We start from the raw sequence: 72,089 nt of genomic DNA, 5'->3' as shown, positions 1-72,089 counted from the left end.
AATTGGAAGCTGGCTCTATTAGCTAGGAGTAGGCTTTATTGACTTAACTAAAGCAATTACAATCCTTATGGGTACCTTGTTTCATGGTGAAATTGTTTGGTTACCAAAAAGTTAGGAATGCTACATTTGGGCTCTTGGAGGTGTTAGTTTTTACTTCAAGAAATATTGATAACTTTGGTTTGATATCAAAGTTGTTCTCATAGTCTTTTGATGAACTTTTTAATAAAAACAAGTAGAGTAGTTACTTATTTTTCAACATTGTAAGTGGTCTAATAAAAAATGAGTCATTCCGTACTTGTAAAAAAAAAGAGTCCTACTATTGCCCCTTCCTGAATGCTTTTTATTCTACAGAAACTGCTGCGAGGGAGACACTAGAGCAAGTTATGGCAGATGCCCTTTCAAGATCAGGTTCAAATCGGTTTGCTGTTCGAGCTGTTTGTTTAGCTGTATCCGGTGTTAACCATCCAACAGATCAGCAAAGAATATTAAGTTGGCTAAGGTGTGCTCTCTAAGAACCCATTTTGCAGTTTTTCTATTGAATTGTTAAAATGTGTCCAATTTTTTATTGCACTCAATTTCTTCCTTGTCATACACTTTTGGTGCTCCTGGGTTGGCTGTTTGTGACAGATGACACATCTGTTTCTATGTAGATGTTGATGCGGGAAAGTCAGGGAACTCAGGCTTTAGTGTGAATTTGCAAAATTACATCATGTTCATGATTTATAACAATGCTGCTTTCGTTTCTTTTTCTTTTTTAAGGTTAAAGGGTGTTTTCCTTTCCATATTAAGAGTTATCCACACCTATATTATCTATCACAATAATAAAAAAAAAAAACAAAAGAGAGAGAGTTATCCACACCTATATATTATACATATTTTATAGTGTTCCTCATACTAAAAACTTCTATAAAATACTTCAAGTTCAAATATTAAACTTGAATAACACACCCAGATAAAGTCCAAGATTATATAACCAAGTTTTTGGTAGAGGTTTGCAGTGTGATTGAGTGCGCCATTCAATCCCCTGCCATGCCAAACCTGATGTGGGGTGACGTCAAAATACCATCCCCGCCCTAGATTTTTTATCGGCATATAATCTCATCCCTTCGAAGCAGGCTGGAGGAGGTCACTTGCTTAACCCTTTTTGTGGCCATTGCTATGTTAAATTAATGTAGCAGAATGTTCCATAAATTCTAATATGGTTATACTTATTTGTATACTACATAGCTGACAAGTTCTGTTTTTTATATATCCTGTTACTTCGGCTTTTAATTACATCTTGTGTCTGTGATGTTGAAGTATTGTTAGCCTCTTCTGCATATCTGGTTTGCAGATGCATATGTATCAATTTTGCTTTTGGTTCTAAATTCTTTTTATTTTATATAATCAGAGAAATTTTTCCAAGCCACGTTAGACTATATGTTCAGAATGATGCTGTGGCAGCTCTGGCAAGTGGGACAATGGGAAAGCTTCATGGATGTGTTTTAATTGCTGGTACAGGGACCATAGCGTATGGTTTCACAGAAGATGGCAGAGAAGCTTGGGCTGCTGGTGCAGGGCCCATCTTAGGTGATTGGGGAAGGTGTGTTCTTAGTAGTTGTTACTGTTATCACTCTCTCTAAAATTGCTTTCATAATATTTTGGAGAACACAGGAAAAAGCTTTTGGTGACCTAAGCAATTAAGAAATGCCAAATTTTTTCCAACTATTTGTTCCCAGAGTAATGTTATACAAATTAACAAATTTACAAGTTTTTCTTACTTGCTGATGAACCTATCACATTGTTGAAGAGGGTTCCTGTTCAGATTTCAAAGTTTATTTATTGCATGAAACATCAGTTAGTAAGAAAAGTTTTTAGATTTGTTAGTTTGTATAGTATTTTCCTTGTCCCTATTGCAATCTGCATTTTCAGCAATCGCATTCTTAAATGATTAAGATTACAAGGTTTACTGATTGCATGTGTAAGTGTGAGATAAATCTGGTAGTGTAATTGGTTTGGTTCTAATTTGATTCTATGTATATATAGAACCTGGCTGGTCTTATTTCAACTTTGGTTTTGGTTTTCTATAATTTTCAGTTCTAAATCCAGTGAATCAAAGAATAGCAATCTGTGTTAAACTTGCCCTAATCAATAAAAACAAAAACAAAAAATCATTAATGCCAAGTACTCAATTTGGTTTTAAAATAAATGCTTTAGGAGCATCTCTGCACTTCTAAACTAAATGATATCCTTCAAATTATGGGTTTCAAATTTAAATTTAATTTTTTGACATGGAGAAGGTAAGATCTTGTGGCAGTTATTGGTGATAAGTCCAAAAAAAAAAAAAACACTTGAAGTTTTAAACCTTTTTGCCCCAGGGTATATAGAAACATGATGGGGTGTATATATATACCCACTATACCTTGACTGAGTAGATACATATATAAATTTGAGATTTGATTCGAACTCAGAACCCCTATTGAACTTCAATTGATGAACGAGTGGTCCCCTTTCTATTGAACTTCAATTGATGAACATATTTTTTGATTATTTTTTTTCTGTAGTTTCTCTAGAGAGCTGACCCTAAAGACAGATCAATCAATCATATGGAAAAGATTTATATAGAGAACCGTTGATTTATTTTGTTAGATGTTCTTGATTGCATTACTCATGCACTTATACAAGGAAGGATTTATTATTTTTTAAATTTGCAAATGATTCTCTCTCTCTCTCTCTCTCTCTCTCTCTTGTGTGGCTACTTTTAGTGATCTTGAGAACTTGTTATCCTGTTTATCTGTAGTGGATATGGAGTTGCTGCACAAGCATTGACTGCAGTAGTAAGGGCTCATGATGGTCGTGGCCCACTTACAATGCTTACACGTGGTATTTTACAGTCACTTGAACTCTCATCCCCGGATGAACTCATTGGGTATTCATCGTAAAACTTGTGATCACCATAAGCATTACATATTTGCTTGTAGTTAATAATTGTACTGCTGCAAACTTATTGTCGGCCAAGTCATTTTTACAGACTGCCTCAATATACATAGTTCAAAATGTGTCTTTCAGTAATTTGACAGCTAAGTGAATCATTGTATTCCCATGTGAAAAAGAAGTCAATCCATGAGTAGTGATGAAAATTTACAGGACATTACAAGCTTGCTTTTTACTTGTTAATGTAAATTGTAAAAGTAAATGTAAATTACCACTCCCACTCCACCTACCACCTCCACTACCACCTTCACTCCCACTCCACCTACCACCTCCACTACCACCTTCACCTACTCTCAAATCCTCTCCTATATAAATCCTTGTAATATACACAATTCAATACATCAATCAATACATCAATCAATAATACATACAATTTATTCTCTATCTATCAATTTATTTTACATGGTATCAGAGCAAGGTTAAGAAGCTAGTAATTCTGCTTCACCGGCGGGCGGCAACCTCGCCTTGGCCGCCCGCCGGACCTCTACACATACCTTCACTTTCCTACAGCTGCTTCCACAAAATACAATCTGCACAAGACCTCTTTTTTTTTCTTGAGAAGAAATCACATGTAGAGTTTCTCACTAGCATCTTTGACATGCTTACTAGCCAGCTTCCTCTCATTGCAATGAGCAGCAACGTCTGCAAGGATTTCCATGCATGGAATTCTGTGTTTTGATGCTGCAGCAGATAATGCTTCCTGACCTTCACTCGATTCTGCTGCATCTTTATCAAAACAAATACCAGTGAAGCACCATCCTCCCCGACGAGGTCTACACCCTCGCCGTCTCCTTCGAGATCCCCGATTACACCGCCGACGTCGTCGCCACCGGCGCCCTCCGCCTCCTCGGAGCCGTTCGCTCCCACATCTCCGCCCTCGGCCGATCCCACATCAAATACTACCAAGCCGGATCCTCCGAAATGTTTGGCACTTCTCTCTCTCAATATTTCTGCTTTTTGGTGAGACCAAACCCACGGTCTCTCTCTCTAACAACAACAAAAGTCCCATTCTCTCTCCCGTCTTGCACCGCATCTCCTCGTCGCGGACAAAGCTCGACTCCAACTTTGCATGCTCATCAACCATCCCAAACAAATCCCTCATCTTTAGATCTATTCGCTGATATGCCTCATCAGCAGCCAGCAGCAACCTTGGATAAAAAAAATAAAAAAAAAAAAAATCACCAGATGCGGTTGTCCCGAAGAATGAAGGATGGGCCACGTTTGATTTGCCTCAACACATGGCATCTACACATTTTTAAATATTTTTACATCAACCTCTCTTATCTTTCCACTTTCTTTTCTTTTTTTTATATTTATTCTACTCCACTCCACTCATATTTCTGACACCTCAACTGGCTTACACACCACTCATATTTCCCACTAACATGACCCAAGTGGTTTACCTTTTTCTTTTTTTATTATTATTATTATTCTTATTATATCCAATACTCACTCCACTCATATTTCCCATTAATCACTCCACTCATATTTCCCATTAATCACTCCAATAATCACTCCACTTATCTTTCCACTAACTGTGCCCTTTTGAACTCATCCCCACTTTTTTATTTATTTTTAATCCATTTTTTTTTCTTTGCCTTTCCCCACCACTTTTGACTCAAAAGCATTTTCACCTAATCATCTACTCCACTCACCTTTATTTTGCCACATCCATCTTCCCCACATCATTTCTTTTTGCTGGGCGTTACCCCTAGATTTTTTTTTTTTTTTTTTTTTCATAAACCAAAAAAAAAAAAAAAAAAAAAAAAAAAAAAAAAAAACCAAACACTTTACACATTTGCACAACACACCATATTTTATTTCTCTCACGGATCAACCCCGATCACATTTTTACACAACCAAAAAAAAAAAAAACACACCAACAAAACAGCCACATCCACAGGCCGGGTTTTCTTCTCTACTCTGCCGCCGGTCTCTTATTCTTGCCTCCGTCCTGAGCAGCCCTTGCCGGTGTTGCCTCCGTGCTTCCTAGACCGCCGAACACGTTCACTGCCCCCTGCTCCTCCACTGCAGTATATGGCGGACCTCCAAATCGGAACATCACGGTGGCCTTCCGCTTCAGCTCCTTGTTTTCCGCCTTTAGCACACTTATCTCTGCTCGCGCATCCTTATACATGCGTTGGAGCAGAGCCAATTGGGCGTTTAATTGCTGCACCTCATTTGTCCTACTCTGCAGTCGGTGCGACAAGTTTGTGACCGCCGTCATGGACTCCACACATGACTTCAAAGTATACTGATTAGCCTCCACATCCGTTTGCACTGCCATTTTTTGCTCCACCGACCGCATCGGAAAGTTCAATGGAGCAAACTCCGGGGCGCTTGGTTGAGGTTCCAGTGCCACCGCACCAGTTTTCTCTCTTGTTGACTCGTTGAGGTCTGGAAAGAGAGTAAGCAGACCACGGGACGACGAAGCCATCTCTCGCAACAGAGTGTTACAGACTATCTCTCTCAGCACAACGAAGCGTTTTTCAAAAGTTTTTCTTCGCAAGTTGTTTGTCTTCTGCCTCGGCCTCAGGCTCCGTCTTGGTTAAATAGCCGAGGCAGCCACGCGCATCGCGCGCCTCTTGACGCCAGACAAACGGGCACGCCAGCCAAGGCACTCACGTGCCTCGCCATCATATCTGGCACGCCTTTTGATGCCTCGAGCACGCCTTTTGATGGCACGCCTTTTGACAGATTGGGCACACCTTTTGAGGGCACGACTTTTGAGGGCTCGATATATATCTCCATGTCTATTTTTTGGGCAGCCTATCTACACACTCATACAGTGTCTTCTACACCGGTCAGCTTTATCAATCCCTTTGTTTCAACCTCAAATAGGTTTCTATCTTCACACCTATTTGAGTTTGAGGGGGGGTTATACACAGTACACAGTATCATGTATAAGTCGCTCAAGGCGCACTCCCTAAGTCACCCCCTTGGTGCACCACCACAATCTTCAACAACGGTCCGACATGACCCCGTAAACTGTCTGCTACATCGGTCCGACATAACCCCATAAACTGTCCCGACATTGATTCCGGTCAGCTTCTACTACGGTCCGACATGACCCCATAAACTGTCCCGACATTGATTCCGGTCAGCTTCTACAACGGTCCGACATGACCCCGTAAACTGTCCCGACATTTATTCCGGTTAGCTTCTACAACAACGGTCTGACACGACCACACAGTGTCTGCTACAACGGTCCGACATGACCCCGTAAACTGTCTTCTACACCGGTCCGACATGACCCCATAAACTGTCTTCTACAACGGTCCGACATGACCCCATAAACTGTCTTCTACATCGGTCTGACACGACCACACAGTATCTGCTACAACGGTCCGACATGACCTCGTAAACTGTCCTGCTACAACGGTCCGACATGACCCCATAAACTATCTGCTACAACGGTCTGACACGACCACACAGTGTCTGCTACAACGGTCCGACATGACCCCGTAAACTGTCTGTTACAACGGTCCGACATGACCCCATAAACTGTCTGCTACATCGGTCTGACACAACCATACAGTGTCTCCTATCCCATTTTTAATTTGTCAGCTTATTTTTCTGTTTTGTTACTCTCTCCAAACTCAAGTTGGCTAGTATCTATCCTCCTTGAGTTTGAGGGGGGCTGTTAATGTAAATTGTAAAAGTAAATGTAAATTACCACTCCCACTCCACCTACCACCTCCACTACCACCTTCACTCCCACTCCACCTACCACCTCCACTACCACCTTCACCTACTCCCAAATCCTCTCCTATATAAATCCTTGTAATATACACAATTCAATACATCAATCAATACATCAATCAATAATACATACAATTTATTCTCTATCTATCAATTTATTTTACATTACTATTACAGAAAATCACAACCTTGTTTAATTGGCAAGGATGACATGTAAATTTATGTTCAAACATTCTACCCATTGGCCATTGAATTCTGCTCCTCGAATCATGCAAATGCTTCCTTTGACAAAAACTGCACAATCACTGTCATAAGAGCATCTCCAATGCACTAGGCATATCATACTTGTTAGTTAAAATGCCTAGTGTGATTCACTTTTTTCAATTCCAACGCACTAGGCATATGATTAGGCATTTTGGCTCAACTCATATTCACTAGCTACATGTAGCTAGCCTTCAACGCTAGGCAAAATGTATTCAATCATTAGGATCATTTCCCTCCATCTTTGTTGTTGACGTGGCATTCTATAAAATTAATAATATTTGGATAAATAGCTAAAATAAAGAGCATGGTTGGAGTAAAAATATAAAACAGTTGATAGGCAAAATAAAATATATACTTTATAGTAATATTTAGATAGGTAAAATGCCTACTACCGTTGGAGATGCTCTAAGGCATCCCATCTACCCTATTAAGGCTTGAAATGATCAACATACTTCTCACCCCTGTTTGTCTCTGTTTTCAGCACTTGCTCAATTAGCTACTCCATCTCTGCCTTCAATTACCATATCACATTGGCTATTAACCTTTTTTGTCCCCAGAAAATACCTAATCTAAGAGTCTTGTCATTTCCATCCATCCTTTGAAACCTCCCTTGCCTTCTGGTATAATATTTGCTCTCTTTTTGTTACGTATCCATTTTGAAAATTCAAGAAAAACTCCTCTTTTATTGCAGTGTTTCTGATCCCATAACATTGAGTTACTGCTCCGATGCTTTCAGAAAAGCGCATCATCAGCGACAAAATGCGCAAGGATACTACCCAAATATGCTGTTAAAGAGTAACTATAGTCTGAATTCCTTTCCGTAATTCGAATGAATTCTTCTCTTGACACCTCATCAACCTAGAGAATGAATACCTGCTGCTTGATCATGACCTCTCTTGATCTCTCTCTATTGTCTCATGATAACTTCTATAAATGGTGATGATAAACAACAATGATAAAGATGATGAACATACAACACCTAAGGAAAGAACAAAATCAGGTGGAGATGAAAGGCAAAGAAAAATCAACCACTAATAGAACAGGTAAGCAGATGAATATCAAACAGAAGATGCAGGGACTAAGCCCAATGTAGTTGAACAGACACAAAGGGATTAGATTCTTCTTTCTTATTAATCTCCATATAAGATAGTGTGACTAATGCATTCAGTATGTTTGAAGCCTTTTAGTGCTTGTAAATTATGACAACTTTTTTTTTTTTTTTATCAGCGAAAGTTAGTGATTAGTTGTTATTATGATACATTTAAGAGACCTTATTGAAACTCTGAATGTATTAGGATGTATCTTTCATCTATTTTTAATAAATTAATATGTATTCCATTTCATTCTTTGGTTCTCTCTATTCTACCTTTAAACACCTCCAAATTTATGTATGGAGCTGTGCTATGTCATATGTGCTCTTATGAAACGATTTTACTTCAAAACTTTTTGCTTTTGTAGATAATTTTTTAGATTTTGTAATGACAAGAATTCAATATCTTAAGACCATCTCCTTTTGCATGGTACTATTGTGGTTCACATGATACGTTGATTAAAATGAATATTACAGATGTACTGGAAAAATGATGGTTTACAAATGTTTCAATCATCTGAAATTAGGTGGACCTACGCAGATCCATCATGGGCTCGAATTGCTGCTCTCGTTCCAGTAGTGGTATCTTGTGCAGAGGCAGGTGATCAAGTTGCAAATAAGATCTTGCTTGATGCAGTTCAAGAGTTGGCTTCAAGTGTGAAAGCCGTTGTTCAAAGACTCGGCTTAAGTGGTGAAGGTGTGTATTAAACTGAAATTAAAGAAAACTTGTTGTACATTATTTTCTCCCTCCAGTTGTATGAGCATATATGTTAAGAGCTTTACTCTTTGCCAAATAGAGTGTTTCTATGCAATTATTACTACTACTAGAAGATAATTGTAAAAAACGAGTTGTAGCTTCGAAACAGGGTCACATATCCACACATTTTTAGTTATGTTTTCAAACATTTTTGTGTGATTCCATAGTTTTTTACCGCTTCACTCATTTTTTGAAATGAATCTGAAATATTTCCGTTTCCAAGCTAACTGCAAAAGTTTGATCATTGTCATTAGGATAACATATTTTTAAATATATATATTTAATAAATGCATTCCCTGGGTAGTTCTGAATTTTCTTTGGGACCTCACTGGTATATATGTTTTTTCGAAATTCATTGCAGATGGAAAGAATTCTTTTCCTCTTGTAATGGTTGGGGGTGTTCTTGAAGACAATAAGAGGTGGGATATAGGGAAAGAAGTCATAAATTCTATTGTCAATGATTTCCCTGGAGCTCTTCCAATTCGTCCAAGGGTAAGCGTATTCTGGTCAATTTCGAGTACAAATTATGTGATCTGACTATTTTCCATTATTATCATAATACTATAGCTTTTTTGGCATTCTTGCTTGTATCTAATGTCACTTAATTGTGGCTGCAAACATCGAAGTGCATATAATACAAGCAATGACAAAGTAATGAAACACAACTCCAGATAACTGCCACAGTAGTAGCAAATGTGAAATTGCGTTAGAGCATGGGGTATTGAGTGTTGATATGAATTTAATCCTAGATTTATATGGAAACTAGGCATTTCAGCTCCTAATTCTAGTATTATATGCATATCCAATTTATTGAATTGCATAGATGAAATAATAGGGTATGGCAATATTAGTTATATTTTACGTCTTGATGACAATTAATTTTTGTTCAAAAGTTGATATTCGGATATTTTGATTTTGTTTGGAAGTTGATATCCGAACGGCACAAATAGTGTATACTGAGATAAAGTGTGGTGTGTGAATAAAATTACCCCTGAAGTGCATGTGACTATCTTTATTCAATGACCAAACTACCCCTACTCCCTTAAACAATAAGAATGTGTATATTCCATTCTCATTTTTCTTCTTACCTACGCACACTATTGTTTTACAACCAGCTTCCCTTTCCTCCCAAGTCCCGCCATTTCTCCAGAACTAGGTTACTTGAATCCTTTTGTGTAAATAAACAACATAAATCATGTCCAAAGTAATGAATTCGCTATGCAATGGAATGGTTTACTAGATTTGGAGTTCACGTCTCCTTAATAAGTTTCGTTTATTACAATTTTACAACCAGCCGGTGGCCACTTTCGTCTATCTCTATTTTATCCAAGTACATTGATATTTATCCAAATTAATTAGAGTAAAATTTATCAGTAAGTTTGGAGTTCCCTAATTGTTCATTTGCCAATATATGTATGTACTCTCACACTCTCTTATCTTATCATTGATCCAGTGGTTGGTAAATGCCTTGATTCAGTAACTATGAAGGAAAGATATCTATGGCTTTGTTTTATAGAGGCTATGATGCCATAGTTTTCAAATATATCGCTGTTTATTTGCTGGATAATTTGATAAACTTAATGCTTAGGATTGTCTTGGCAACAAAAGGTTTCATGTGCGAAAATATTACAGCAAAAAATTATCATATATGTCAAAATACAGTCTATTTGTTAGCTAGTTTGATTCTTGAAATACTATCATTGGCACGGACAGTTACCTGCTAGATTGAAAGTACTTAAAACTTTTGTGTGGCTTGTTGATAAAATCAATCAGGTGGAGCCTGCAATAGGGGCAGCTTTGCTGGCTTGGAATTTTTTGACGAGAAAATCTCCATAGGAAGCAGCCTTCAGAAGCTGAGTATTAGTCACTCTGAGGGGGGGTTTTTTTTAATTGTACAGTTGAAAGGATCAATATTAAAATTGCTATTATTGCAACAAGGTACTATCATGAAGAATTAGGCTTTGTAAGCTAATATCTTCTGTTTTGATCCTATTCCTTTTCATTTTTCTTCTTGATTTCAGAGAAGCTTTCTTCTCCGGTTTGTGAAGCTGTAAAGGGAACAACTGGAACCATGATAAAAGCCTACTTGTGTGTGTTGGATTGGCAATTTTGCTTTCTATTCTCTCTCAACTTTTCGGCAATTTTCTTGGAAATACTGGCCAGGTTTGGTTTGGTTTTCATAAACTTGTTTCAGAAAAATTTTCTAAAAAATCAAAAAAATCAAAAACTCTCGACATCTTTATATTGTTTTATCTTTTTGGAGGGCAAAAATAATTTTTAAAAATGACATTTTCCCAATTCATTGAAAGGAGAAAAACACTAAAAACTAATTTGGTGAAAAAATAATAAATAAATGTAAAAACACTCAACATTGTCATATGGATGTTACTATTAGCCCCCACTTTGTTTTGTTTAGACATCCTACCTTTTAATGTTATTTATTACAATTTTATAATGTAGAAGTCCAAACCTATCCCTATTCTTAATCTTTCAAAACCTAACTCTAATCCTATACTGTCCCAGCCATGACCTTCACCTTTAACCACTACCACCAGAGACTCCAACAGCCCATCCCCAACCCTCTCCTGCCACCCCTAGCCCTCCCACCCACCCCAGCCTTTTCCCATACCGTTGAAACTGAGTGACCAATTCGTAGGATGATTGACCATGCTAAATGGCTTTGATTCCAACCTGTAATGGCCAATCACAGTAACAGTTTCCGGAATCTCATTCACAAAAACTTAGTATGGTCAACCCCAATATTCATGGTCGACCATGGCATCAGGATCTATATAAACAAGGCAATGAAATCTCAAAAGTTCTCAATCAAGGGGTGGAACTCACTCTTTACCCAACACTAAAAACAACTCCAATTTTTTTGTATTGGTGAGACCGCTCACTTGTATTATTACCACACAATTCATTAAATAGCTAATCCGATAAGACAAACGCATGCAAGCAAATGATGACCTTCGACCCAAAAAAAGAAACTTGTGACGAAACAAAGCTTATAAAGCATTGAGGGGGTACGCATATTGTCAGCCTCACCACAAGGGTGACTGGCCAACATATAAATACTAATAATAATAATAATAATAATAATAATCAAAAGAAATGATAGCCATTTGATCAAAGTTTTGATTATGTACATCCCAAGTAGTTCCATAGCGCTGCTGACAGAATACATCAACAGAAGCACAAATTCCGTACTTTGCTCCACTATTCAAGGAATCCTTGCAAACCAAGTCGATCATAGTAGTTCATGATGCAAAACTTCAAATGTAAAATTCCCAACAATTCATGTTCACTGACGACAAAGCAACAACTCATGACAAACAGGGCAACAATGCTTCAAACATTCATCAAAATGAGACTACAGGCTTCGAGTGGGTTGAAGATTGCAGCTGGGATAGAGCAGTATCACTTTCCTCAGTTTCCTCAAAAGCAATTGGTGGTGTCCCATTAATAGGCTTCCTATAAATAATAATAATGATAATAATATGGTCAGAACTTGTACATGTCAAATCAAACTTCAATAGTTTAAACGAATGCTAGTATAAGGGAGGACAGCCAGGCATGAAGGGGGCAAACATAGATGCTTTGCAACATTCAGCTTTGTTTGTGCTTCAAATTGTCTCAATGCTATATTTGAAACTTCTTTAACAGTATTATTTGACTTTTTTGTGCAAATAAACATTATAACTCCACACACGTTTATCGCTAGAATGATAGATATGCGAATGGCTAAGTGCGTTGAAAACTCACTTCAGTTCAAATTTTGTGATTCTGCTCACAACAGTGATTAAATAATTAAATTGTTAACATGAAAGGCCAAATGCATTAAAAGGCTCAAGTATAAAAACCCTATATATAGTAGTTTCATTCAACAACATAGAATGTGGAAATCATTACATTTTTTAGATGGATAGCTGGCAAAATGCTCGTAAAAAATGAGTGCTTCCTACCCTTCCAGGTCATTCATTGAATTTTTTATTTTCAGTGGGTTTTTTTCCAGAAATCAGTAACTTAAAACTCTTTAACATTAAAACTGTCATATCTGACGAAGATCTCCAGAAAAAAAAAATTCATCCTGACAAATTAATTATGCCTGACATTGCTTAGTGATAAACATAACAGCAAGTATGCACTTTGCTGGCCAACTGCCATTTTGGGTTCAATCTGCATTGACACCTGCCCAACACACCTCTCAAACATGCTTGGGGTTTAGGGTTATCTTTCAGGAGAGACAGTCAAAGAATGGGGAGTAATATGACACTTAAGTTTCTATAGAACCCTAGAAAGAGAGTATGGCATGACATACCTCTGAGAGACAGAAGTCTCATTAGACAATGCCTTCTCTAGTCTCTCCTCAAAAGGTGTAGCATGCCAACTAACCTTCTGATCCTGTAAATAGTACATCAAAAACAGCCATCAATATATATTGCAGTTTTTGTGCATGCATACCAAGAAACAAATACAGATAGAACTAAGAAATACCTCTTTATATTTGTTGGTAGAATTTGGAATTCCATTTCCATCCCAATTCTTGGGTGAAATACGAGTAGGTTCATCTTCATTCCAGTGAGCAGCCACCATTCCAATGATCGGCCTATCCCCAGGGGTTCTGTGCAGATGAGCTTTTCCAATTGAAATGGAACCAGAACTTTGATTATTTCCATCTTGATTGGTTGATGGCGGTTTCAGCCAAGAAGACAAGCTTCCTTCTACCTTGAATTCTTTCTCAACTGAAGTTTCTCTCACATGATCTGACTGCTGATGGGTATTCGAATCTTCTTCCTTCAATACCTTCCACTCAGATAAATTCTCAATAGGATTCTGGACTGAGTACACATACTGAGACCTGATCCGAGGATTCTTAGTATTTGCCATATTTTCTAGGTACCCCGGGAAAACAGTCCCAGGTGTTTGCATCTCATCGGTGAGTTTTAATGGGGTTGGGTAAGGTGAAAGCTTTGATGCACTGTTATTACCAGCTGATTGTGGTTGCTTTAAATTTTGGCTAGCAATTTCAGATGAAGAACTTCTTGATGAAAACGAAATCACATCATCCTCACATTCAAAACGAACAGATTTGGTTCTGCACTGCACATTTTCAGCAAAAGCCCCAGGTGTAACTGAAGAAGTTGCGGTGCTACTGATCTGATTAGTAACACTTCCAACCCCACCATCTTGAGTAGAGCTGCAAGAGATGGATCCAGCATTCTGCCCGTTAAATATACAGCTATCAAAAGACATGAATATGGATAATTGTCAGGTAGCAGTACTATTTCAGCAAAAAAGAAACTATGTTCGTAAGTGGGGAAGAAAAATCATATATATTGAAAAACATTTTCTTCCATGGAAGAAGAAGACAATGCTAGATACACTGATAACAAACTCACTGCGAAGCATATCAACGGGAAATTGAGGATGAGAGCAGGCACCTCATGCCAATAATTCTACTGGTTTATAAAAGGCAGAACCTATTTTCTTCAACGACTTCAAGAAGAAATAGCAGCAAGTTAAATGGCCAAAATCAGTTTGCTGAGTTAATGGCATTTGAGCCTTGTAAGTGAATTTAATAGTAAATGACAGGTCTCTATTCTCATCTAACGGCATACTGAGTTTGAAAAAAAAATGAAACATCTTAATTGGTTAACTACTTAAAAGCCACAAAGATTAGGAGCTTAACCTGCTGGGTGTTTGCTCCAAAGAATCCAATCCCTTTACCCATTTTTCGGAAAGATTGATAGGAGTCGGAGGTTGATCAGGTTGCTTCTCCAACTTAAGTTTCTCTATGGATGTGTTAGGTAGCCAAGAATGGAACTTTGAAGGTTCCGAATCTCCATCGCAAGATAGATCTGTAAATTTTCCAGAACCTTCTCGAAGTTCTGGTGGAGTTTCAAGTAAGGTTCCACAGGCTTTGAGAAATCTGGCCTGCAGAATATAATTAATCCGATCAATGAATAACTGATGTTAAAGAAATTAAAATAAAAGTAAATTGTGATCCAACGAAGTGACCCACATTCTGATGAAAGAAAATGGAAATGATTCTTATGCTCCAAACCACAATTTTAGTGTGAAGAAAAAAAAAAAAAAAAAATCCAAGGCCTAATAAGCTAAAGTTTAAATGACTATCAAAAATCTAGCAGTAGTAGCAAAACTCAAAGGCACCACCCAATACTTAAATAATGCTATTTTTTAGAGGAAAGTAAAGAAAAGAAGTACAAATTTTTAAAACCCTTTTCTCTTATTTAGTTGATGAAGAAGGAGAGAAAAGAAGAAAAAAAATAGGGGAGAAAAAATTTTAAATTTTCCTCTTCCCACAATAAATAAGGGAGATATAAAGGCAAAGTTTAAGCACAATAAGAATAAACCAACCACGATGCACAACCGCTTAAAACAATCAAAAAATATTATGTCTTAACTCTCTTCACTTTTTTTTCCAGCCAAGAAAGAGAAAGTATCTATTTTATTTCTTCTCTCCTTCCTTCTCTCTGTCTTCATTATTTTCTCTAGTCAAACCAACTCTCTCTCCTTCCAAACATAGCATAGGAGAATACCACCTTGACTCTAGTTTGCAATCTTCTAGCAAAATACAACCCCAAGCTTCAAGGAAATGGGCAAGTGACAAGTATTTTAGAACAGTAGAATATGACAATAGTACCTTCATTGTAAAATAACATAAAACAAATTACTATTCTAACAAAGAGTTAGATGATTGATTCCAACACAAAAAATGTAGAATTTAAAAACATTACACTTTAATAAATTTCAAGAGTGTCTAGTATTCTCCAAATTTATAATATGTATATATATATATATATATATATATAGAGAGAGAGAGAGAGAACAAGCAAAACAAATAATCATCAATTGAATAAATTTCAAGAGTGTCTAGTATTCTCCAAATTTATAAATAATATATATATATATATACATATATATAGAGAGAGAGAGAGAGAAAACAAGCAATACAAATAATCATCAATTGAAATATACCAAGGATGAAAAAATAGAAAGAAGCAAAGCTAATCAGAGTGTTTGGTTTCAATTTTCTGAATTCAGTTTTCTAAAAATTGAGTTTTTTGTTTTTCGTATTTTTTTTATTTTTAGTGAATATTTTTAAAATTTTAAGCACTTTTTTTACTTTTTTAGGTGCACCTTTAACTATCTAAATAATAAAATATTTGTGAAAAAAATATTTTAAAAATTAACAAATACACAAAAATATGAAAAATGCATTGAATTTTCATATTTTTTTGTATTTTTGGTAATTAGTGAATTTTTTATAGATTTTTTTCACAAATATTATACTTTTTAAGTGTTTTTATGTTAGGTGTGTCTAAAAATTAAAAAAAATGCTTAAAATATTAAAAAAATTCAGTGTACGGAAAATGAAAAGGTAGAATTTTATGAAAATGAATTCTGAAAACTGAAACCAAATAAAGTGAATAGGATTTAGGTCATGCCCAAGGGTGATGACAGATGCTATTGGTTCCAGCCTTGTCACAAAGGTTTGTGTCTCTTTACAAAAAGGTGGCAGAAAGGTTGCCTATTATTACTACCTCTCCCAGACCCTACTGTAAGCGAGAGCGTTGTACATTGATTATTACCTTTTTTTAAATAAAAGGTCATAGGATTACAAGATATTTCAAATCAAAACCAGTCCCACATAGTAACTACTAGTTTTAAAATTAAATGGATAGAAATTGATGGATGGATTAGATTCCATCAGAGTAGAGCATGCTCCTTGCTGTAACAACTGTCATCCTGATACTTTACCTACCTTTGCCTCTAAGGTGAAGGTTTCATAGGAGTTCACTAGAATAGAAATGCTAAAACACACAATGTCATTCCTGATTACACAGATTCTCCCAATAGAGTATCCTATGGATGGAAAGCCCCAATCATAGCTGACCTGTGGATTCCTTCGGCACTTCACAATCTATCAAGTGATCCTTTACTACAGAGATCCTCGAGGATTGCAAGCTTGGTGTGTACCTTGAAGAACCTAAGTCAAAGCTTCAACTTGTCCACAAATGTTGATGTGGAGCTGCATATGACTGTAAATGTGTCACGACCCAAACCCTACCCTAGACAAATTAAGGCGTGATCGGCTGATAGCTACGACTCTACGAGCTACCAAGGCATACCTATATCAAGTGAAAGGTGCCTTTGGAAATATATGAAATTTATTTAGCAGAAGTATACTGATATAAAACGTGTACAATCTCAATTTCCTAATACAATAAACCCATCAAAACAAGTGCTTAACTCATGTGAAATGAACTTTCATACATTAAATTTACCAACTTATGGCACAAATACAAATGATAACACCTATAATTTAAGAAATACAAATCAAAAGAGACTGCATGTCTCAATATATACAATGCTCCAAAACAAAACAAAAAGTTCCAAGCCAAGTCTAAGAGCAGGCAAGTATTCACACAATATATATACACAACCAAAACAGGAAGCCCACTGTTCAAACCTCATCACCTATATACATATATGAGGAATAGGGTGAGCCAAAACCCAGGTAATAGCATACCAAAAGCCAGTGAACATAAGCATGGAGATGGCCTTACATATCAAATACTAGCAGTGGGTGCAAACACAGCATTTGCAAGTGTAGGTCTAATTTTTTGGTGGTTTTGGCTGGTTTAATAACTGATGATGAAAATGGGCTGAATTTGAAAACAGTTTAGAGCAGTAATTTGATATGGAATTTGTAGTTAACAATTTCAGCGGTATTTTTGGAAAATCAAAAAGGCATGACAAAATTTTTCTTTCTGAGTTGTGTGCTTTTAATATAGAATAGATGTGTCCCCTAGGTACCTGATCATACCTCCTCAAACTACTTCTTTGAAAAATACCGATAGCAAATAATAACACACACCTCATCCTTGAGCTCCCTGTTGTTGTTGCCATGATCTGGAGTCCTCAAGGCAGGATTTTTCTTATCCTTACATGGCAATCCATCTTTATCTTCAAATTAACAAAAAACAAAATTAAAAATGAAAATAAATACTAGTTAGAATTCAGGAAATAAATGACTATTTCATATACATATAATATAACATATAAACACGTAAAAATCAAAAATTTCTCCCCAAATGATGAAATTATCCATTTAAAGCTGAAAAAACTCAATATATACTACAATTATTTGGAATGAAACAAGATCTTAGAGAATCGAATTAGATACATTAAATCAACATACAATAAAAACAAATTACCATCAGCGAGTAGTAGAGATGACAGAGGATTCCGAGATACAACAGGTTCCTGATTTAGAAACAGAAAAACGAACAAAAAAACTCACAATTCAGAACAAGAAAACAGAGAATTTTAACACACACACACACGCAGAGAGAGAGAGAGAGAGAGAGAAAGAGAGAAAGAGAGAGAGGAGTACTCTGAGCTTCGAAGGGAGTGGTTCTGAGACAAGATGAGTCTGGGGGTGGCGACGATCGTCTCTGATTCGGAAGCAGCCAAAGAAACAACCCATGGCTCTGATCGATTGGCTCATAAACCCTAGAAATCCACACTCAAACAAAGAGCATATCATCAATTCTGATCTTTATAGACATGTATATAAATGCAGCGATTGTTTCGCTGTCATCAATTGTCAAAAGATAAACCTAAATTTTTGGAGAGAGAAAAAAAAAAATAGAGAGAGAGAGAGAGAGAGAGAGAGGGGGGGGGGGGGGTTTGGTATGTATGCATGTATAGTTGGCTGTGTACCGTGTTGTTTTGAAATTTAAATCGAAACTAAAACGAGGGAAAAATATTACTCCTATCCACAAGATAGAGACCATGGCCCAATGGGCCATGGGTGTGTTCGATTTATCCAATTTAAAATTAATAATTATGAATTAGAATTTAGAAAATTAGTTTGGTTAAGGAAAAAAAAAAATCAAAAACTCATTATTATTTTTATAAACTATGAACCAAAGTTGCATCAACTTTGATACAAATTCTTAAACTAAAAAATTTATAAATTATAAAGCATGTCAAATAAGTTGCCTTTGATACAAATTCTTTAAATAAAGAATAAAAGTTTATAAATATCTCAAAGGGTAAATTACATTGACACCTCTTGAGGTTTGGTCCAATTACTACCCACCTCCTGACGTTTTGGAAATTACATTCCACCCATGTGGTTTATAGTTTCATTTCACAAACTCTCCTACTTATATAAAAAGTAACAACTCCTAGTAAAAAAATAGAAGAAATTAAATTTAAAAAAAAGATAAAGGAAAGGGAAAAAAATAAGAAAGTAAAACAAAACAAAAAAAAGAGAGAGTGCATGAGTTTAATGTCTTCATTCCGTCTAAATAATTACAATGACAAGGGGGTTAATGTAATTTTCCAAACGGCAGGAGGTGAACCGTATTAAATCCAAACCTCAAGGGTGTAAGTGTAATTTACCCTATCTGAAATAAGTTGCCTTAAATTGGGCCTATTAAACAAGGTCTATGGGTTTGTTTGAAACAACCTTTTATAAGTTGAAAATTAATAATTAGAAAGTTAAAATCAAAAGCAATTATCACTCAATTTCTAAATAAATTATGTTTTTTTATCTTATTTAAGATTTTTCAACCTAATAAATTATAAGCTAAATTTGTACCAAATACAAACAGAGATAGAAAAGTGAGCCAAACGGGGAAGTGAGTTGTCTTTTTGGCTTTTTGACTTTTTTGACTATTTTAACCTAGGCTAAAAAGTTTAGTTTGGGAAGAATTTTTTGACTTTTTGACTTTTTTTGTGAGAGAAGAGTGTAATCATTATGGATTATATGTGATATTTTGTTTGTTATGATTAAAATAATCTATTTTGTCTTTTGTAATTAAAATAGCCACAAAAACTCTTGCCAAACAAAGCCTGAAAATGGTGATGAGATTGTTTCAAATTGCGATTGTACCAATAGTTGCATATTAGAGGGGTATGATGCGAAAGTGAGAGCGATGACGTAAAGCAAAATAAGCGGTGGTTGCATATTAGGGTTTGTGGTGGTGGTTGCAAATTGGGATAGTGTGGTTGCATTTTGGGGTTTGTGGTGGTGGTTGCAAATTGGGATAGTGAGGCGTTGTAGTAGGCTTGGGTGGATGGAGAGTTTCTTCTCTTTTTTTTTTTTCTTTTTTTTTTTTTTTTTTTGTCAATTGACATTAATTGGTGGGGGTAAATTAGTAAATATATTTAATTTATTAAGAATTTTGTTTAAAATGGGAGATCAATGTAATTATATTAAAATTAAGGCTAAGTTTGGGAAGTCCCAAATAAGCCAAAAAGCCAAAAAGTTACTCAAAAAGCTAAAAAGTTAACACTATTCACCAAAAGTCAACAATTACGGCTGCACAACTCCCAATTCAAATTTTTCTCTACAAATCAATTTTTACAATTTTTTATTACACATTTTTCAATAAAAAGTCAAAAAGTTAACCCAAACATCCATATTTTCAACCTCAATTTTTTAGTCCAAAAAGACAAAAAGTGCACTTTTTTAGTCTTCCCAAACTTGGCCTAAGTGACTCACTACATTTTTTCTTCAAACCTAAATGAAAATCCTTGTAATTTAACCTTAAAAGTTTATTAATCCAAACAAAAAATTATTCAAATTCAAGGTTATGTTTGGTACAGCTCTGGAACGTTAGTTCTAGAGTTTATTTTGCACATGACGTTTGTTTACAATTTTCAAAAGTTAATTCCATGTTCAATTTTGAAAACTTGGTTGAAAAAGAGAAAATTTGGGCTAATCGGTCGTCCCACCGGACGTCCGGCCGGTTGATTGGAACAATACAAAATTATTATTATTATTTTTTTTTTTTTCAATTCACACATGTTAATTTTTGTATATTCGAAAAAAAATCTTTTCCAAATTTTTAAAAAAAAATTATAAGTTTTAATAGAATTTTGAGTTGTGTGTTTAGTTATAAGTTGTAAATTGTAAGTTTTTATATCAAATATCATACGTCACATCAAAAATTATCCACTCAATTCAAAACTCTTTTCAAAATTCTTTCACCAAACAAATTTTTCACACTTAAATCATAATTTTAAAACTCACAAACTCAAAATACAACTCCTACTTTCAAATCATATTTAAAAAGTTTTACCAAACGCAACTAAAATTTCAATCTTTTTCATTTCTCCGTAAGAATATCTTCTCATTTTGTGCTCCAGCATCAATGTCCCTTTGGATATAATTTTTTCAGTGTCAAATCACATATGCAGCTAGTGGAATATCTCTTATCCTATAAGTGACAAATTAGTCATATGAAAATTGATTTTTTTTTTTAAATGAAAAACAAAACTTATAATCAAATAATGTGACAGATCATAAAGTACCATAAGTTGAATTAAATATAATATATACATATATATCAAAATAATGTGATGGGAAATGTTTCGGCATATACAATCATACCACAAATTTATGTTCAATTTATACAATTTTTTTAATATCATTTATGTAAATTTATGAAAATTTATATAATTTTATTATAGGATTGTTTTGGTGTGCATTGCACAACAACGAATTTTCCTCTAGTGATATATGTAGGTAAAACTTATTGTATCAATGATAACAAGTGTATCCCGTTAAATAATAAATATAAATGGTCAAAACAGATGATTAGTGTAACATTGCTTCTTATAAAAATGTAAACATACAATTTAATGAGAATTATTGAAAAGATCACATATACATAAAATCAAAACCGCTTAGCAATTTTAGTTATATAATCTTGTACAAATGTTTGAATATTAAACTCTTCACTAGAATCACTCTTAGCCTCTGTTTGGCAAGTTGGTTCTTGGGTTTTTTTGGCTATTTTAGCCACAAAAGACAAAATAGGCTATTTTAGCTATAACAAACAAAACATCACATCAAACCCATAATCATTACATTCTTCTCTCACAAAAAAACTCAAAAAAGTCAAAAAGCCAAAAAGCCCTTCCCAAACCAAGCTTTTAAGCCCAGGCTAAAATAGTCCAAAAAACCAAAAAGTCAACCCACTTCCCAAACGGAGGCTTAACACCTAATCTCTATTAGTAGATTTTTAGAAAGGTAGTGTATCATTTTCAAAAGAGTGATATGATCACTAATTAGTTGAACTAGTTGTGTCATAGACACTTACAAATGGTTGCCCCTCATCTTGCTGTTTTGTTTTGTTTTGTTTTTTTTTTTTTTTTTTTTTTTTTTTGAAAAAATGATAAGAAAAATAAAATATCAAGTATAAAAAGCATCTCAAACAGTGTGTCAAAATATGCATCTCAAGCTAGTTGAGCAACATAGTGCCTGAAGGGGTGACAGAGGTGACCGCCAAAGTTGATAATTAGATATTATTACAAAAATATAAAAAATATATTTAGTCGTTTAATTTTTATACAAACAAATGTGATTTTATTATGAGGTTACAAATATTCATTTAATAAATTTTAAACAATTCAAATTATTAAAATATACCCTAACAAGTCTCACAACAGGCAAGGCACAACAGCAATCTCCTATTTTTTTCCTTAAAGCCATGAAAAGCAGATATATTTCTACTGGGGGGCCTTTCAGAGATAATTTTTGTGGAGTGCTTCCAAAAATAAAAAATAAAATTTTTGTAGGGTTACTGAAGGGGCCATTTATTCTATTTTTAATAATGACATGGAATGTAAAACAGTTTTATGACTTAGTGGGCCTGTTTAGAATAATTTTGTAGAGTCATTAACGAGGAAGGCTTTCTTGGGCCGATGGACCCTTTTAAGATAGTTTCGAAGAGGCACTGGAGGGCCCACGTTGTGGAATGCGACTTGCAAGATATATTTTGGGGCCATTGGGTGGGCCGTAGATTTGTGCAGAATGTGATGGTTGGGGCAGTAGCCTGAAAGCCCATAACAAATTTCATGAAATCAATCAATTAAAAGAGATAATTATCAACAAGTCCTATTTAAATTTATTTTGTGGCAAAAATCATTTTACCAATTGTGGTTTGAAAAATAAATATAGTCAGAAAATCTCTATATAATTTTGGACTAAAGTGTAACTGTTAATACCGTTAACTATAGATGCGAAATGATTGTAATACTCTCAAATCCCTTTCTTTCTTTTTTTTGGTTATTTCTCTTTCTCCTCTCTCATACACATAATTTAAAATATTTAATATTAATTTAATAAAATCACAATTAATTATTTATTAAATTCTTAACTTTTTATTCTAATTTTAATTTAATTATATTTTATATCACAAGTAATCCTAACTATTTAATTATTTATTATAATTTCTAATTTTAAATTAATTATATTTTAGATAACAATTACTCCTAAATTCTTAATTATTTATTGTAATTCCTAACATGTTAATCTATTTTTAATTTAATTATATTTCAGGTCAATTCTTAATTATTATTTATTTTATGTTTTTATTTAATTATATTTTAAATTAATCACTAATTATATTTTATATTTTAGATCAATATTTAATTATATTTTAATTTAATTAACATATTAATCTAGTTATAGTTTTGAAGAAACTAGGGCTAAATTTGTCTTTTTATTGTATTAGTTTCACTTTATTTTGTGAGAAAACCAAACCACTCTAAAAATGGTTTGTGTGATACACCTTCTATTAGTTTGGATGAAAAAACTAATCATGGCACTTTAGAGCACCCGCATTAGCTGAGGCAAAATAGCAGAAAGGTAAAATAGAGCTAGTAAATCAGAAAATTCTTTCTCCATTAGTCTCAACAAATTTTTTCTAAATGAACTTTTTGTTGAATTTGCTACCTCAACAAATTTGTTGAGGTATTATTCATTAGTTATTTAATATTTTATTATTTTTTTTGAGACAAGTTAATATATTTTTTTATTATAATTTCTCATCCACCGGACATCCCCTGGACGTCATCTCGAATGTTCACCTGGATGTTCCGTGAGTGCTTGTAGCAGAAGAAGAAAAATGCCCAAAATTAGCTTAACCAGTTGATTTGCTAGTCAACCGGCATTTTTTTTTTTTTTGCATTTTTTAAGAATTGTTTGAGTGGCACCTCGTCAATTTAATAAAAAAAAGAAAGAATAAAAAATACAATAAGAAAATAATATTTTAATAGGATTGAGTTAGAATAGAGAGTTTGATGCAATGAGTACTAAAAAAGTAATTAGCTAAAATAGCAAAAGTGGATTTTAGGTTATCAACAATGATAGGTGGCCCAAAAAATCGGGACTCGAATGATTCAAAACACCCAAAACGACATCGTTTTTGGTGTAAAACGACAACGTTTTGATACATTCGAGCCACAAAAATTCGGGCCACCAAACATTTTCCTTAAGTTATAATTTGGCTCAAAATTTGTTGAGACTGATGCGGATGCTCTTAGTCCAAAATCTTATGGAGCTTTCTAGTTATATTTAAATCATAAGGGGTAAATTACTCCAAACTCAAACCAGAGGGATAAAATGAATTGAACCATTTATTTTGAGTGAATTTTTTTTTATGTATTTGCTTCTCATTTTAATATATTTTCTTAAAACATTAAGGCGCATTTTGTGTAATATTGAAAATTTTATCAAAATAATAAATTAATTGTTAGAATATTTTGACTTTTGTTTGTGAGTTTAGAATCATTTTTATTTTATTTATCTTAATTTGTGTTGAAATATGATAAGGAAAGTGTAGAAGTTTAATTGTATTTTTTAAAAAAGAATATTTCTATACTGAAAGTTAAAATAAGACTTTTTCATAAATAAGTCCAATTCACATAACATGCCCCTAACTATCTCAATTAAAAATAAATTGATTCAGATACCTGATCATTAAAAAAAAATAAAAAAACTATCCCAATTAAAAGTAATAGATTTGAACAAGATATCATCTCATTTTGCATTCTTTTCTTTATTTTTCATTGGTGTTTGTTTATTTATTTTTGTGTGTGTATATAGGGTAGAGAATTTTTTATTAACCATTTGACTAGTGTGGTGTGAAGAAGGCCATGCTACAGACCCCCAATGGGGTGACCCCCACTGACGACCCCCAGTGACGTGTCGCACTGGGGTTGGCCGAAAATCCAAAAAAAAAAAAAAAAAAAAAACAGTTTTTTTTGTCCAAAGGGAGCTGACCCCAGCACCCCCAGCTGGGGGTCTCAGTCATTTTTCGTGTGAAGAAATCTTGGTTGGTGAGGGAGGCTAGTTGATCAACCAACCTTGCTTCATACACCCAGTGGGGGTCGCGCCCCCAGTGACGTGGCGCGCCCCCACTGGTCAGAAATCAAAAAACAAAAAAAAAAAAGAAAAACAATTTTTTCCGAACCAACCCTCAGCTGACACCTCACAGGGTATCACCCCAGCTGGGGGTCGCAAGCATTTTTCGTTGATCAACTGCGGAGAATAAATTAATAATTTGAAAATTCAGAACAACAACAACAACAACTAGTCAAATACGTTTCTGCAGCCCACGATTTATTAGTCTGAGTGGTGCTGCCGAACCAGTCCTTCAATGTCTATCTAGAATCCTATAATTTTATTTTATTTATTTTATTTTTCCTGGAATGGTATAGTTACATACTGTGATTTGGAAGACTATTAATTTATATAAGAGAAATTTAGTCAAAATTTTTCTATTGGGCCCTTATTTAGTGAAAATGACAGTTTAATTTATTTTTCTTCATAAATCCCCTAAGGAGAAAACACATAATTGAGTGAGGACAAAATAATTTTTTTTTTCTTTTCTAGATAATATTGCCAGAGTAATATGTTACTGTGAGACAGAGTAACATGTTACTATTACGGTTTAATTTTATTAAAAACTAACATTTATATTAAAAGTTATATTATTTTAAAATTTAATATTTTGATAATAGTAATATTAGTTGATAATGACATTTATTTGAAGCAGTTACATGGGGAAGGATATTTTAAGAATATAAAATATGTGACATTCACAATTCAATAATTGACTTTATATAATACTATAGAATTATATATATATATATATATATATATTAGCCCTGTTTGTGATGTAGATTTTTTTTGTTTTATTTTGGCTAAAATAATTAATAAAAATAAATTAAATTAAAATAACTAATAAGATAAAATGTTACATCCAAATCAAAATCATTTCATTTTTTATCTCATAACTAGTAAATCAACTATAAAAAAATAAAAAACAAAAAACAAAAAATAAAACCAACTATCATACTAAACACAACTTTTTTAACCAAGCTAAAATAGCAAAAATAAAAACTAAAATAGCCAAATTCCAAAACAATGCCACTGTTATGAGCCATAGGTTAACCAAGTGTGATAATAAGAGATCCTTGTGTGTGATAATAAGAGATCCTTGTAGGATGTGGAAGGTGAAATTATCTCCACAAGGAAAGTGAGATGATGCGCTCAATCTTTAGTGGTCGAGAGGACCCCGGCAATCAAGTCAGTAATTAATTAGCCATTATGTATAAATATAAGAAAGGGAATGTTTATGAAGTAGAAATTGATTAAGATTGAGTATAATTGGGTTAGATTGGATTCACTCACTTTTTTCTTTGTGCTTTGTTAGCTTATCCATTTATAATTATTTTGGTTCAAATCTCATCCGCTGAATCTTGTTTTGATCGAAGGGTTCTACCCATACCTGGCTTTAGTCGGGCAACTTGCCAAGCGTGCCTTGTCCTTGATTGTTAGAACTTTGGTGCATGGATGGCTTGGATGATGATAGATGTTAGTGGCTAGTTTGCCAAGTATTACATTCGTATGATTAAATTGATCGGATGGTTCTGCCTCTTATTAAGTCCAGCCTATGCCTCAGTCTTGGCTATTATACACTCGTCATCGTTAGATGATGCCTAATTCAACGTCTCTCCTTTATTTATAGATTTACCTTCCAGAATATTATCTTTTATATTTGTTTGTCCCCTCACGCGCCTTGATTGTATGCCAAGTTGTTGCCTATTGTCCTTCGTGGGCTACAAGGGATGGGTTTGGACTTACTACGTTTTGTCTTGGGCTAACATAATTAGATTTGGGCTTGCACTCATATTTTTTCCCTCTACATAGGACTAATAAAAATTGTTGAATCATACCAACCAGTCGAGATTGAATAAAATTTATGGTTTTTATAGGTTTTTGGTTGTAAAAATTTTACACTCATGTCAATTGAATCAATAAAAATGTTATATCAAAGTCTTTTTAAAATTTTTATTATTAGAGAAATAAATTATTAATGCTACACATTTTATAATAAAAAGTTAGAAAGGTGTATTTCTCACCTTCCCTCTTTACTTATTTATCATGTGAGATTTTTTATTAAAAAAAAATTAAAATTTTATGTGAATTCCTCTTACTAGAGTTTAAAAAAATTGACAAAATCAAATCTAGTACGTGGTTGGTTTAAGTTACTCAACTAACAAAACTAAAGGGTCCATTTGGATACTAAATTTCTTTCATTACATATTTAGGTCACATTTGTTAGGACGGATTAGATTAAACGAGATTAATATGTTTAGGATTGTTGGTCCTAAAATTATCAATCATTTTGTATTGTATGTCCTATCATATGTTTGGATTAATTTAGAATTATGCGAAGAGATTGACGTAAACTTATTGCAAAATATTAATTTTACAATTTGACTAATTAGTCTGAATTTCTCTTTAATTCTTTGTTATGTATCTCAACATTTTCTTTGGATTCGATAGTCCCCGTATAGAGGATAATATATCCAAATGCACTAGTAGTCTGAATCTCAATTTTTTAAACCAAACATCATATTATATATATATATATATATATATTAAAAAGTACATTACAAAAGGAAATGGGCTACTTATTAAAACAAATGAAAGGGAATAATTTGAACTGGCCATGGAGAAATGAGCAACGGTTAATTACATTTAGCACTTTTGTATTTTTATTATAATATAATTTTGATATATTTATTTTTAATTATGACAATTAATTATTTATATTTTAAGCCAAGTTGTAATATTATTTTTTTGTCCATTTATCGTTATAAGACATATGAAACTTGTAATGTGAAGTTAACTAAACGTGATATTGTTTTGTTTCATTAATGTATTTACTCATTCATCAAAATCTCATTTTTGTATTTTTATTAAAATCTCACATTAGTCATTTAATTTTTAATTTAAAATATGATACTGTAACTTGATTTCAAGTATAAAGAATTGATATCACACTGAAAATAAAATGATTAAAATTAAATTATATAATAAAAATATAAAAGTGGTAAAGTATAATTAAGCAAAGCAACATAAAAAATTAGGAAAGAGGAAAAGAGCAAATGTCCATATCGATTAAGGACAGCGGTCGTCATTGTACAGCATGGAAGGGCGGTTTGGTCGGTTGCTGGTAAAGGCCGCCACTTTGAGACCAAAAAGTGAATTTTTTTCGTTCTTATTTGGAGATTACCAAACTATCCTTATATAACTTCCTAACTTCTATGTAAGAAAATTGGTGAGAGAGATTACTCTAGTAAATATTTTCAACGTAAGCTTTCATTGGGTAAGATAGTTAAGATTAATTTTATTTATACTATTATTAAACGAAGATTTAAATTGGTTTAATAAAAATTTATCCTCCTCGTGTCATGTGATAACTTTATATATATTAAAATAAAAAAATTATTATACAGAGCGTAAGCAAGTTTTGAATCCAAAACTTGAAGTTTTATTAAGAATATACTTATCACTTAAGTAACATACCTATTATGATATTAAATTCTTTATTATTTATTTTTATTATTAGTTATCTGAATTGCACACGCATGTCGTGTGCTACCTGTCAATCTAAATAAAAATTAGGTTAAAAATTTAATAAGATAAAATATTATATTCAAATTATAATCATTTCACATTTTTTCTCACAAAATTATTAAAAAATCAAAAATTTATCCCAAACAAATTTTTTTTAATCAAATTAAAATAGTTGAAAAATTAAAAATTCGATTAAAAAAATTCTTCTCAAATGAAACTTAAGTTTCAATATTTGGACTTATGGCTTTACATTTACAATAAATTTAGCCTCCGTTTGAGAAGTGAGTTGGCTTTTTGACTTTTTGACTATTTTAACTTGGGACTAAAAAACCTAATTTGGGAAGAATTTTTTAATTTTTTTGACTTTTTTTGTGAGAGAGAAATATAATGATTATGAGTTGGCTTTAATATTTTATTTTTTATGATTAAAATAACTTATTTTAACCCCTAACCAACCAAAACCAACTTCACCAACTATACATATTTCAGGTAAAGTGCATCGGGTTCAAATTAGTTTAAATTAATAATCCTTGTGTCAAAGTCAGGCCAGGTCAGGCCAAACTATCAGGCTAAAAGTCCAATTGTAATTATGCCCCCAAAATAATCCCAAGTTTACCAAATAAACTCATATACTAAATAAAATACAATATTTTTTAATTAAATTGAGACAAACATTTAAGGTTGTGTTTGGTAGAATTTTGTAAATATAATTTGAGAATATGAGTTGTATTTTAAGTTTGTGAGTTTTGAAATTATGATTTGAGTGTAAAAAATTTGTTAGTGAAGGAGTTTTGAAAAGAATTTTTGAATTGAGTGATGTGACATAATTTTTATACAAAAACTTACAACTCATAACCAAACACAACCCAAAATTCTATTCAAAACTCATAAAAAATATTAAAAAAAAAAATTGAAAATATTTTTTATTTAACATATAAAAATAACAAGTGCAAAAAAAAAAAAATCAAGAGCACTGTTCCGGTCAACAGGCCAGACGTCTGAGAGGACGTCTAGGTACATGATTTTTCAAACGCGAGTGTGGAGATGTGTTTTGAAAACCGTAAACAAAAGCCGCACTCGAACTTGAGTGTCGAATCATTGTTTGGAACACAGCCAAACACAGCCTAAATTTTGTTCATTATATTACGAGTTTATAGTTTAGGGTGTGTAATTTTTCTCTTTAAATGTATCTACTTTAATTTAAACAAAAACAAAACTAAATCAATTATATGCATGTTTCTATAATGTAAAAGTTGTATAAAATATGTTAATAATTGGCTAGGTTGGGCTCAATAACTATTCTCAACTTCAACTCATTTCGGTAGCGTTTGGTAACGTTTACGTTTTTTTGTTTATGTTTACAAAAATTTTATAAATTAAATTTTGCTTATTTTTAGAAAAACATAAATTACAAACGCGTTTGGTTTGAACAAAATGTTTAAAAAAATTTAAAAACATAAACTAAAAAATATGTTTGTTCAGGCCTAAAATATTTATATTTGTTTTTATTATTTATGACAATAGGATCACACACATTATAATTGAAAAAAAATTAATTAAAAAAATAATTGTAAAAAAATAATTGGGAAAAAAATTAATTGAAAAAAAATAATTGGGAAAAAATGAAAAAATAATAATTGAAAAAAATTTAATTGTGGAAAAAAAATATTTGAAAAAAAATTAATTGAAAAAAAAAATTGAAAACTGAATACGTAAACTCATTTTTTGAGTTTACGTTTTTTCCTCAAATTTATAAACTGAAACAACCATTTATAAACCAAAAAAATTATCAAACAAGTTTTTATGACAGTTTTTAAAATTTTATAAATATAAACTGAAAACGAAATGGTTACCAAATAGGCCCTAATAAACGTGTCTACAAATTCAACTCAAGTCGGCCTTATGGGCTTAGGTATCAATTCCAAATCCTTAAAAATGAGACGGGTCAATGGGCCGATACCTACCCTTATATGTCTATGCAGAAATGAACACGTCAAATGTGTAAAGGACAAATTACTTGCTAATCCTCTTTCAAAGAAGTGACATCTATTTAATCCCAAAACCTTTTGGGTAGATCTAAATGTCATGCGCCTTATTCTTTTCTTTATCTGTCTTTCTAATATCCGGTGACCACAGTTTTTTTTCTTTTTCTTTTTCTCTAACCACCATCAATTGGGATTCACTGGCAATTACCAATCACCAACTTCTCCCTTTGTCCTCACCGACGACAAATGAGATGAGTTTCCGATGAAGGAAATAAGTAGATCTACTCAAATTTGATGTAAATCTACTCAAACCTATATTAGATCTGGTCAGATCTAAACCAAAAATAGTTGCTGAAATACAATTCTCTCTCTCTCTATATCTGTCTCTCTCATTCGATCTCTCAGTTTTTTTACTTTTTCTTTACTACACACTTCTCTTTTCCTATTTTAATAGAGAAAATTTTTAAGTTCCGAACAAGTTTTTTTTTTTTTTTTTGAGTTTTAGTTATAAGCGGTGAAACTTGTAAAATTTTTCAATTTTAATTTTTTGGGTGTTGAAATGAATCATACTTTAAAATTGCAAAATTTGTGTAGTTTCATAATATGTTTTAAAACTATAAAATTTTACAATTTCATAACAAACTTTTACTGTAAAATTTTACAGTTTCATAAATGTTTTTCAGTTGGTTTAATAAGGAGAAATGTTTAATAGAATCATACTTTAAAACTGTAACAATTTTACAGTTTAAAAACTTACTTTTTAATTTAATTAATATATGAGATTATTTGTTTAAACTCTAAAAAAATTAAAAAATAACTTATATTTTTCCACATTGTTGATGTTTCTTGTTGTTACATTTTTTTTTCCCTTTCAGTTTATCAATATTTAGCACATTTTTCTATATTCTTTACTCTAATTTATCCATTTATTTATTTAATTATTTTTCTAACAATATTTTGGACATTCTGGTGAATCTCCAGTGATATTCTTAATGTCCAGCGAACGTTCTAGACATTCCGGTCACTTTCACTGACATTCAGAACACTACAGTGACTTCCCGGTGATGTTCAACATTTCGGCAAACCTCCAGTGACCGTTTGACGGAAGTTTAACAGTGGTGAGATGTAACAGTGTCTTTAAATTTAAAAAAAAAAAATAGAATTTTTTGGAAACAATTAAAACACATGTATAATTAATTGATGCAAGTGTTTTATTTTGGGTCTAGATGTGTTTTGAATTTTGTATATGAGACTTACAGGTCAGTGCCCCTTGTTTAAATTTTACTATCATAATTTTCTCTTAAAATATAAATTGTGATCTAAATAGGAAAAATATAATAATAGTTGTGATTTTCTTATAAAATAGAAATTTTATTTTCATTTTTAAAGCTACATCTGAAAACCAAACTTTATGGTTTTGGCATAGCTATTGAACTTTTCGAGTTTGTAAAATATTTATGGGAGCTAATATGATACACGTTCAATGCATAGGTTTTTTTTTCGTTTGTTTGTTTATTAAAAACTCCTCTTCTTTCTTTTTTTTTTTTCTTTTTTTTTTTAGATAGCATATGCATATTTTTATGTGATTTTGTTATGTGGCCATGTAAATGAACATTAAAATAATACTAACCTTTCTCCAAATTGAAAAAAATAAAATAAAATCAAAATTTATAAGTTTGACATAGTTACACTGTGTTGTCTTAAAATTTTGATTACTATAAATTTTTTCCTCTTTTTAATCATAATTCGTTAGTCTTCATAGAAAAATAATATTTTCATCTATTTTACACAAAAATATACATTTTACTTTTAATTATCAATGTCTCTAAACACTATTTGTAACAATTTTTGTTGGTTTAATTTTACTAAAAAAGAAGTCATCATAATTATATTAATTATAGTGATGAGTAACGGATATACCGATTCATCCAAACCGACCAAATTGAATCGATCCACCGCATTTTGGACGGATACGTGATGACGAGCGGACGGTTGCGGATTGATTTTTTTCAATCCGCCTAGCTTTGGACGGATGACGAATTTGAGGTTCCTTTAGCCACAACCGAACCGCGAAACCGCGAGCATCCCTAGTAATTTATAAGATTTTGTGTTTTCAATTTGTTTAGATATTCTATTTGTATTTTCAATTGAAAAAAAGTTTAAATATTATGTTAAATATATTCTGTTAAAAAAAAGTTTTCAACTTGAATATATTTTTTGAATTGAAAAAAAATAAAAGTATTATTTATCTATATTTTTTTTTTGTTTTTAAATCTAACTCTAAAAATAATGATTTTTGTTTTGAAAAACAGATATAGATGTAACAATAGAGAGACATACAATCTCTATTACTGCTCTATTCATGGTTTTGGTGGTTTGAATTATTTTTATATTTTAAGAACCACAAATTGCAATATTTTATGTGAATGAGACATGTTGTGATTGTAATACGTGGATGAGGCATTCAGTGATTGTAATATTTTAAAGTTTCAAACTTTCTTTATTTGGATGAGACATCTAATAATTGTAATACTTTTTTAAGTCATTGACTATAATAATTTTTTTTTAGGAAATGCACGAGTTGAATTATGTTGAAAATTTATAAAATTTTAAACCGCCAAACCGATTCGCATCCATCCGCTAATCCGCCAATTCGCTCAATCCACATCTGCCGGATTGGCGGACGGATGCAGATTAATTTTCTCTAATCTGTCAATTTGGCAAACGGATGGCAGATTAAAGGTTATGTGGCCGCAACAAACCGATCCGCCCTTACCCTTAATTAATTATGCTGATTGTGCAAGGCATTCGATAATTATAAAGTAAGTGGAATGCAAGTATTATTAGTGATCTTTCTTCATTTAGTCAATTTGATTTATCATTTTTCTTAATTAACTCACACAAGATCTAATAAGAAAAATGATAATCAAAATCTACTAGATCCATTTTTTGTACTTATTAATTTAATTAAATTTTCGTATATAATATTTAAATAGTGAACCTACTGATTTACTAAACTTCATTTCTAATGTTGTTGGGACGAATGTAAATTGATTGTAAGTATGAGCTAGGGCATGAAGGAATAGACTTAAGTTCTGTTAATTGAATTGAAAATCTTGGAATCTCAATATGACAAAACTCAAGAGATGTTTAGGGCCTAACACATGTCTCGTTTTGATAATTAAAACTATTTATTTTGTAGGGCTTGCAATGTAATGAAAAAATTTACGGCAATCCAATAATCGTAACATTTTAATTTTATTCCATTTGTGTTCTAAACATTGAATGATCTCTTTCAAAAGTATATTTGTCGTCCATTTTTTTTCAGATGCAAATGTAATAAAATAAAAATGTCATGATTATTGGATCGAACTAATTTTTTTCATGGGTAACTTACGTTGCGGACCCTACAAAAAGAACGATTCGAATCTTCGAAACGGAACCTGTGGTGAGTCCTATAAGCTCTTCAAATTCTGTCATGTTGATATCTTAACATGAAAGAAACCTGACCCTTTTTATTATTATTGAAGTAATAAGATTTTTTTATGAAAATTAATATTATTGAAGTAATAAAACTTTTTTATGAAATTTAATAAATCCAATCGTTTGGTCAAATTGTGCTATCTGTGTCTTTATACACTTTATCTTTACGAAAATGAATTTGTCAAATTGAGCTATGTGCGTCTTTATACACTTTTTATCTTTACAAAAAATGAATTTTTTTATAGTTTAGGTCAATTTTGGCTAACCTAAAAAAATGCACTTATTTTATCTTTTTATTTTTTTTAGGTCACATCAATCAACATCTTCTCTCTACTTTTTCTACACATAATACAAAAAAAATTAAAAAATACACTTATTTAGTCTTCCCAAACTTGACCTTAATATTACAATGAGCTTTGGGAAGTTCGAAGCCATTATGATGTCATTCTCAGTTTCTTCGATAAAATGTTAAAGGGCTGGCCTCCTTCGAGTTTGATCAATTTGTCAACGAATTAGAGAGTATTATTAAATTCTTAAAAGTTTATCATGAATTTTGTTTGATAATTTGAATTGTTTAATGTGTAGAACTTGTCGAGTATTATATATTTACAAAAAATTACGGTGATCAGATATCGATAGTTACTTGATCAAATTAATTTTGTATAAAAAAAAAATAAACTGTAAAAAAATAAAAGATTGACAAAAATCTGATCCGATGAGATAGTTATCAATATCCGATCAACGTGATTTTTTACAGGCATATAATATTCGACGAGTTCTACACATTGAACGGTTCGAATTATCGAAACTGGACCATTCAACCCGATCACGGATTAGAGAGAAGCCCAACTCAGTGTTAAATACATTTCTCGAGATAATTTAATTAATTAAAATTTTGAAATAAAACAAACAAATAACGGTTGAGAATCCATCCAATTAGGCCAAGTTTGGGAAGACTAAAAAAGTGCACTTTTTGTCTTTTTGGACTAAAAAATTGAGGTTGAAAATATGGATGTTTGGGTTAACTTTTTGACTTTTTATTGAAAAATGTGTAATAAAAAATTGTAAAAATTGATTTGTAGAGAAAATTTGAATTGGGAGTTGTGCAGCCGTAATTGTTGACTTTTGGTGAATAGTGTTAACTTTTTAGCTTTTTGAGTAACTTTTTGACTTTTTGGCTTATTTAGGACTTCCCAAACTTAGCCTTAATTAATATGACAAATGAATGATTTTTCTAGTAATAAAGATATCTACATTAATTAAGATTTTCGCCTAATTATTCTCTAAAAATTGATGTGTCACAGGTGCGATGCGATACATGGTTTTGGTTTTGGGAGTTCTTGGAAAAAGAGCAAATTTTTTGATCTTAAAAAAAATGGTAAATTAATAATAAGTATAAAAAGGCCAAGTTAAATTGGTCTAGTAATTATTAAAACAAGTTACAGATTATATCGTAACAGATTATAGAATATGACTTTAATCAGAAATTATTAATCTGTTTGGTGTAACTATTGAATTATAAATTTAAATTGCTGAGTAATGTTTGTTAAATAAGTTGTGAAGTAGTTTTTTTAATTAACTTTTATTTTTTGTTATTTACTACTTGTCTACATTTCTCATAAATAATAATAATAATAATCTATAGTCCATTTGGATCTTTTTTTATTTTTAAAAAAATAAAAAAATCTAAGAGTTAATTGTAAATTAACATGTTCACAGCAGAAGTTGATAATTTGAAAAAAGAGGTGAGCAGCTTCTCAGAATCAATTTTTTTGAGTTAAAATAAATGGTTAGAATCATAAACAGTCTGAAATAAATTTAACTAAACAGTTGAAAATAACTTTTTCAAAATTAAAAATTATAAATGGGCTAAAAAAAACTCAAACAAACACCCCATTATATGTCAAGATTGAGTTTGATTAAATGGTCCGAATCTCACAAGACCAACTCAAAGCAATCCAAACCATCAAAATCTCATCATATTTATATAAAGGCAGTGGCTTTGGTCCAGTCCAAGATCGGACTGGACCATGCTGTTGGGTCTATGGAGGTTCATCACGGGTTCTGTTTTGATAATTTGAACCGTTCAATGTGTAGAATTCGTCGAGTATTATATGTCTGTAAAAAATCACGTTGATCGGATATCGATAGCTATATGAACAAAACAGTTTTTTATCAACCGTTAATTGTTTCACTGTCCATTTTTTTATACAAAACTGATTTGATCACATAGCTATTGATATCCGATCAATGTGATTTTTTACAGGCATGTAGTACTCAACGAGTTCTACATATTAAACGGTTCGGATTATAAAAAACGGGTCCAAAAATGGACCCTATAGGGCGAACTGGACGGGTCCAATCTTAATCTCAACTTGAGACAAACTGGACCCTTATATAAATATCATTAGTACATTCATTCGAGCAAACATTGGCAGTATTTGGGAACCTTTTAGATCGGCTATTTTAGCCTTAAATTACAAAAAAGCCTTTTAACCTCAAATTGCCCCGCTTAACCGATTTACTTTAAAAAAAAAAAAAAAATGGAAAAGCAACGGCTGTCCAGCAACACAGACAGCCTACATTGTCACTAATATAGTGTAGGCTTCAGATAGTTAAATGACGATTTTATCCCTATCGATCAATTTTAGAAAAAATAAGATTAGGAGCAAATTTATCATTTCAATCTTACATATTATTTCAAACACATTTTTTAATACAACAATCAACTAAAAAATTTAATCTAACTTTCCAAACACAAAAACTAAAATAACCTATTAAAATAATCAAAAAATCAAATAATTTGAAAAAAAAAAATTCCTCCCCAAACACACACATTGTCATAATTATGTCAAGATCCAACTATTACGCAAATGTTAGACAAAGTTTTCAGAAAGGAAATAGAGTCGCATGAAAGGGCAAGAGAAAATCATCCATCTCGTGGTCATAATGGTAAGTGGGACTTTGTTTAATTACAAATTTGTCCAAAAAATTGACTGCTGTGGAATTATGAAACTTTAGGGCCTCTTATACACAATTACCCAAATTTAATCATTGTTACTAGTAAAATGTTTTATTTTAATGATATTAATACATAGGGAGCCGCTATTCATACTTAACTTTACTCTAAATACATCCAGTTCTTTGTCTTTATTATACATAGTTACTATTCTCACTGTATTTTTCTCAAAATATACTCATTTTTATATATAATAAGGACAAAAAAATAAATGTATTTAAAAAAAAATAGAATAAGAATAGTAGCTCCCAACGCATAAAAATCAAATATTGAACCTAGAGAGTCTTTTACTCTCAAGCTGGAGCAAAAAGTTGCTTGTGTGTATCGTTTAAATAAGTGACAAAATTTAATTAATTGATAAATGGATTAAATAACATATTAGAATCTCAAATATAATTAATTAAAGATCAAAATTTTACGATCATTACCCCCCTAAGGTTGGCGCCTCATATTTTACTACCAGTGGCCTCCAACTACAAACCCCTAATATTGTTACTTCCAACCCTCACTTTTTTAGTACCACCGCTTCCAAATTTATTTTGAATGATACCCATATCTCTCTTTGCATCTCTTCTACCACAACCCTCATTGCCACTAATTCCATTTTCAACATTCATTCTAATCCCCATTATTACCATTTCAATTCACTTATTTCACTACCGGATCTCATCTTTAACCACTATCACCACTATTGCAACCCAAATTGGCATTAGGAAGCATGGCAAGTTTCTTGCAAGTTCCATTGTGCAATTTGTACGAGTACGAAATAATTCTTCTCGTACGATCTTGTTGATCAAGTTTGCACTCCTCCAAACAACGTTGCTTTGCCACCTGAAAACACAAACGTGAGGTAACCGGCAGGTGTGTGCCGGAAACCCCTCCGATGCCTAAGTCAGCAACTAGACAATAGACAATAAGCTCTGTGTATTTTAGAGTAAGAATTGGGATACCTGTACAGAGGTCTGGTCATGAGCTTTTATAGACTTTGCTTGGCACATTCCTAGTAGGATTCCAACTCTCCCTATGAGAGTCCTTCTAGGAATCACACACCCTACTCACTACCAACCAAGTGAGATGGTTTTATACAATCCTAGTAGGACTTTACTCTCCTTAGCAGAGTCCTTCTAGGAGTCACACTCCTACTCACCACCAACCAAGTGAGATGGTTTGCACAATCCCAGTAGGACTCTAACTCTCCTTAGCAAAGTCCTACTAGGAGTCTCATCACTGCAAGCCAAATGAGATGGCTGGACCCTTTACCTCGGTTATACATTTCTAACCGAACTGCCTTATCTTGGTCCCCTGCCATTCAGACCGTGTGATCGAAAGCCAATCTATCGAATGCCACCCTATCGAGCTATACACAGCTCGGCCCTCGCCATTGATGTTACCTTCTTTACCTCGGTTGACATCTTTACCTCAGCTGACATTGCGGTCAACCAAGTTATTTCGGCTCGGTGATACTTTAAGTACCACTGTCAGTCTTGACTCTGTGATGACGCCCTGCAAAGCTATCCTTTAGCTCGATTCTCCTCCCACTGATACCTTGGTTTTGTCTGTTTAGACCAAGCTAACTGCAGCAGTCTCTGACTGAACTAACAAGGACGAGGTCCAACTTGTGAAGCCCAAACACCTCAGCCCATAGTTCGGCCCAAATCCGTAATACGAGATGTCTTCTTGGCCTAAGACCGAGCTACACCAGCCCTTATTTCGGCCCATTGCGCGGCCCAACTTCCAAAGAAGACTTTCCTAGCTCGGCCAAATTTTCTTACAAATTACCCTCTCACAATTCAAAGTAATTCGCGATAGTGATTTTTTGGTCCTTGTAACACTTTGGTACATATATAGATAAACATTGAATTAAATGTCGATCCTTGCAACACTTTGAATTGAAAATTGGTTTTTTGGTCAAACCTTAGCTCCATGGTGCACATCAAATTGAAGACAGCGATGTCTTATTTTTCATTTTCTCTTATCATTAGGGGTGTTTGCGGTTTGGTTGCAACTAGAGAACCTCCAATCTACCATCTGCCCACCGGATTAGTAGATTGGAAAAAATCAATCCGCATTCGTTCGCTGAATTGACGGATGTGGATTGAGTGGATTGAGTGGATTGGCGAATTGGTAGATAGATGCAAATCGGTTTAGTGGTTTAAACTTTTACATATTTTGAATATAATACAACAACTTGTTAATATTTTTTTGGTGGATAACAATCCAACTCAACATAACCAAAAGATTATCAAGTAAATTATCAAATACCAAATATAAATACATATAAGAAAACTATGCATTATCAAAATTATTTCATTATCTTTTTTATTCAAAAATTATTTAATTTGATTTTTAAAAAAAATGACAAAATTATGTATTATATTTTTTACATGAAAATATCAAATATTAACACTTGTCATTTGATAAAAGGATTTCCAAATTGAAAATAAAATGAAAATACAATAGAATATCTAAAAAAATTTCTTAATTGAAAATACAAACAGAATATCTAAACAAATTAAAAACACAAAATTTGACAAGATATTAGGGGTAGTCGCAGTTTGACGGTTTGATTGTGGCCAAAAGAACCTCAAATTCGCCATCTGTCCAAAACTAAGTGGATTGAAAAAAAAATTAATTCGCAACCGTCCGTTTGTCATCACGCATTCATCCAAAATGCGACAGATCGATTCGGTTCGATCAATTTAAGTAGATCGGAATATTCGCTACTCACCCCTACTTACTATAACCATTCCATTGAGCTAGTTATTGGGATAAGCCTTGGTGTTTGTTAAAATGTTAGGATAAAGAAAGCTAAGTTGCGATTTTAGTGAGTTTAGTGTTGAAAAATTAGTGGGAGGACCTTCTATTTTGTTTTAAAGTTTTTAAACATAATTTGTTTTTTTAGATTTAAAATTTTGAGTTTATTTTGTCTTTTTTTATACTCTTGTAACATAGGCCCTGTTTGGGATATGATTTTTTTGGCAAAAATAGTCAATATAGACAAAATAGGTTAAAATAGTCAATAAAATAAAATAGACTAAAATAATCAATAAGACAAAATATCGCATCCAAACTATAATTATTTCACTTTATCTCACAATTATCAAATCAACTACAAAAAATGACAACTTTCATTCTAAATATGATTTTTTTAGTCAGGTTAAATAGTTAAAAAGTCAACTACAATAACCAAGTTCCCAAACATGATCATAGTTAAATGCTGAGGATAATTAGAAGAGCCAGTAATTTTCGTATAATAATGGAGTTAATTGTAATATTGATAATTATCAACATGTTTGTGTACTTTGGTCTCAAAAATAAAATAAAAATAATGGCTCTTTATAAATTTTGTTAGGCACAATTTGACAACTCAATATTTTAGTTAAAAAATTATAAAAAAAACATAAAAAAGCACATAACAAATTTTCAAATCATTTAAAAAAAAAAAAATTCTTCCTTATTCAACGAAACTTTTATACATTTTTTTTGGCAAAATGTAAAAAAATCAATTTTCATTCATTTTTTTTGTTATAGGCAAATTCTCGCATCCACCCGCAAGTCTAAGGTAACATTCGTGTCGAGATCATTAAAATATCTTATTGTTCATTTTAGACGAGAGACTATAATCTTGTATTGATCCCTAACACAAGCTTCAATTAAGTTAGAACTTGCACAGTGAAAGAGAATCGAACTCATACTAAAGAGTGTTTTGAGAAAATAATTAAAAATTAACTTTTTAAACCTTTTTTATTATTTTATATGAGAAATAATATAATCTAAAATTAATTAAAAATTAATTTTTAACTTTTAACCGATCTTCCAAAATGACCCCTAAATACTATATTAACAGCAACTTAAAACCCCTCTCCTAATCATCTGCGGTACGTGCGGGGCATAATTGATTATTTTTCACTGCCACATTTTAATTAAAAAATCAAAGAGGACTAAACTGTGAAGTTGAGGTTAAATCTCGTAAATAAACAAAAGTAGAGTGGCAAAGGTTGAAGCAGGGCTGAGAAAGGGCGGCAGCGTTCGAACAGAAATATTGTTCCAATTGGCTGTTACAGGGCCCCGCCCAAAGCCCCACATCGCCACTCCCAGTGACACAGACATTTTCCAGACACCAGTATATCAAAATCAAAATATATACACAACTCATTCATTACATATTCCTATTTATACGACACACCAATCAAAAAAGAATCTCTCTATTTTCTCTCTCTAAGTTTTTTCGATTCAATTTCGGGAATTCTGTGTTTTGAAGAAGAAGATACACAAACTAAACAATAATTAAGCCCAAAAAGCGATTCAAAAAAAGCTAAATAATTCGTCTCTCTCTCAGACAAAAGCAAGTAAGTAATCTGCCTTGCTTTCTGTTTCTTATATATATGTAGTGCTTGTACTACTATTTCAGATTTGATGTTGATGCTTATTCATTGCTGTGATAGAGAGCTTATTTATTTTGATTCTTATGTGTTGCCGTTGTTCTTTTTTGTTTGTGTGAATGACAAAGTACGTAATAACTTTGATCGATCTGCTTCGTTCACGAATTTCGATTCTTTTTTATGGATCACTACTGATCTTTTGGGGTGAAGATCTTGTGATAGATTATTAGTTGTGCTGCTGATCTTTCTGTGATCGATGATTTGGTGTTTTTTTTTTTTTTTTTTTAAATTTTGTTACCTCTGTTTGTTCTTGTAAATTAGTAGGAATCAAGATGGAGTGCTTAATTTTTAATTTGTTTCTACTCAGTTTGTCTGATCCATTTGTTTCTTGTAAAAAACTGTTTGATCTGAATCTGATCGGTCGATTTTCTTCACAGAAACTTCATTGTATTCTTCGTAATGTTGTTCATCAACTTTTGATCTATATTGCTTTATTTTTTTTAATCTTCTTTTAGTGTTTTTTTTTTCTTTTCCAAGTCGACTAAATATATATAATAAAGGAGTTGGATTTACTCTTGTCATAGTGGGCTGTCCCTGACCGGGCCGTGGGGATCCACTGCGGGTTCGTTTAAATAATACGAATTTTATTTTGTATGTTTTTTTGTGTATATTATTTTTTAAAAATTGGGTCAATCGATAATCGTAATCTATTAAATTTATTGCATTTGTGTCCAAAAAATTGAATGACAAATGTATTTTTTAAAATAGACCATTTGTTTGTTTTTGTGGCAAACCTGATAAATTGAATAGGATATGATTATTGAATTGACTTAATTTTGTGTGTGGATCATATATACGAAGGATCCTATGAAATGAATGTTCAAAACATTAAAACGGGACTCGTGGTGGGTCTCAAGAGCCTGGAAAGCACCCTCCAGTCCAGTCCTATAATAAAACATGTCAATTTTTGAAAAAATGTCTTACATGGCATGGCATAGTTGAGCCTAAAACTTGAATAAATCTAACAATTAAATTTTTTTTCCAATATGGCATAATTGAGGGTTACAGTTAGTGTTGTTTAACAAATATTGGCTAGTGTTTTATACATAATATAAACAAACTTCTAAGAATCTAAATTCATTTCCATCCACCATCTAAAAAAAAAAAAAAAATCATTTCCATCCCATCTCTCTGTAAATTATTTGGTGAGAAGTCAATAGGAAGGAAACTTAAAAAAAAAAAAAAGAAAAGAAAAGAAAAAGAAAAATAGTCAAATATCATGCGTTTACAAGTGACAATCCATTCTTAACCACTACCATTCTAGTTATATATATATATATATTTGTGTGTGTTTAATGTTAGTGTCCATTTGATTACAGTGAAAAATATGGTGGAAAATGAAAGTCACATGAAAGAAAGAAAAGTGAAAGAAAAATTTTCTAATATGCATTTGTTAAGATGAAAATTTTGAAACAAGGTTAGCTACTTTCATGAGAAAATAAACCTGCCTACACTTTTTGACAGAAGCTGAGAAAGCTATTTTGATATGGGTTTTACAAAATAGTAACTTTCTTGCATTTTTCATCATTCTCATGCTAAAGAAATACTGGAATTTTTTATTTTTTATTATTTTTTTTTTTTCTTGTATTTTTCACATCCTAATTAAATTTAGCCTTCAAGAAGTCGTAAATTCATTCATTTGTCTTTATCACTCTGTTTCTTTGCTTTTCATTTCCTCCTTGGGGATGCAATTTGTCCACTCAAATGGATCTACTTGACATTTATTTTCTTTTTTATCGGATTAATTTTGGTCTCTATCAATTTAGTAACGTCTTCATTTCATGCATCATCATCATAATGAATTCTTTAACACAAAGCAATAAGAAAATCACGCCATACAAAAATGGAAATTAGAAAATTTGTAAAATAATTACCTGTCACAGATTTGTCATTCTGACATTTTTCTAGGAATTATAATATGATTTGTTGTAAACTAGACTTTGACAAAATCAATAAATAGATAAATAAATTTTGATTAGTCCAAAATAAATTCATTGGGTCTCAATCCATTTTTTCTCCAATAATATATAAAAATTGTACGTTGACATTGAACATTTATATAAAAAAAATGTGAAATAGTTTAGCAATATTACTAAAAGGGTATTTAAGCTTGTTTTGTTTGAAAATTTTGTTATACATTCGAGTGTATTAAAAATAAAACCTTCAGTAACTGTAACAAAATTACTATAGTGACTCACTACAACTAAGACCAAGCTGTTGTTGATGTGGTTTGACAAACTAGCCAAATAGAGCACAGAATGAAGATGACATGTAAGGCCAGTGCCTGCCTATCCCTTGTGGGCGTCACCCAAGCACCTCCTAATTCCTCCCACAATCTGTTAAAAAATACTGTAAGGATAAGTCTAGCACATATAATCAAACCACATAAAAATGTCACAAATGTGTAGGTCAAGATGGGATTCACTTTTGGTGAAACTAATAAGGATACAACTAATGAGGACACCTTTGATGGGCTCTATCATCATAATATTTATGTTCTTAATATTTCTTTTGTGGTTTAATTTTGTGTATATAAACTTTTTCATACTATAAATATGTCTATATATACAACAAATATCAATTTGTGCATCTTTTGGAACTTGGGCTATTTGCCAGTGCCAACACAAGTTAAATTTTTTTATACGTCGTATTGTCGTATCTTACTATGACAAAAGTCAATTTTGCTAAGATTGCCCCAGAACTAAGTTATGATGTCTTATCTATCCAAAAGTAAATAAAAACATTAGAATTTTCCTTTTTCTTTTTTGAGATTGTTTTATTTTTCTTAAGCACAAATAATGTCTCTGTCTTGGACTACTACGATACAACTCTTCACATCAGGTGAACACATATTCTTGTTAGGAAACAACTTTTAATTTGGGTTTTAGGCTATTTTAATGTTTTTTATGCATCAGATTGTTGTATCTTACTATGACAAAAGTCATTTTTCCTAAGATTGCCCCAGAACTAAGTTATGATATCTTATCTATCCAAAAGTAAATAGAAACATAAGAATTTTCTTTTTTCTTTTTCCTTTTTTGAGATTGTTTTAATTTTCTTAAGCACAAATAATGACTTTGTCTTGGACTACTATGATGCAACTCTTTACATCAAGTGAACACATATTCTTGTTAGGAAACGACTTTTAATTTGGGTTTTTTAGGCTATTTTAAGTAGTTTTTTCGTCTCTGTGTATTTTTTAAGAAACATTACTATATTAAATTTTATGAACTATTAGACTGAATCTAAGAACTGATTAAATTTTAAAAAAATTATGTTATCTAAAAAATTATTAAAAAAAAGATTAAAAAAGGGGAAAATTCCCAAAAAGAAGGTTGTCGCCAAACCAATCAACATGTTTTGTACATCAATTTGTGTAGCAAGAAATTTAAGGCCCCAAGTTAATGATTTTCTACACACAACACATCTGTGGGGTTCACTTGGGTAGGTAGGGTAGGTTATGATAAAGACAAGCCATTTCCAAAGGTATGACAAATATTGAATGTGATGGTGACACTATGTGGTATCACCCATCAATAGAAAATCGCAAATGGATTTGGACGGACACCCGTTGTCTTCCACTAACCCATGTATGTCATCTCTACTACCGTAATGTGAGATTTATCACTGATTGGTGATACAACCACACGTATCACTGTTACACCAAATATTTGCTTTTGATACTGCTCCTTTTGTCATGATTTCCTTAGGAATTGTTGCATTTGCCACTCACATATGTATGATTTTAGTTAATTTAACTGAGCATATAACCCTTGATAGACCAAAATAGCAAAAAATAATTCATGTTGTTTAGTGGGACACAAGACTTAGTTTGATTTGGTTTATACACTAAAATCACTCCCAACCAGTAGATCTGGATAAGGAGAGTATCATGTCAATTATAAGGAAGTTCACTTTGTTAATATTATTATTGTTGTTGTTATCATCATCATCATCATCGTCATCATCATCATCATCATTAATCATTATTATTAACTATCTTGAAAAGTTGAAATTATTAGGTTCGATCTAATCTTTAAGCTTGTCCCATTTATAAAAATGAAAATCCCTTTCGCCACTTATAATAGCCTAAATTTTCTCCTTCTTGATCTAGTTATGCATTGATGTTTTTGGTCAGATTTGCAAGGAAAATTCTATAAGGTGCAATTCATTGAGGTATGGAAGAAGAGTTGCAAGCAAGTTCAGTGACACCGGTGATGAATGTAGTTCAAAAGACAGACAGCAATGCTGATTCGACTAAGGTATCTATATGCTCTCTCTCTCTCTCTCTCTCCATTTGTCCTGGAATAAAACTGCTGTGAGGGAATATGAAAATTATCCTTGATAAAATGTGGCCCATATTTATGGATGGATGTTGTGCTGCCACATAGCGAAGTCCTTTGTCCTCTTGCCACAACGATGAAATGTCAAATAACAAGAGTAATTCTTTATTATCATCACTATTGGCCTACTTCATTGATTGCAACTTAATAGTGCATAAATGCAGACAAATATATTTTTTTAGAACTCTTCCTTCGATGTAGGCTCAATAGTCTCAGCTACTCTAATGAAAGGAGGATTATCATTTTCCATGTCTGCAGAGCATATCAATCTGAGTACTAATCAATGACTTGGGGCATTTTTATATTCATTGCGGAATTAGAATAATTTTAGGTGCTGTCCTACGACATTTGAAAACAAAATATCCACCTGCTAGACTGGAGAGCTGTGAAGAAAATAGAGCCCTCACAATGATGGCTGTAAAATATTGAAAATAAATAAATAATGTCCATATATCTTTAATGTGTTCATACTAAACAAGCATACCTGAAAACAAAATACTTGTTTTAAATGCCACACAGCATGTTGCGATAAGAATCTTTAATTGCCAAGTAATTGCAGGAGTTGGTTGTGTTGATAGGGTGACAAAATCCAGTCTCCCCTTTCTTGATAAGAGTTTGTGGCTGTTTGTACAAAATTCATATACAGAATGCTAGGATTTTGAAGACATGTTTGAGGATATTGAGTTGTTGTGGGATATAATTTACTGCTTGGCTTCATTTTGGGTATCGGTGTCCTCTCCATTTAGAGGGATTCCTTTCCTTTTCATCTCATCTCATCAGATTGGAGAGCATTGGTGATGTGTAGGTCTGTTGCTTTGTTTTCCTTTGTTCTTTGGGTTTTTGTGGTGGACTTCTTGTCCTATTGATTGTACCTTCTTTTTTTCTTTTAATAAAATTCCTTTTGTTGCTGATCAAGAAATAAAATAAAATTTCATATACAAAATGATGTGCCTAATTGTGATTCCATCAGCTGATTGAAAAAAAAAAAATTGTGATTCCATCAAGTAAAAAGGGTAAAACCAGCACTTGGGATCATAATTTGATAACGTCATTGCCACATCATTCTGGATGCGATTTCTGTATGAAATTTCTGTTTGCATTCTATTTCGTATATGTTATACAATTAGCAAGAATCTAAATTTTCGGTAGTAACCTGGCACATTTCTTATTTTTATTGATTTTTATGGTATTTTTTGTCCCTTGTGTTTTGAAGGAACAAGTTCTACCAGATAGTTCTCATGATTTTTGCTATATGATGTTGAAAATTTTATTGCAGATAACCGATGGCAACTTGAACCAATTTTCAAAAGAAGGTATGAAAGAAGAGGAAGAAACTGCCTTTGAGGGAGAATTTATAAAAGTAGAGAAGGAATCCTTAGATGTGAAGGATGGTTTACGTAATGATGCTGAAACACCACCTGCTGTGGACGAGAAGTCTTCTGTTGAACGGAGCTCAAGCAATTCCTCCGTTAGCAGAGAATTTCTAGAAACCCAAGAAAAGGTGAAAGAACTTGAGCTTGAATTGGAAAGAGTAGCCGGAGCTCTAAAGCATTCTGAATCTGAGAATTCCCAGCTGAAGGATGAAGTCTCGATTACAAAGAAGAAGCTGGAGGAAAGTGGAAAGAGTTATGAAGAACTCGAACTTAATCACAAGAAACTGCAGGAACAGATCACGGAAGCTGAGGAGAGATACAATCTACAGCTTATTGGCTTGCAAGATGCATTGCAAGCTCAAGATGCAAAGCACAAGGAGCTGGTCAACGTGAAGGAAGCATTTGAAAGTCTCAGCCTTGAGCTTGAAAGCTCTAGAAAGAAGATGCAGGAGTTTGAACAAGAGTTGCAAATTTCCTCAGGTGAAGCAAGCAAGTTTGAGGAGTTGCATAGGCAAAGTGGTTCGTATGCTGAATCTGAGACAAAAAGGGCCTTAGAGTTTGAAAGATTGCTTGAACTGTCAAAGTCAAGTGCGAAAGAAATGGAAGATCAGATGGCTTCCCTGCAGGAAGAACTCAAGAGCCTCTATAAGAAGGTTGCTGAAAACCAGAAGGTTGAAGAATCACTCAAGAGTACCACAGTCGAGCTTTCAATGGTTCAAGGAGAGTTGGAGCTTTCAAAATTACAAGTGCTGGAAATGGAGCAGAGGCTTGCTTCAAAGGAAGCTCTTGTACAAGAACTGACCCAAGAAGTAGATTTGAGAAAGGCTTCCGAATGTCAGTTAAAGGAAGATATCTCAGCACTAGAGAAATTGTTCTCTTCAACAAAAGAAGATTTTCAAGTTAAGGAGTCGGAGTTGGAAGAAATCAAATTGAAGTTGCAGGAGGAAGTGAATTCAAAGGAAACACAGGTTTCAATGATACAGGTGGAGCTGTCCAAAGTAACCGAAGAAAAAGAATCTCTTGAAGCTGCTGTGGCTGAGCTAACCAGTAATGCAGGTTTGATGAAGGAGTTATGCAATGATCTTGAGATGAAGTTGCAATTGTCTGATGAGAACTTTTGTAAAGCAGATTCTCTCCGGTCTCAGGCTTTGTTAAATATTGCTGAGCTGGAACAGAAGTTAAAATCTCTTGAAGAGCTCCATCACGAATCTGGATATGCAGCAGCAACTGCTCAACAAAAGAATCTTGAGCTCGAAGATATAATACAAGCTTCAAATGCAACAGCAGAAGAAGCTAAATCACAACTGAGAGAGCTTGAGACACATTTTATAGCTGCAGAGCAGAGAAATGCAGAGCTCGAACAGCAGATAAATCTGGTGGAACTTAAGAGCAATGACGCTCAAAGAGAACTGAGAGAGTTTTCTGAAAAAATTTCTGAACTAAGTGCCACACTACAAGAGATCGAGGAAGAAAAGAAACAGCTAAGTGGCCAAATACAAGAATATGAGGATAAGATTACTCATCTGGAGTCTGCCTTGAACCTGTCCTCTTCCCGCAATTCCGAGCTGGAGCTTGGATTGAAGAATGTTGCTGAAAAGTGTGCTGAACATGAGGGCCGAGCCAATACAACACATCAGCGCAGCCTCGAACTAGAAGATTTAATCCAGATGTCTCGTTCAAAGGCAGACGATGCGGGCAAAAAGTTAAGTGAGATGGAACTGTTGCTCGAAGAAGAGAAATCCAGAATCCAGGAGCTTGAAGAACAAGTAAGCATGTTAGAAAAGAAATGTGGAGATGCAGAAGCTGAATCCAAGGAACACTTTGATAAAATCTCAGAAGTTAAGCTGGAACTTGAAGCATTCCAATCAAAAGCATCAAACCTTGAGGTTGCGCTACAAATGGCCAACGAAAAGGAAAGAGCACTGACTGGTTGCTTAAATGAAACAACAGATGAGAAGAAAAATTTAGAAGACGCATTGAGAAATTCCAGTGAGAAGCTAAGTGCCACACTGAGAGAGATCGAGGAAGAAAAGAAACAGCTGAGTAACAAAATACAAGAATATGAGGATAAGGTAACTCAATTGGAGTCCGCCTTGAACCAGTCCTCGTCACGCAATTCTGAGCTGGAGCTGGAATTGAAAAATGTTGCAGAAAAATGTGCTGAACATGAGGGCCGAGCCAATACAACACATCAGCGCAGCCTCGAACTAGAAGATTTAATCCAGATGTCTCATTCAAAGGCAGATGATGCGGGCAAAAAGGTAAGCGAGATGGAACTGTTGCTCGAAGCTGAGAAATCCAGAATCCAGGAGCTTGAAGAACAAATAAGAATGTTAGAAAAGAAATACGGGGATGCAGAAGCTGAACACTTCGACAAAATCTCAGAAGTTCAAATGGAACTTGAAGCATTCCATTCAAAAGCATCAAACCTTGAGGTTGCACTACAAATGGCCAATGAAAAGGAAAGAGAATTGACTGATTGCTTAAATGAAACGACGGATGAGAAGAAAACTTTAGAAGATGCATTGAGAAATTCTGGTGAGAAGCTGAGTGCCACACTACAAGAGATGGAGGAAGAAAAGAACCAGCTGAGTGGCCAAATACAAGAATATGAGGAGAAGATTACTCATCTGGAGTCTGCCTTGAACCAGTCCTCTTCACACATTTCCGAGCTGGAGCTGGAATTGAAGAATGTTGCAGAAAAATGTGCTGAACATGAGGGTCGAGCCAATACAACACATCAGCGCAGCCTTGAACTAGAAGATTTAATCCAGATGTCTCATTCAAAGGCAGACAATGCGGGCAAAAAGGTAAGTGAGATGGAACTGCTGCTCGAAGCAGAGAAATCCAAAATCCAGGAGCTTGAAGAACAAATAAGCATGTTAGAAAAGAAATACGGGGATGCGGAAGTTGAACACTTTGAGAAAATCTCAGAAGTTCAAATGGAACTTGAAGTATTCCAATCAAAAGCATCAAACCTTGAGGTTGCACTACAAATGGCCAATGAAAAGGAAAGAGCATTGACTGATTGCTTAAATGAAACAACAGATGGGAAGAAAAATTTAGAAGACGCATTAAGAAATTCCAGCGAGAAGCTAAGTGCCATGCTACAAGAGATGGAGGAAGAAAAGAAACAGCTGAGTGGCCAAATACGAGAATACGAGGATAAGATTACTTATCTGGAGTCTGCCTTGAAGCAGTCCTCTTCACTCATTTCCGAGCTGGAGCTGGAATTGAAGAATGTTGCAGAAAAATGTGCTGAACATGAAGGTCGAGCCACTACGACACATCAGCGTAGCCTTGAACTAGAAGATTTAATCCAGATGTCTCGTTCAAAATCAGATGATGCGGACAAAAAGGTTAGTGAGATGGAACTGTTGCTTGAAGCAGAGAAATGCAGAATCCAGGAGCTTGAAGAACAAATAAGCATGTTAGAAAAGAAATGTGGGGATGCAGAAGCTGAATCCAAGGAACACTTTGATAAAATCTCAGAAGTTAAACTGGAACTTGAAGCATTCCAATCAAAAGCATCAAACCTTGAGGTTGTGCTACAAACGGCCAATGAAAAGGAAAGAGCATTGACTGATTGCTTAAATGTAATGACAGACGAGAAGAAAAATTTAGAAGATGCAGTGAGAAATTCCAGTGAGAAGTTGGCTGAAACTGAGACCCTCCTTGAAGCTTTGCGGAATGAATTGGATCTGACTCAACAGAAATTGGGAAGCATTGAAAATGACTTTAAAGCTGCTGGGATGAGGGAAAGTGAGATTATGGTGAAGCTGAAGTCTGCTGAAGAGCAACTAGAGCATCTAGGTACAGTATTAGAGCAAACTGCTGTGAGAAACTCGGAGCTTGAATCATTACATGAATCTTTAACCAGGGATACAGAGTTGAAACTCCAAGAAGCAACTGCAAATTTCACCACCAGAGATTCAGAGGCTAAGTCACTCTATGAGAAACTAAAGCTTCTTGAAAATCAAGTAAAGGCTTATGAGGAGCAAATATCCGAAGCAGCTGAAAGATCGGCATTTGTGAAGGAAGAATTGGATCAGATTTCAATGAAATTTGCCTCTTCCGAGATGACTAATGAGGAACTCAAACGAAAGATTTCAGAGGCAGAAGATAAAGCTGCACAGTTTTTCTCAGAGAATGAACTGTTAATTGAGACAAATACACAGCTCAAAAGCAACGTTAATGAGCTTCAAGAATTACTGAACTCTGCTTATGCTGAAAAGGAAGCTGCTGCTCAGCAACTGGCTTCTCACATGAATACCATTACTGAATTAACAGAGCAGCACACAAAAGCATCTGAACTTCTCTTGGTAGCTGAAGCCCGGATTTCAGAGGCTGAAAGAGAGTTAGAAGCAGCCATTCAGAAATTTAGTCAGAGAGATTTAGAAGCTGGAGATTTTACTGCTAAGCTAAATGCACTCCAAAGCCAGGTAAAAATGTATGAAGAACAGGCTCATGAAGCAGTTGGTGTCGCAGAAACTCGAAAAATGGAGCTTGAACAAACCCTATTGAAATTGAAGGATTTGGAAGGCATCATTGAAGAGATGCAAAACAAGTCAGGTCAATTTGAGAAAGAGAGAGAAGGGCTGGCTGACTTGAATTTAAAGCTTACTCAGGAGCTGGCCACATATGAGTCCAAATTAAAGGATCTACAAGGCACAACTGTTGCTGAGAAGGATGAAACACTGGAACAGCTTTCATCTTCAAAGAAATTGATAGAAAGTTTGACCGAGCAGCTTACGCTTGAAGAGGAGAAAGTACAATCTCAGGTATGTGCCTTGTGAAAATATTACTGCCTTTCATTTATCTTTTAATTTTTTGGATAAAGAAACTGGATTTGTGAAGTCGTTGAAGAACTGTTCTTGATTTCTATTTCCAATTGAACAGAGAGAAGCAGATTCTCAAAAGGACTTTGAAAGAGAAGCTGCTTTGAAGCATTCCTTTGAAGAGCTTGAAGCTAAGAACAAAGTGGTCATACTTCTAGAAGAGCAAGTGAAAGTGCTTGAGCAGAAATTGCAGCTAGCTGAGACTAAATCCAAAGAAAAGGTCTGTTTTGTCCTTAATTGTGTGAACATAGATACGTGTCTGCATGCACATCTACATGTGCTTTCATTACATTCAATTATTTATTATAAATGTCATCTCTGATTTATGTCATATAATAGTTCATATATATATATATATATATTAAAATCTCCGCTAGCTCGTCTTGTAGAGTCTACACCATAATCTATGTTATCATCTCTACTAGAGTAGGAGTTAGATCCAACTGTGGAAGTGAACTCTATTGAGGGTCTATAATGAATGAGTGGTGAAAAGCAAAGTTTTAAAAGACTTTATTGATGCTCACCTTGAGGCATGACTCATGCAATACGTATCAAGGTTTTGATTTTAGGCAACGCTCTCGGAAGGCTCTCGCATATGCCTTTTGTGTATAAACATACGAAGAGTATACATATGGAATGCTTGTTTGGGTTGTTAAACTTGGTCTAATACATGATTTAAATATATATATATATAAATCCTCTTTTGTAATTATATTAAATGAGAAAAATCAAGTAAATGACCAACCAAAAATAAATACGTAAATACAAAGCTAAAGCTCAAGTGAGAAGCTCAATAACTGAAACTAAGAATGTCATTTTGACCTTTATATTTAATTTTTAATAGTTTTTGGTATTTTAAAAATATTTTATTTATTTGCTACATATAAAAATTGAAATTTGAAATGCTTGTGCCTTGAAGCCTTGAGGCTTACATCTTGCCTCATGAGGGGTAAAACGCCTTGCATTTTGCATTCGCCTTTATAAAACTTTGGTGAGAAGGAGCATTATTTCAATATAAGCAAGAGGCTTGATTGGCATGTTTACATATCGGCCATTCACAGGACCATGCAGCAACATGGTGGATTTTGGCAAATCCATCGTCATTTGCTGAGTTGGAGACGAGGATAGATAGGTGAATGGACCTTTTATATTTTAATTATGGGAAAAAAAGATTGCATCCTGAGATAAATGAGTTTGTCATTAATGCATAACAAAAATAATACCAGCCATCATCTAGTAGAATGCTGCCGAACTTGTTAATGATGTTTCTATATCCGTTTTAAATCAGTCTTACATTTGAGATTAGTTCTTCAGTCGAAATCTAAACTGAAACATATTGTATTGCAGAATGATGGTGGAGGCAGTCCAATTGAATTGAAATCTAGAGATATTGGATCAACAATTTCAACTCCATCAAAACGGAAGAGTAAGAAAAAACTAGAAGCTGCATCTGCAGAAATACTGTCCTCGGGGACCCATACTCAATCCACTGAGGGTTCTCCCATCATGACCTTGAAGTTCATGTTAGGCGTGGCCCTGGTGTCCGTGATCATTGGCATAATTCTTGGGAAACGGTATTAGTTATGGATTCCAAGATTTTAGTTTTGCCTATATTTTGTTTTTTGTTTTGTATTTTTTTCATTTTTTATGGTTTATTTCATGCACAGCAGATTGGAAAGTTTTGTCAGTATGCTTGTTGAGTTCAGGGTTTGAAGTTGGTCAGGGAATTTGTTTTTCATTTCAATCCCTAGCCTGTTTGCAAAGGAAAAAAACAGTAGATTCATGTAATCATTTTATGTTTGTATTTAGGTAGCTTTTGGTAGTAACTTTGTAATTTCATTGAAAAGTTTCTGTGCTAGAACTTAGAAGGAACATGTGTTTTCCATCCATATGTAGGCAGTACTGTTGCATATTTTAATTTACAAATTACAAAACAATGACTCCCCTCGTACTATTTCTTTTATTAAAGATAGTACTACCCTCCTACTAATTAAAACATCAAAATTTTATTCTTTGTTCATAATAATGAGGGTCCTATGCTTCGTTTCCACTACCATTGTAAATAAATAATGAAATTAGGATATTTCATGTGGTGTTCGTAGTTGACTCATTACAAAATACATTTCTTGCATAACAATTGATTCATTGACCAATATGACAATGTTAGTTTTTTTTCTTCTTTTTATATTATTAATACATACATATTATTTTTATTTTTTTGTCACAAGAAAATTGTCAGATAAACACTTTGCTCCCTCAAGGTTTAAGTTTTCCTAACATTTTGTTCCTTTACCATCAATCGTGCTGCTAGTATTATGGATAAAAAATGATATTATCATCTCAATACAGACATTATATACATTTGTTTTACTATTTCTAAAAAAATAATGTAATTATATCATATTTATGAGATTTACTATATATATGTACATGGAGCAAATATTCGTCGCTGTTCGTACTCTTCGTGTCCAAACTTCACTTCGAATAAGTTGAGAACACAACGACGGTGAGCTACCCGATGGGTGTGTTGCTGAAAACCCTCTCCGACGGTCAAGTTAGCACTCGTAGCAAGGAAGAGAAAAAGAGAGAAAGAGAGGAGACAAAGTGGTAGGTGAGCTCTGATCACAAGATTTTCCAGGCCTGTGTATGGAGGCACAACACCGTTTATATAGTTTTTGCACGCGTCTTTGCGTCCATCCCCATTTGGATGCGTGGACCTGCTCTTCTTTTATGTTCTCCTACGTGTCAGCGCTAATACAGCTAAACATCAAATGATGAAATCACCAAACGGTATTAACGCGTGCAGACGACGAAATCTTCTTTTCGCGGCCTCAGTGCGCTGCATAGCGTTTACTACCGAGCTATGCTTAGCGCGACGCCATGCCCTTCCTTCAGGACTGCTCTACCGATCTGGCCTTGTCGGCTAGGCCTGAGTATTAGCTCAACTGAGCTCCACGGTCACGACTGAGCTCCTGTTCGGTTGCATCTAGTCTTCTGTGGACGAACTCCGTCGGACTCACACAGCGCACATTTCTGAGTCATGCCAGTACCTCAAACTCACTTGGCAAGACTAGGCTGATATCCCGCCCTAACACATGCCATGCGCCTGACCGTGCTCAAATCTCGCTCGATCGTGTGGGCTTGTTTTTTCGGAGCACATGCCTCAACTAAGGCCCAAACTAGCTCAACTTATAGCAGGCTATGAATCTCCCTCTTAATTGACCCTTAATTCCGTTTGCGCTAACATGACCAGGATTACATTCAGTAGCCGAGCTTATTTCTTTGCTCGATCGTCATCTGCCTGGCTTCACACCTAAGAACCCGTGTTCCCAGGTCGGTTCACCACCTTTAACCGTGCTAGTTAGCACGCTCGGTCATATAGCTTGCCCAGTTAATGATTTGGGTTTTCAGCCTATCTTTTCGAGACTGGCACCGGTCTCATCATAGACACGCGGCGTTCACTGATTAGCCTCGTACTGCTATCCAGCTGCTATGTGTTGTCTCCTTAGATTCAAATTTTGGTGCTTATACAACTCATACCCATATATCGCACATCTCTTCATATCTCAACCTCTACTATTCATCTTCTTCTCAAACGACCCAGCAAGTCAGAGCATCCAATCTCCAATTTCTGTTCACTGTACTCGAATTGGAGCATTCCCTCGAGCGGATTCGGTCTTGTCGTCGTTGTCGAGTACTTTCTTCCGATTGGAGCGTTGATTGTGGCCCTCATTTGGTGTGTTCTTCATGTTCCCCTGCTACACTTTCTCTTTCTTCTTGTTCTTCGTGTTCTTGAACTATAACTCACATATCCGTCCATTGAGGAAGATTAAAACAACCAGACATTACCAAAAACTGGATTAGGTTAGGGTTTTGACCCATTTTGATGTCGAAAAGTATCTTCGTCCCTCGTCTCCGACACTGTTCATCATCTTCTGTGATGAACATGTGGGAATCTGGGACAGACCAGGCTACAAACCTCTATTTGATCCAAAATCATGACATGGCCCAGCAAGTTTCTTGTTCGCAGAACTTAGGGGGAAGAAAATTGAGCTAGTAGATGCATTAGGTCGCTCGACCAGGCTAATATCTGGTTCGCTCGGGCGACCAAAGTGCCACTGCACCCATAGTGACTGAGCTAAACTCCAGCTCATTTGTGCGATCGAGTTATCACTTATACTTGGTTTTTAATTGCAGAATCCTAGGAGGCCAGGCACACTAACACAAGGGCTCTCAAAGACCGAGCAACCATCGTGCACAACTCAACTTTGCTGAGAAAAATCGATCTGGCCTATTATGGGGCGCTATCGTTTCCTTATAAACACGTCGGTCGCTTTGGCCGCATTTCAAGAGGAATATGGTGTCCTAGCCGATGTACATTTAGAGCTCAGTGAGGAGGACATAGACCCATAGGGCAGATTGGAGTCTTGCCCCATTTACCATGCTGAGTATAATCGAGGGGGGGGGGCTGCATTTTCCCATGCAACCATTGATTTGTGAATTTTTGAGATGCACCGAGCTAGCTCCCACACATGTATCGACCAACACTTATAAGATCATAAACGGAGTGGCCAAGCTAAACAATCGACTAGGATTACAGTTGGGTTTAGTCAAAATTTTGCGTCAATATATGCTCAGTCGTACGAAAGATGGCTACAACTATTATTTGAAAATATGACTGGGCAGAGAACGTCTAGTAACCGGTACATCGAACAAGGACATACATGATGATGACTTTTTCTGGGTGTTCGGTAACTATGAGATAGCTGACGTGCCCGGTTGGTACATTAGCAAGAACTTCGGTGCTTCTTGTAAGCCAAGCTTCCTAGTTAATTCACTTTGTCAATATTCATTGTACCGAGCTAATTACCTTCCTTTTGCAGTTATCGAAGAGTTATAAGCCAATTATCTTCATCCAAACGAAGAGGCGATCAGGGCCGCATTAAGATATTGGCACCGAGATTGCCATAAGCTTCTTGGCTACGTACCGAGCTACCGATATTCAGCACCACAGAAGAGCAAGGTTACCAACTTCCTTTGGGTGCCTTCTCCTCCACCTGACCCAACTTTGCCTCACATGCCCTTAATTTGGTTGATAGAGGAGTAAGAAACGGCAAAGAAGAGTCGAATTAAGAACTTAATCACCGCCACTTCCACCGAGCTATCGAGCAATCCATGTCCTACATCGACCGCTGGCTAAAGCTCAGGGACTGTGATTACCTTGGCTTCCACGGCCGTTCCAAACGCCTAGAAGCGCCGGACTAGTAAACGGGCCCACTCGATTGATCCCTCAGTTGAGTTGGAGGTCAAACTCAATGCTGAGCACGTGGTGACCGAAGTCAAGTCGGTTTCGGCATGGCAGCCGAGGTTGAAATCCCGAGGAGGTCCCATCCCGGCTAATGCTTCTGTGAAGGGGGATAAGGAGCATCTACTTGCCTTCGATCTCTCCAAGTCCTTACTACTACCAGAGGATATGGTAGGGACCGAACATGTTCCAGACACCTGGCTTGTCAAGTCCGCAGTGAAATCAATAACGAGGGTAAGATTTTCAAATTCGAAATTTTGCTAATTGTTTGCTCAGTTTGTTGCTTGCTTAGGCTAACTTTTGATTTCTTGCAGGCTATTCAAAAACAACATCTCGTCATGGACCGCATTATCAATTTGCGGCAAAAAGTGACCGACCTAAATGCTGCCCGGAAGAATGTCTCGGTCGAGTTGGGCCAAACTAAAGCTTCGCTCGAGATTGCGAATGCTAACAACACGAGGCTCCTCAGACAGCTCGACAGGGCCAAGTAAGAGCGAGACGCCCGGAAGGCCAAGCTAGAGGATGTGAAGAAGGTGAGACAGAAAGACGTGGACGAGGCCAATAATCTCGGCTTCAAGGAGGCTGAGGAGAGCTACGCTAAGCAAGTTGAAGCCACCAAGGACATCTTCTTCAAGTCCAGTTGGAAGGCGGCTTGTGAGCGACTTGGTTAGGGATCTGAAACTGAGGTGTTCGCCTCTCCTCCTCTTGCCTTCCTGCCGGTCTACATGGTGCCATATGCTAACAACGTTTTCAATTCGTTGCAAGAGAAGGCCGATGAGGATGCCAAGGAAGAAGCCGAGGAAGGAGGCGGCCAAAATGCGACCAGTCAAAAGGAGCACTGCGAAGCGGCTGCCGTGGTTGATCTTGAGAAAACCAGCGCCGGAACTGGAGACGCCTTCGCTAATCTCTCCCCCCTCCTTTAGCTTAGCCTTGTATTTTCATTTTTTTTTCTTTTGAACTGTTTGTAACCGGGCAACTAGCCCTAACTCCTGTATTTGCAATCCCTAATCAATGAAAAAGTTATGCAATTTTTGTGACTCGCTATTACATTGTGTTCATTCTTTCCAACCGTGCAATATTCTTGAACAAAGCATCTATTCATATAATCGGGCAAGGCACCTCGACGATACATGAAATCTTTTAGCCGTGCAAATACCCCGGCTACAGCTTGGAGTTGAATAAGTCATCAAATGCTTTAGCCGGTGGAGTTGGACAAGTCATCAACTCCTTCGGTCGAGCAAAACGACTCGGCTAAGAACTTGGAGTTGAACAAATCATCAACTCATTTAGCCGGGAAAAACACCTCGGCTGAAAACTTAGAGTTGAACAAATTATCAACCCATTTAGTCGGGCAAAACACCTCAGCTTAAAACTTGGGGTTGAACAGGTTATCAACTTATTTAGCCGGGCAAAACACCTCAGCTAAAAACTTGGGGTTGAACAAGTCATTAACTTATTTAGCTGGGCAAAACACCTCGGCCAAAAACTTGGAGTTGAACAAACCATCAACTCTTTTAGACGGGCAAATTTTCTTCGGCTAAAAGTCTGGAGTTGAACAATTCATCAACTCTACTGGTCGGGCAGAGTCACCTCGGCTATGAGGCAATTGCCTCTTGTACATTGTGGTCCACTAATCATGATAAAATGTCTAAGTTTCCATTATATACCGATTTCATAAATTCTCAACGTGATTGAAAGAATTACACTGGAAATGGGGTATTACCGCCCTCTGCAAAAATTACATTACAAGTTTAAACTAAAAATAATACAATTTCAGATTGGCTACGTTCCATGGTCGAGGTATAGCTTGGCCTTCTAGATCCTGTAGATGATATGCCCTTTTGCTCGCCAAATCGATTATCTTGTAAGGCCCTTCCCAATTTACCCCTAGCTTTCCTTCACCCGGCACAAGAGTATTGCCCATCACCTTTCTTAAAACCCAATCCCCAACCTTGAATTGTCTGGGGTGAACTGTTTTGTTATACTTCTTGGACAGTTCTTGTTGGTATGCTGCGATATGGATCAGTGCCTTTTCTCGGCATTCTTCTGTAAGGTCCAACTCCAGGGCGATGGCTTCGACGTTCAAGTTCGGCTCCAAATTTTCACTGCGGATGGTGGGTATGCCGATCTCTAATGGGATGACCGCCTCCATGCCATATGCCAAAGCGAAAGGCGTCTCCCCGGTTGAGCATTGCAGTGTTGTTCGGCAAGCCCAGAGGATATTCGGGAGCCCTTCGACCCATTTTTCTTTGGTTTTTTTCCAACCTCTTCTTTAGCCTATCTAGAATGGTCTTGTTCGACGCTTCGGCTTGGCCATTCGATTGAGGATAGGCCAGTGTCGAGTTGTAGAACTCTATCTTTAGCTCCACACAGAATTCTCTGAACAACCTTCTATCAAATTGGGTGCCATTATCAGAGATTAAAGCCTTGGGAACACCAAACCGTGTTATTATATTTTGCCAGACAAACTTCTTCACATCATTTTCTTTGATCGTCGCTAAGGGCTCAGCTTCTACCCATTTGGTGAAGTAGTCTGTCGCCTTTATGAAGAACTTGCGGTTGCCTGGCGCAGTTGGGAGAGGTCCTACTATGTCTAGTCCCCATATTGCGAACGACCAAGGGCTTGTAAGAGGGAGGAGTTCTCTAGTTGGCTGATGAATTTGATGGTTGAGCTTTTGGCACTTCTCATATTTTCTCACATACTTCTGTGCATCGGCCTGCATGCACGGCCACCAATATCCTTGTGAGATAACGTAGTAGGCTAAAGATCTTCTCCCAATGTGGCTGTCATACATCCCTTCATGGATTTCGAACAAAAAGACGACACCTTGCTCGTGTGAACGCACTTAAGGTGGGGGCTAGTGAAGGACTTCTTATACAAAGCCCGGATGGGGAGAGCCAAAATTGCTCGGACTTCATCTGGACCTTGTTTGTCTTTTTCTTGTCGGTCGACAGAATTCTTTCTTTCAAGAAGAAGATGATGGGGTCCATCCAAGAAGGACCTAGCTCAGCGCAAAGAACTTTCGTCTGTTCTGAGTTTTCGATGTTGGGTCTTGAAAGGAATTCAATTAAGAAAGGGCTGGGAGTTTATTTGTTGGCCATGGAAGACAAACTAGCCAATTCATCTGCCCAGCCATTACCTTCTCGGCCAATTTGTTTAACTCTTATGGCTTGGAATTTCTTGAGTTGCTCTTTCACCAAAGTTTAATACTTGGTCATTCGGTCATCCTGGCTTTGTACTCTCTTGATACTTTACAACGAGCTGGGAGTCGCTATACACCATTAATTTGGATACTTGCAGTTGAAGAGCACTTTTCAGTCCGGCTAGTAGTGCTTCGTACTCGGCTTCATTGTTAGACATAGGGAATCCGAGTGTAATGGAATGTTCGATGGTCAATCCGTCGGGTGAGATCAAGACTATGCCTAGTCCGGCTCCATGTCTGTTTAAAGTGCCATCAACGAAAAGTTTTCACATCTCGCCAATAAAAAGCTTCCAACATTCTGCGGGGTCTTGGGACTTTCGAAGGACTAGGTGTCCTGAGTTGCTCGGCTGCTCGGCTATGTCTACGTCGAGCACGCCATTGATGATTGCAATTTGCATGTCTTCACCCCCTTGGCGATGTGATCTTGAATCCAACAGGTTGTCTTGTTATTCCCAAATCCATCAGTGCATTGCCAAGAGGTGGTTGTTCTTCAAGTGTTGGATTTGTGTTCTGGCGCGCCAATTCCACATTGCCTTCCATTGCAGGCTTGTGAAGGTGGTTGACTTGGACCGGAGTGGGAGTTGGCTACGCAATTTTCGTGGTGCCTACCCCCTTCGGCCTAGTTGCGCCGGTAAGGTCTACTGGGCAAACCGGGTGAGTTTCGAGTGAAAATTCTGCGATGAAGTCTGCCAATGCCTGGGCCTTGATGGTGGTCCTAGGTTGAAACTTGATGTTGAACTGCCCCAATTCGACCGCCCACTTCAAGATTCGACCGAAGAAGTCTGCCCGCTCAAACAAGGCTTTTAACGGAAATGCGATTAGCACCACAATCGTATGTGCATGAAAGTAATGTGCTAACTTCCTAGAGGCCATCATTAATGCCAAGGCAAGTTTTTTAAGCGGCAAGTATCTTGATTTTTCTGAGAGTAAGGTCTTGCTCACATAGAAGATCAGTAGATGTTGTATGCCCTCCGCCTTAACAAGGACTGCGCTGACCGCATGTTGAGAAATAGCCATATAGAGGTACAACTCCTTGCCTTGCTTTGGAGTGACAATAAGTGGAGCAGAGGAAAGGTATGTCTAGAGTTCGGCCAACGCCTTGTTACATTCTTCGTCCCATGAGAACTTGGACTTCAAGGCTTGGAAGAAAGGGCGGCAATGACCTGATGACAGATTTATAAATCGGTTAAGTGCGGCTGTCATCCTGGCAAGATGTTGCACGTCTTTTGCTGAGTTGGGTTGTTTCAATTCTTGTATGGTGTAGACGTCCCCGAACGCCCCGGGAGGGAAATCCCGTTCTGTTCATTTGGGGTCACTACAGCTCAGGACTCTCAAATTGTCACGGTTCTTAATTTGAATCAAAGAGTCCAAATCCGGCAAATCGTTTTGAGAAAAACAGATTTTGAAAGAAGTGCCAAACATGGACTGCTTTGCCAGATACAGAGTCGCCACCTAAATATTTTATTTTGGGAAACTTAGGAAATCCTGACTCGTTGCCTAAGGCCACGTGTCCGTCATCACCAAAGTTGCCTCGGCTCGGGAACTTGGGTACGATTGGGGAAGGTCACTTCGTGAGCACCCCCGCTCGCCCGATCAAAGATCGGCCTCTACTAACCATGATATCTATTTTTGAAAACATTATGTGTTCTTATTCCGATTATTAGCCTAGATTACTATGTGATGCGCACAACATACAAGTATAGACTGGATCGCCTGAATTGGAACAAAACATTTCATGTTCTTTTTTTGTTTGAAAATGGTTTGATGGTGCTACTTGCAAGTAGGCTAAGACGTGGATTTGCCACCCTCAGGTGGGCTTAGAAAACATGATTTTGCCACTATCTAGTGGGCTTAAAACACACATCTGATGAATTATTCCAATCCAAATAACCCAACCTTCACCCACAGGCATTCAGACAGTTATATCACATAAGCAGATAGCCTCATGGTAAGCATGCTATTCATGGCAGCACTCACACGCATGCAAGGATGCTAAAGCATAAAAACTCACCGAGTACTCCAAGCCAAAACAGAAGCTAGGTTAGAAATCATGCATGATCCTAAATATACAGAAATGCCTAATGCAACACATGCAAAAGTGCAACTATAGCAGGCTCGGCTATTCTAAACATGGCATATGAAATGCTACAGCTAACACGTATTCAACTTGGAATTGAAAATACAATACAGTTAGTATGATGCGCCGAGCCCGGTGCATGCAATACAGATGAATGAATGCAAACATGCTATCATACTGTATGCTAATTGAAATATGCCCTAATCTAACCATCATAAGCGGATAAATAAAAGGGAGAAAGACGTGGGGTTGGAAGACATACAACACACACACGCACACTTATTACAGTTGTGCCCTCGCGCAAAGGGTCCGAATAAATAATACAGTCCAAATAATACAGTCCGAATAATACAGTCCAAATAATACAGCCCAAATATATACAAATTCCTAATTAATTTACAAATTAACTAAGAAAGCTGTAAACTGGCATGCAAGCCAGGGACTGCCTTGACTCTTCTGAATGATGTATGTTTGGGCTGCCTTGCGCGGAAATCCACTAGGATGCCCCAATTAGCCTTTGTTTTGCAATGATTTCTTGGAAAGCGCGCCAAGCCCCGGAAGACTGCTGATTCTTGATTTGCTGCAACAGAGAGCAGGAAAAGGGCATGGCAATGTATTTTCACAAATGTATGCATACCTCGATCCTCGTGCCACCAATCATGCATCTCGATGCATGATGGCCGAGGAGTCGAATTGCGCAATTCAATATAGGATGAATGCACATGAAAACACAACTAAAACCTAACTCCATCATGGATAATTCGGAGTGTCGGTGACTGGGGAATTGAGACACGTTCCGTCACTCGGAGTACGAAATGCACCTCGTTTCCCGTGCCCGGGTTAACTCTATCCCGAACACGATGCAATATGCATGACATGCATGAAATGCAACTAAGATACAATCCTAACATACACAATGTTATGGAATGGCATACACGCTGCACGAGGTAATACACAACCGAGCATACACAATGCTATGGATGAAATGGCATACGCAATGCAATAATGGGCTTATACCAACATGAGAGAGTTTCAGCCACACTTACATAGGAGGCTATCAGATGAAAACAAGACAACTCGAAATGCGTGCATGTGTGCACGCAAACCGAGGACCAACCCTCAGGCACCGAAATGCCACTCTAATGAGACATGGCAAAGACATGGAATATGATATGCAAACATACAAAAATCAATAGCAAAATGAGGGGCAAAACAGCCCCGAAACAAGGCAAAATGACACCCGATGCATGGAATTTCTCCTGAAATGCAAAACTAGGTACATGAAATGGCTTACAGCTATACAAAGCATGCATTATTTGATCATGACATGTAAAGACAGATTCAAGGCAGCCCCAAAACAAGCATGTTTACAGTTCTAAGTGAGGCCAAACAGCAAACACAAATAGGGCAAAACTAGCATGCAAAAATAGCCCTAAATGTGAGATAAAGAAGCAACTCACAGCTGCTGACCCCAAACAGATTAGGGCCCTTCAACAATGTTGAAGAGGGGCCCAAAATATGATGTTTTACAGTTTATGGAAAACCACAAAAACCAACACAGGTATGGCTAAGCTCTCATGCAAGAAAAGGGCCAAAAGATGGACAAAGAAGCAAGTAGTGGTTGCTGGCCTTAAACACAAAGGGGCCCTTCAACAATGTTGAAGAGGGGCCAAAAATAATACACTTTACAGTTGATGGCCGGACCCAAAGCAGTATGCAAGAATGCTCAAAATGCTATGCAAAATAAGGCCAAAAATAGGGATATAACACAAAGTATATAAAAGATGCCTCAAACCATGAAAGAGCCTTAATGAAACATGAAGAGAGGGTCAAAATAAGACTGTTTTCAGTTCTGAAAAGAGACCAAAAACAGAAGCATCCGAGGCTAACAAATCATGCAAAAAAATGGCCAAAAGAGAGATATAATGGAAAGTAGTAAATGGAGGCCACAAACAGCAATGAGCCCTTTAACAATGTTGAAGAAGGGCTCAAAATAAGCAACTTTTCAGTTTATGACATGCCTCAAAACAGATTATACATAAGCCTAAAATACTACGCAAGAAATAGGCATACAAGAGGGATAATGAAGCAAGTGCAAGATGGGGACCTCAAATGACAAAAGTCCCTTAATGAAACATGAAATAGAGCTCAAAAAAACACTACTTTTAGTTATGGCCGGAGCTCAGATATACAAGAAAGAGAGGCTAAGAAATGTTGCAAAAAATGAGCTAGAAAGAGGGAAATGGTAACTCACCCTTGTAGACCAATCTTTAGCAACTTCTTGGACCAAATTTGCTGCCTCCTAGCCTCTGAGAAGACCTCCAAGCTTCTGGAAATGGAAGTGGTGGTGTGGTGCTAGGTGATGGTGTGTAAAAATGGTTAAGAACTTAAGGGGTTTTGAGGTTTAGAGTAGAGAGAGAGAGAAATTTAATGAGAGAGCTCAAAATCAAAATTTTCTAACCCCCCAACACAGCTGGGAGCTGCTGGTTTTATAAGCAAAAGAGTTGGAAAAGAGGGGGAAAAAAGGGGGGGAAAACAATTCAAGTTTCCCTCCAAAAAAGGCCAAAAAGTGGGATATAAAGGCAAGTGGTAGCTGCTGGACCCAAATGGCCGAGATCCCTCAACAAAGTTGAAGAGGGGCTCAAAACAAGACACTTTGTAGTTTATGATCAAGTCCGAAACAGCTCACAAGTAAGCCTAAAATACCGTGCAAAAATAGGCCTAAAAGAGCGTTAAAGAAGCAAGTGATAGGAGGAAATCTCAAACAGCAAAAGGTCCTTAATCAAACAGGAAAAGGACCTCAAAATATGACTATCTCAAGTTTGGGTCGGAGCCCAAAAATGCAGAATGAAGGTTCGGGAGCCAAAACACGCAGTTTGGGGCCCCGAAAGTGGACTGTTAGGCACTGGAAGTGGTGTCTGACAATGAAGTTGGTCTCTCAGACCGCAGTGTCCCTCAAAAGGGAGTAAATAAGATTCATGCCAAAAACTGGAGCAAACGGAGGTGGTTAAGCAGTCCCGAACCGAGGCACACGGCCAACGGCTCTGAAAAATCGGAAATCGGGTTCCAAACGGGCAAAACGACCTACGACCACGAAACGTAGCCTACGGCCACTGAGAGATGATCTACGAGACCTCTCCCTCCCTTCGAGAAGAGAAAACAAAGAAAACGGAGCCTGGTTCGCAAACCGAGGCAAAGCACAAAAGAGTCCGGAAGTCCGGAGGCAAGGCTCGCAGCCGAGACTCTGAAACTTCTGAACAAGCACAATATGCAATATCACCGAGCGCTCAACTGGTGACATCTGAGTCTCAAGGTCGGTCAAAAATGGAATGTCTACATATGGCTTTAATTTGAGAGGGATCTGCCTCAATCCCACGGTTAGTGACAAAAAAACCTAAGAACTTCCTTGACCCCACACCGAAGGCGCACTTGGATGCGTTCAGATGCAACTTGTGTTGCTTGAGAATGGCGAACATCTCTGCCAAATCGTCTAAGTGGTCAGTTTCACACTTGCTCTTCACGACCAGGCCATCGATATAGGCTTCCGTCGTGTAGCCGAGCAAAAGAGCGAACATCTTCGTAACCATCCTGTGAAAGGTTGCTTCGGCATTTTTTAGCCCGAAGGGCATAACTCTATAATAGAACGATCCTCTTGAGGTTGTGAAAGAAGTGATTTCTTGGTCGGGCTCATGTATGGCAATCTGGTGGTACCCACGGTAGGCGTCTAGGAAACTGAACCGATTATGCCCGGCTGTTAGGTCCACCAATTGGTCAATTATGGGTAAGAGGAAGCTGTCTTTAGGGCAAGCTCGGTTGATAGTTTTGTAATCGACACAAACTCGCCATTTTCCATTCTTCTTTGGCACAACGACCGTGTTGGAGACCCACCGTGGGTAGTGTATTTCTCGGATAGCCCTTGCTTCAAGTAGGTTCTTCACCTCCTCCGCCACTACCTCGGCGTGATGAAGCGCTGATCTCCGTGATCTTTGAATGACCTTTGAGAACCTATAGTTTTGTATATTAAATTATTTTAGTAATTATATTTAGTTAGTTAAATTTTGTAATCAACACCTATAATCCAATTCCATAATAACATATTGTGACCAAATTCTGTAATTAACTTTTAATTATATTATTATTGTTGTTGTTGTTGTTGTTGTTGTTGTGGTCGTTATCGTCGTCGTTACTTTTATGACTACACAAATTTAATTCTTAATATATATTATTCTGTATAAAATTTTGCATTAATAATTTGTGCACATGAAAATTAACCCATGGAGATTAATTAGTTCAATCTCATGTCTTTTAGTTACATAAAATAATATTATAATATCAAAGTGACTCAAAATTATATATATACAAAAAAAAAAAAAAAAAATTGAAAGAATGGCTGGTTGCCTCTTCCAAGATCTTTCCTTGGGCTTTGTTGTGCATGCATATGTAAGAGCATGCTTTTTCAACAGCACACACAACCTCATCAAAGGTGGATAAGCATGCTTATAGGATGGCAATTCAAACCAATAAGAAATTTTGCTAAAGATAAAATAATAAAATAAACAAATACAATTTAAACACACATTTCTCTTCCACAATGCCTACATAAGGGCCCCATCTTCAGCCACTTTCAGATATACACGGTTGAGCAAAGAGAAACAAGAGAGAGAGAGAGAGAGAGAGAGAGAGTAGAAAAAAAGAAAAAAAGAAAAAGAGAGGAAGATGAGAGGGTGCTTGGCGATCACCATTTCGAAACTAGTTTTGAGAATTGTTTGTAAAAGCTCTTGAGGTAAGAATACTCAACCTCTGTCCTCCCTTAGATATTTTTTTAACTGAATCTATATATTAAAAATATACAGAAGTGTGCATTGTTAATACACACATAGCAAGAATAGTTCAATACATGTTTATATTTTGATAGAATGATAATCTTGTGATTATATGATTTCTATCCTTCTTGCAAGCATAGATTAGATGGTTTAGCTACTGATTTTATCTTCTTATGTGCTTAAATATTCTCCATTGTTTGAAATAATCTTGCATGGGGGTAAAATGAGATAGGGTTGGTTTATTTTTACTCAAAACTTATATTTTCTTTACTGTTTCAGATTTTATCAGAGGTAAAATGCTTTAATAAATTTAAAATAACTTGTGTCAAAAATATGTTGGTACTGGGAGTATATATAGGTGTTCTATACATGTGTAAATTTTTATAAAATCATTGGACACCATTCTCTTATCGAAATAAATATTTGTCCTAAGTGTTGTTCACAATACAGCAGAAACAGTGACTTCAAACAGATCCCATTTTCTTTGTAAATGGTATTTTTCTGCACGACCACATGAGAAAGTTAGATAAAAGAGTTATCTTTCATTTCACAAAAAATGGATAAGTTTAAAAGGAGAAATTGTGGTTTTATTAAAACGCGACAGAATCTGTTTAGTTTCCTTAGAAAAATTATTTGACCATCTTCCATTAGTTTTCAGTCTTTGAACTCTTCTGGAAAAATGTTCTAAACTCAAATATCTAGCAATTCATTCTGACCAAACTTTTTTTTGACACCATTTGAGGCCCCTTTTTATTTTTCAAACACAGATCACCTGTGTTGGAAGTTACTGTAACTCACTATCCCAAAAAAATCAATTTTCTTCCAAATTTTATTTCTCCATTTTAAAATTGTTTTTAACCCTGGTATTCTTCTCGAAATATTTTCCTAACTCAATGAACTAGCTCCAGTTAAAATATCGTAATGGTTGACCTTCGTTTGGTATGGGTTTCATATTTTTTTTTGACCATATAGTGCTGAAAGAAGAAGTGTGTGAATTCCTAAGAAGTTTTGTTATAATTCCTAAGACATTCTATCATATTTGTTTTGGTTTCCATACATGATTGTGTTGTGCTATATAAACATTATGTCATTGTGGTTTTCAAACTAAAACTCGCACATGTATCAAAATGTGAATTCGAAAGAAACACGAAATTGAACCGATGATACATTAAAATTTAAAAGTGATGGGGTGAGCCCGGTTTAAAATCTTGCGTAAGTGAGTTGCGAGCCCTAACATGGCATGAGAAGGTATTTCGGCTCTTATCGGTGTAGGCGATATAAGGTTGGTGGTGCGGGTGTTACATTATAGACCGTTTCCTTGGGGCAGGCCGTGATGTCACGACTCGAGTATGTAACCCTGGTGCGTGGGCATCATTGGTAGTTACAACAAATAACATTTGAATATTTGACCAAAGGGGAGTTAGAATTGCCCATGACCATTGTTTAGCGGTTGAATGGAAATAGTGCTCCGCGGGGAGTTACTTAAACTTATCTAATAAACTAAATCTATGTGAATTTAAAAGAAAAGTTGGCATTTTTCCTTATGATGAAATATTGTTTCCGCTTGCCATTGTTCTTACTATCTATTGTTATTACTTCAACTGATAGCATTCATGTTATGCTTATTAAATGCTACTTGTTATTCTGTTACTACACAGTATTCATTAATTGTGAGTATTATTATTGGGATGGGATATTTTCGAGTTGTAGTATCTTATTGAGCTCGTCGCTCATTGGCATTCCCATTGCCCTGGCGTTTAATGCCAGGTACCGAAGAAACCAAAAGAAACACCGAGGTGTTGGAAGGCAACATTCAGCCCTGTTAGCTTGAAGTGTGCCAAAGTTTCATGAACTATTTTTCTGAGTTTTCTAGTTTTTCTTTAGTTGTTGTTGTTGTTTTTTTTTTTATTTTATTTTATTTGTGGGCTTTTATTTTTTTTATGTACTAAGACAAAGTTTTAAGTTTGATTGGAATTGTAATTGAGAACTTTTAGTTTCTGTGGTTTTAATTAATGGATGATGGTAAATTTGGTGGCAACATTGATGGGGATTCTTAATTAAGAAAATTGATTTTAAGTTTTAAACCTTATTATGATGTCCTCAAATTTTGGGGAGTCACATAACCGGCTGGGCATCCAAAAAGATGTTCAGTTGGTGGCAAATGAAGTTCGGATCGACGCTAGACATATCGTAAGGCGTCCATGCAAACAGTTCGATGTTTGTGACCAAAAAATTTACCATGTCCAACCGTTCTTGGACGGTCAGGCTGGATCCCAACAAAAAGAATTTTTTCGGGATCACTCTCCTTGATCCTTACCTCTACCAAATCTTCGACAGCCATTTCTTCGGCCCTGGTACCCATATTGTCCAGGACACTTTGATTTTCTGGTCCTTCAATCATCTGTACGAAGCCTTTGGCAGCCCGGCTCCCTTGCATAGCCACGAAACACTGCTTGGCCATAACTTGATCTCCCCAGACTTCTTTTATCATCTTGGTAGCAGATGGGAACCTCATGACTTGGTGGTAAGTTGACGCCACTGCTTGCATGGCATGAAGCCATCCTCTGCCTATGATGAGGTTGTAGATGGAGGACACTTTCAATACCCAAAACTCGACTTGCTTTACGATAGACCCTGCCTTGATTGGTAGGATTATCTTCCCGACCGGCCATTCTGGTTGCGAGTTAAAGCCAACTAGCGGCGATGTTGCCGAGGCCTAATTTTTCTCTTCGAGCTTGAGCTACTTGAAGACGTCATAATATATTATTTTGACCGAGCTACCCTGGTCGACCAGAATGCGCCTAACGTCAAAGTCCCTAACGCGAAGCGTGACTACCAGCTCGTCATTGTGCGGCGTTTGAATACGTTCAAGATCTTGGCTTGAAAAGCTGAGAACATCTTTTATATCGATTTTGCCTCTTTTAACCGCAGGTTGGACTGACAGAACTTCTCTTATATGCTCTATCTTTTTGATCATCTCCCAGAGCTTGTATACCCGCCCTGGCTTGGTGATCCCATGGATCACATTGATCATGCCTTGGGAGGTGCTTCTAAGGTGGCCAAACCATTTGGTTCGGCTGGAGCGTGGGGTGCGGCCTTGACACCTCCATCAATGTAACGGTTCAGATGGCCGGCCGCCACCAACCCTTCAAAGTGTTGTTTCAAAGGGACGCAATCTTCTGTGCGGTGACCACGCTCATCATGGTAGGTGCAGCAGTATCTCAAATTGAAGCCTTTTTGTGCATCGCCTAACTTAACCGGGAATCGGACATATGCCTCGTTGTGGATCTCGCTAAGTATGTGATATATTGGGATCTTGAAAACCATGGTGATGCCCGTTCGGGCGTTTAACTTTCTCTTTGCATCTTCCGTGGCATCACGGGAGTAGTTAGCTTGGTCGTTGCAATGACCCTTACCCTGATTGTTGCGGTTCGCACCGCGATTTGATTCTCTTTTGCGGTTGTTTAGACAGTTCTCATGTTTGACCGCTTGAACCTATCTGGCCACTCTTCTGTCTGCTGCCACCAGATTCGCCTTCGTGGTGGCCGTAGCAGCATCATCCTCAACCCGAATGTGCTCGTTGATGCGCTGCATTAGAAGCTCCATGGTTGTCGGTTGGTTTATGGTGAGCAAATCTCATAGTCTATATCCGACTAGGAGACCGCGTTTGTACTAGGTGATTGCCAAGTTGATTGGGTAATCAAGAATCTCATTGAAGGTTACCCAATACTTGGCGTTGTACGCCTTTAGTGAGTCACTTGGTTTCATCTTGATGCTCAGAAGGTGGTCGATCTCTTTGGGCGTCTTAGTGTTGGTTTTGAATTGGGTCATGAATTCCTCTGCTAGTTGCTGCCACCTTTCGATATTTTCCTCCAGCAGCCTCTCGAACCATTTTAGGCCCAGCTCACCCAAACTCGACGGGAAAATGAGGCATATAAATGTGTCGTTTCGCTTGTAGCCAACCATGACTTGCCAGAAATGGCTCACATGCATGTATGGATCGATTTTGCCATCATAAAGTGTAAACTTAGGCTGGTGGAAGTCCGCAAGGAGCGGTGTAGTTTCTATCTTGAGAGAGAAAGGGGTGGCGCTCAGCCTCGCCAAGTCCCTATCCGAGGGCACATGTATAGCTGGTCGCGGCGGAGGCGGCATTACGACTTCTTCACTGGCGTGGGATAGCCGCTGCAATGCCGGTACCCTGTGCGCCTCCCGTTGGCACCCTTGCTCTTCCAAGACATCCCTCAAGTCCTCTGAATGGACGGAGTAGGAGTATCTCGACGTCATCGACGGACATGAGGGACAGTAATTGCTATCTCGCATACAAGACTTCTCAGCCGACAGGTCAGAATCACCGACCCCATAACTTTTGGTGATGGAGAAGGAGGGTGTCCGCTACTGGTTCTGGCTGCCTGAACGACGGGGTTGGGTGCGCTCATTGTGGTTACCCACTCGAGCAACACCCTTCTCTTTGACTTGTCGCTTCAATGCCTCTATCTCCATCACTATCCTCTGGATGATGGCATCTTGGTCTCTTAGTTTGTGCTCCAGATGATAAGTGTGTGACTCTCTTCGCCATCGGTGCCCATCCGGGCTCTGCGAGTGGTCATTGCTCCTTGCGCGCTTGTCTCACGCATCTCTGGGAAGCTCTCT

At 35.7% G+C, this 72,089-nt stretch overlaps 3 protein-coding genes and 1 long non-coding RNA gene across 9 annotated transcripts in view; 3 read left to right on the top strand and 1 right to left on the bottom strand.

The window, feature by feature from the left end:
* The window catches only part of LOC114304922 (uncharacterized), a 14,461-nt gene extending 3,568 nt beyond the window's left edge, over positions 1-10,893 (top strand). Inside the window, exons 2-7 of one of the 2 annotated variants that reach the window (XM_028250068.2) lie at positions 352-499; positions 1,391-1,582; positions 2,780-2,908; positions 8,557-8,726; positions 9,148-9,278; positions 10,560-10,893. In XM_028250068.2, the coding sequence (XP_028105869.2) occupies positions 352-499; positions 1,391-1,582; positions 2,780-2,908; positions 8,557-8,726; positions 9,148-9,278; positions 10,560-10,622 (833 nt within the window). In that variant the 3' untranslated portion in view covers positions 10,623-10,893. The remainder of the gene's footprint in view (positions 1-351; positions 500-1,390; positions 1,583-2,779; positions 2,909-8,556; positions 8,727-9,147; positions 9,279-10,559) is intronic. The other variant, XM_028250069.2, reaches the window with a different exon arrangement.
* Positions 10,894-11,888: 995 nt separating this feature from the next.
* Positions 11,889-18,562, bottom strand: JASON (aspartyl/glutamyl-tRNA(Asn/Gln) amidotransferase subunit). Of its 4 annotated transcripts, none has more exons than XM_028250067.2 (7): positions 18,211-18,562; positions 18,032-18,080; positions 17,692-17,780; positions 14,479-14,723; positions 13,284-13,986; positions 13,108-13,190; positions 11,889-12,260 (listed from the first exon to the last, which is right to left on the bottom strand). In XM_028250067.2, exons 1-7 carry the CDS (start codon positions 18,361-18,363, stop codon positions 12,149-12,151), a joined length of 1,434 nt encoding a protein of 477 aa, XP_028105868.2. In that variant the 5' UTR covers positions 18,364-18,562; the 3' UTR covers positions 11,889-12,148. The 4 variants fall into 4 exon arrangements, with proteins under 4 accessions (XP_028105868.2, XP_028105867.2, XP_028105866.2 ...); XM_028250066.2 differs by having other exon boundaries at positions 13,284-14,028; positions 17,692-17,774; positions 18,211-18,540; XM_028250065.2 differs by having other exon boundaries at positions 13,284-14,028; positions 18,211-18,530.
* A 22,517-nt stretch (positions 18,563-41,079) lies between these two features.
* Positions 41,080-53,968, top strand: LOC114304920 (uncharacterized). 2 transcript variants are annotated; one of them, XM_028250064.2, is made up of 5 exons: positions 41,080-41,384; positions 45,616-45,739; positions 47,097-51,974; positions 52,093-52,251; positions 53,379-53,968. In XM_028250064.2, exons 2-5 carry the CDS (start codon positions 45,656-45,658, stop codon positions 53,610-53,612), a joined length of 5,355 nt encoding a protein of 1,784 aa, XP_028105865.2. In that variant the 5' UTR covers positions 41,080-41,384; positions 45,616-45,655; the 3' UTR covers positions 53,613-53,968. The 2 variants fall into 2 exon arrangements, with proteins under 2 accessions (XP_028105865.2, XP_082739598.1); XM_082883472.1 differs by having other exon boundaries at positions 41,201-41,384; positions 45,616-46,625.
* A 2,076-nt stretch (positions 53,969-56,044) lies between these two features.
* Positions 56,045-58,378, top strand: LOC145797119 (uncharacterized). Its single transcript, XR_014338208.1, has 2 exons — positions 56,045-57,570; positions 57,651-58,378. It is a non-coding gene; the product is annotated as an uncharacterized LOC145797119 (long non-coding RNA).
* The last annotated feature ends 13,711 nt before the right edge of the window (positions 58,379-72,089 follow it).

This window comes from Camellia sinensis, chromosome 8, assembly GCF_055761805.1.
Source record: "Camellia sinensis isolate YWXY chromosome 8, ASM5576180v1, whole genome shotgun sequence".
Taxonomy (NCBI): domain Eukaryota; kingdom Viridiplantae; phylum Streptophyta; class Magnoliopsida; order Ericales; family Theaceae; genus Camellia; species Camellia sinensis.
The sequence above is the reverse complement of the archived record's forward strand: the minus strand, read 5'-3'. Positions and strand labels throughout refer to the sequence as shown.

Coding starts and splice junctions, on each gene's coding strand:
- JASON (XM_028250065.2), bottom strand. CDS start 18,363: ATGATATGCTCTTTGTTTGAGTGTGGATTTCTAGGGTTTATGAGCCAA. Junction 17,781..18,031: donor ATCTCTACTACTCGCTGATG/GTAATTTGTTTT, acceptor GTTAATTTGAAG/ATAAAGATGGATTGCCATGT. Junction 12,261..13,107: donor GAGACTTCTGTCTCTCAGAG/GTATGTCATGCC, acceptor TATTATTTATAG/GAAGCCTATTAATGGGACAC.
- LOC114304920 (XM_028250064.2), top strand. CDS start 45,656: ATGGAAGAAGAGTTGCAAGCAAGTTCAGTGACACCGGTGATGAATGTA. Junction 45,740..47,096: donor GCAATGCTGATTCGACTAAG/GTATCTATATGC, acceptor ATTTTATTGCAG/ATAACCGATGGCAACTTGAA. Junction 52,252..53,378: donor AGACTAAATCCAAAGAAAAG/GTCTGTTTTGTC, acceptor ATTGTATTGCAG/AATGATGGTGGAGGCAGTCC.